Source organism: Zingiber officinale, chromosome 7B, assembly GCF_018446385.1.
Source record: "Zingiber officinale cultivar Zhangliang chromosome 7B, Zo_v1.1, whole genome shotgun sequence".
Classification (NCBI taxonomy): Eukaryota; Viridiplantae; Streptophyta; class Magnoliopsida; order Zingiberales; family Zingiberaceae; genus Zingiber; species Zingiber officinale.
This window is the reverse complement of record NC_055999.1, coordinates 100,896,936-100,948,003: the sequence shown is the minus strand read 5'-3', so window position 1 is coordinate 100,948,003 and position 51,068 is coordinate 100,896,936. Positions and strand designations below refer to the sequence as shown.

The following is a 51,068-nucleotide window of genomic DNA, read 5'->3' as shown; positions in this document are numbered from 1 at the left end:
GGTCGGCGCGGCTCTCGATCTTTAACGACGGGGCTCGTCGATTCGTCCGCTCGGATTATTTATAGACGCTGGCTCGTCTCTCGATATTTAACGTCGGAGCTCGACGGCGCGGATATTTATAGCCGGTCGGCGCGGCTCTCGATCTTTAACGACGGGGCTCGTCGGCCTTCCGCTCGGACGTTTATAGACGCCGGCTCGTCTCTCGATATTTAACGTCGGAGCTCGACGACGCGGATATTTATAGCCGGTCGGCGCGGCTCTACGGTTTAACGTCTGGGCTAGACGGGCTTCCAGGCTAACTCCTTACCAGGTTGAGCGACCTTGGCCTTCACAACTTATCTCGTGCTTGAACAGGTTTTATGCCCGGCTGAACGGCACGGGTCATTTTGCTTGCGCATCTAAATGCATGCCCCTCCTGGCCGATCGGTTCAAGGGGCCTTCGCTATTCGGGCGCACGGCTCGGATAATCCATATGCCCCTTTCACCCAGCGTGGAGAACGTACTCCTGGCCGAACGGCTCAGGGTCTGCTTCGTCGAGTATTTTGGCTCGGATAATTTACCTCCGTCCGAACGGGACGGGGCCTTCGATTCTTGTTGACAATGCCTTATATCTGTTCTCTTGATTCTTCATTTCTGCATTTCCAGTATTCAGTCGAGAAAAAAAAAAAGTACACAGGGTGATTTACAGTGATACACCTTTCACCCCGCCCGGTAAGGCTGGAGATGGTTCGCGCTCCACGGTTTATCTAGCTGCCGACCGTCCTCGTCTTCCAAATAATACGCGCCCGAGCGGAGCTTTTCGATGATTTTGAAGGGACCTGCCCACGGAGCTTCAAGCTTGCCGACGTCGCCGACCGGCTTGACTTTCTTCCAGACAAGATCGCCGACCTGGAATGATCTGGAAATGACGCGCCGGTTGTAGTTTTGCTTCATCCGCTGACGGTATGCCATCAGCCGAACGGACGCCTTTGCCCTCTCCTCTTCTACCAAATCCAGCTCCATGTTCCTCCTTTCGGCGTTGTCATCATCGTAGCTCTGGATCCGGGCGGACTCGACGCCGACTTCAACCTCACCTCCATATACCAAATGGAACGGTGTGACTTCTGTCCCTTCTTTTGGCGTCGTTCGGATGGCCCACAAGACGCCTGGCACTTCATCCGCCAACTCCCTCCCAAATGGTCGAGCCGAGCGCTTAAGAATTTCAGGTTTCCCACTTGGCGATTGCTCGAGGATAGGCCACGGACGTGAAATGTTGCTCAATCCGTAGCTTTTACACCAATCCTCTAACATCTTCCCTGTGAACTGCCGCCCGTTCACTCGGCGAGAGATGCCGAACCGACAAATGATGTGTTGCGGATGAATTTTTAACCATTTGTTCAGTGATCTTTGCGACTCGGCCTCCACTCACTTGGAGAAATAGTCTACCGCCACTAGTAAGAATTTCCTCCGCCATCGAAAATGGACCCACAATATCCATTCCCCATTGATCGAGCGGACATGAGACGGTTTCATCTCCTCCGTCGGTCGATGGGAGAAGTTGTGATACTGCTGGCAGGCAGGTAGCTATTGTTCGAGCGGCATCTGTTTGTAAAGTTGGCCAAAGTATCCGGCCAAGAGGATCTTCTTGGCCAACGAGCGCCGCCGGATGACCCCGCATGATCCTTGATGTACTTCCGGAGGATGTGCTGAGTCCTCCGAGCTTACACATTTCAGCGAGAAAGCTTTCTTGTAAAGATGATCTCCGATGAGTGTAAACCGACCGCTCTTCTTCCGAGGAGCTGGGCTGCATATTCATCGGATGGTGTGGTGCCCGACGGAGGAATTCTATAATAGGCGTCCTCCATCACTTGGAAATGTGAGGCCTTGCATCCGTCGACATCGCCACCAGGTATTTTTCAATTGGTTCTGAATGGCGACCGAGCGTTATTGAGCTTGCGAGTTTGGCTAACTCATCGGCCGCTTGGTTGTTCGGGGAATCTTCTGAATAAGCACCTCTCGGAAAGTAGCTTTGAGTTTTTCAAAGGCCTCAGCGTAGAGTTTAAGCCGGACGCAGTTGATTTCAAAGGTGCCGGAAAGTTGCTGAGCGGCCAACTGTGAATCCGAATAAAGTGTCACCCGACCGGCTCCCACATGCCGTGCTGCCTGCAATCCGGCTATAAGGGCCTCATACTCTGCTTCATTGTTAGTAGCTTTGTAATCTAGCCGGACGGATAGGTGCATCTTTTCTTCCTGAGGTAAGAGTAGTAATATTCCGATCCCACTTCCGAGCCGAGTGGAGGATCCATCCACATATATTCTCCACATAGCTTCCGGCTCTGGCCTTTGCACTTCGGTCACAAAATCAGCCAAGGATTGGGCTTTGATCGCCGAGCGGGGCTGATATTGGATGTCAAATTCACTTAATTATGTTGTCCACTTGATAAGCCGTCCGGACGCTTCTGGATTCAACAGTACTCTTCCGAGTGGACTGTTCGTCCGGACAATGATGGTGTGAGCCAAGAAATACGGTCGAAGGCGCCGAGCGGTGTAACGAGATTCAGCATCTTTTAAAATGTGGCTTAGAAAATACACCGGCTGCTCTTCACCGCTTGCCCTCACAAGTGCTGAGCCTACAGCATGCTCAGTTGACGACAAATAAATATAAAGTGACTCACCCCCGATCGGCTTGGCTAGCACTGGCAGAGAATTAAGATATGTCTTCAATTCTCCGAACGCTCGGTCACATTCTTCGTCCCACTGGAACTTAGTAGCCTTGCGCAGGATCTTGAAGAATGGAAGGCTCCGGTCGGCGGTTTTGGAGATGAATCTGGACAAAGCAGTTATCCGACCGGTCAACCTCTGCACTTCTCTTGTATTTCTTGGGGGCGGCATGTCTTGCAGAGCTTTCACCTTGCTAGGATTTGCTTCGATTCCCCGTTCGGTCACTATGTACCCCAAGAAACGCCCTCCTTTTGCTCCGAACAGGCACTTCTGGGGATTTAGCTTGACTCCATATTTGCGCAGCGTTCGGAAGGTTTCTTCCATGTCCTTGAAGAGATCGGCCGCTCGGACGGATTTGATAAGAATGTCGTCCACATAGACTTCCAGATTACGCCCAATCTGCTCCTTGAACACTTTGTTCATCAAGCGTTGATAGGTGGCCCCGGCATTCTTCAATCCGAACGGCATCACATTATAGCAATATGTGTCGTCGGCCGTTACGAAGCTTAATTTTTCTTGATCTTTCCGGGCGAGCGGCACTTGATGATATCCTTGATAGGCGTCAAGCATGCAAATTAATTCGCAGCCGGCCGTAGAGTCCACCAACTGATCTATCCTGGGCAGGGGATAAAAATCTTTGGGGCATGCTTTGTTTAAGTCCCGAAAGTCGATGCAGACTCTCCACTTGCCGCCCGGCTTGGAGACCAATACTACGTTGGCCAGCCAGCTTGGGAACTGCACCTCACGTATGTGGCCGCCCTCCAGAAGTTTCTCCACTTCCGCCCGGATGACGGCATTCTGCTCGGCACTGAAATCCCTTTTTCTCTGCTTCACTGGCCGAGCATCCAGCCGGACATGCAACTCATGCTGCGCTAGGTTCGGCGAAATTCCGGGCAACTCATGTGTCGACCAGACAAAGACATCATGATTTCGTTGGAGGCATTGGATCAGTTCCTCCTTCTGCTCCTCCTCCAGATCAGAGGCGATAAAAGTCGTGGCCTCCGATCGGGTCGGATGGATCTGAACCTCCTCCTTTTCATTATAAATTAAAGCAGGAGGTTCCTCGGTTATGGCATGTACCTTGATTCGAGCTGGATTCGGCTCCGACCATTTCGATGTAACATCGCCGAGCGGCCAGGTCTCCTCGTACTTCTCCCACTTTGTCCTCCACGGGAACTTGATCTTGATGGAAGGTTGAGACGGGGAATTCATCGTCCCAAAATGAACGTTAGGATGAGGGAGTCGACCACCACGAAATTTATGGTCTGGTCCTCTGAGCGGCTCCTCTCCCAGTAGCTAGCGGATCCGTCCAACCTACTGGACCTCGTTGCGTAAACCCATAGGCGGGGTTGTCATGGCGGCTCGATCAATTTGCAGCTGATCGAACGCCTTCTTGAATATGATGTTGACCGAGCTCCCTGTGTCAACGAATATGCGGTGAATAGTGTAATTTGCTATTACCGCTTTAATGAGCAGAGCGTCGTCGTGGGGCACGTCAACTCCTTCTAAGTCCCCGGGTCCAAAAGTGATTTCCGGTCCACTCGCCCGCTCCTGGCTGCAACCGACCGCGTGGATCTGGAGCTGCCGGACGCCCGCCTTTCTGGCTCGGTTGGAGTCTCCTCCGGTCGGCCCACCAGCAATAACGTTGATCTCGCCCCGGGAAGTATTGCTCCTGTTTTCCTCCTCCCGAGTGGACGGTCGGGACCGTTCTCTAGACGCCCGGCGATTCTCCTGTCTTGGGGATCGGTGCCGATCGGACGTCTGGTGATGTTGCCTCTCGGTGCAGGTCCGGTCAGCTTCATGGGTCCTTTGTCTCCTGTCGATGGGAGGATACCGTCGTTCGGCTTTCCTGGGAACGGGATTAGCCACGAAGGGAAGACTTCGACAATCCCTCGTGTTGTGCGTATCCGTCTGGTGGAAGGAGCAGAACATAGGGGTCCACCTCTTCTTTGGTTTGGGCCGAGCGGCAGCCACTTCTTGTACGTGCGATCTGGCGTGGAGGGATCGAATTGCTTCGGCCCTCGGTCCTTTGGGCGGCTGCTGAGCGGCGTGCTGTTTCCGCTCGGCATGAATAAGTGCCCGCTCGGTAGGAGTTTCCTTTTTCCGGGCGGCTTGCTCCTCTTCCACGTTTATGTATTCGTTGGCCCGATGTAACATATGATCATAATCTCGGGGCGGCTTTCGGATCAGCGACCGGAAGAAGTCCCCATCCACAAGGCCCTGAGTGAAGGCATTCATCATCGTCTCTGATGTGGCCGTTGGGATATCCATCGCCACTTAGTTGAATCGCTGGATGTAAGCTCGAAGCGATTCTCTCGACTCTTGCTTGATGGCAAATAAGCTGACACTTGTCTTCTGATAACGCCGACTGCTAGCGAAGTGGTGGAGGAAGGCCGTTCGGAAGTCCTTAAAGCTAGCGATGGATCCGTCCGGCAACCTCCGAAACCACCGTTGAGCCGATCCCGAGAGAGTTGTAAGGAAGACGCGGCACTTTACTCCATCTGTATATTGATGGAGTGTAGTTGTGTTATCAAACTTACCCAGATGATCATCCGGGTCCGTTGTTCCGTTGTACTCGCCGATCGTCGGAGGCACGTAGTGCTTGGGTAGAGGGTCTCGTAGAATAGCCTCCGAGAATTGGCGATTGATCCGCTCGGGAGATGAGTCCGCCCGGGGAGCTTTCCCTTTTCTGTCATCCCGCCTTGGCATTTCGTCTGAAGAAGAGCCTCTATCTCTCCGAGCTGGTGCGGCTTCAGGGGTGTGAAATAAGGCCCGGTGGAATGCGACGGTGGCTGGAGGTGCTTCCGCTCGGCCGCCCGACGCAGATGTTGCTTGTTGCTCCGGCCGTTCGGCCGCTGCTTTCTGTTTTTGTTCCACAAGTTTAGCGGCCCTTATCTCGACTAGAGCTTCGAGTTCTTCCGTCGAAAGCGCCACCGTGTGTTGTCGTCCAGCCTCGTCCATCGTTCTTGTTCGGATGCAGGTGCGTTCCCACAGACGGCGCCAATTTGATCCTGTCCGAATCGTTGAACCAAAGGACGCTGGGCACGTGGCACGCTCCTAGTCGATGGAGTGAATCTCCGGCTGGTCGAACGAAGCTCCGGCGATCCTGCACAAGAGTCTAGCCGGGAAGGGGTTCCCGGCGACGACCCTCCGACGCTCAAGTCAGGTAAGTGGTGGAAAAAGTGGCTGCCAAGCTTGTATCATACGTACCTTTGGCGAAGCAATAGCCTCTTTATATAGGACGGAGAAGGAACTAGTGCACGCTCACCGAGGTGCATACGTGTCAGCAACCCATACCCCGGTATGCACTTGTCAGAGAGCTTACCTGACACCATACTGCTACAGTCTGAGCATGTTCTTCGATGGGACAGCAGGACCCCGCGCCAATTTGATCCTGTCCGAATCGTTGAACCAAAGGACGCTGGGCACGTGGCACGCTCCTAGTCGATGGAGTGAATCTCCGGCTGGTCGAACGAAGCTCCGGCGATCCTGCACAAGAGTCTAGCCGGGAAGGGGTTCCCGGCGACGACCCTCCGACGCTCAAGTCAGGTAAGTGGTGGAAAAAGTGGCTGCCAAGCTTGTATCATACGTACCTTTGGCGAAGCAATAGCCTCTTTATATAGGACGGAGAAGGAACTAGTGCACGCTCACCGAGGTGCATACGTGTCAGCAACCCATACCCCAGTATGCACTTGTCAGAGAGCTTACCTGACACCATACTGCTACAGTCCGAGCATGTTCTTCGATGGGACAGTAGGACCCCCCGTTGTCAGACTAGAAGTATGGCATAGTCATACGACTTGACGGCTGTCAGAAGATGTCCCCGTCTTTTACCCACCGCCTGACCGGGACGCCCGGCCTGCCGGGCGGGCGAAGAACGTCGTCCGGACGGCCTTAATTCTTTGCGCCGGCCGGGCGACACATCCTTCCGCTCGGTCATTATGCACTGCTTCATTTGAGCGTCGGAACCCTGGTCCCTACCAGGGTGCCTTTTACTATCAGATTTCCCTTTCTTCCGAGTCCGGTCGGCTCGTCCTTTTTCGGCGAGCCACTGGACCCTTTGACCTCCCCTCAGCGTTGACTCCTTCTTATGGGGTTCCGGATTTTTACCGCCGGATCATGAACCTAGGGCAACTGTGGGAGCCCACCCATTGGACGTCTAGTCCATAAAAGCTATAGCAAGACTGATTAAGCTGTAAAAATGCTTCTATTGCATTTATCTAAGATATTAAAATGCCTATGGTGGCATTTCACTGAGCTGAGCGTTTAATCAAACGCTTGGTGTGCGCTAATTCGCACCCTATCACTAAAAATCTGCATACGGCTAAAACAATGCATACAAACATACGACTAGCTACTTATACTGCAGGTGAGGGGTTTCTTATCTTCTGCTCTAATTTTCTTACGATTCTACTCGCTAGATTTTCGGAGAAGACGATCCTTTCGATAATCTTCTCGCGTCTGCGCGTTCCTCTCGCGGAGGGGAGCGTCCCCGTATCCAAGATGTCGTCGGGAGAAGCCCTTGGGACCCTAGGGATGGAGCCCTAGGTGTGCTTGTGGTTGGCGCCGAGAAGAGGAAGAGAAAGGAGAAGGGGCGGCGGTGAGGGTTTTTGGGAAAGGTAAGTCACGATACAAATTAAAACTCCTCACTTAATTCCCTTTTTATATTAAGGAATTAATTCGTCCAACTCTAGCTTAAATAAAATTGTTTCTCTTTCCTTTCAGCACGGCCCTGCTGGGTTCTCCTGGTTACTAGAGTTCACCTTAAGTCGTAGGACCCAATAGGTCCCGGGTTCAATCCCCGCCTAAGCTATTTTACGTTTCTATTTGTTTTTGCCACTTCCGCTACTCTAAAAATTCCATAAAAATATTCTAAAATTCCAGGAAAATCATAGAATATTTCTAAAATAACTTTGAGAATTTTCGGGCGCTACACAACCGAAGAAACAAGGCTTCTAGGGTTCCAGAGATTTGCAAGTTCCAGCCTCTTCTTCTTGCCTACGGATTCTCCTCGCCGAGAGGATCGTGATGGTGAAGAAACCTCTCGGAAATTACCCTCGACCGCTCACCGGAGAGAAGCCCTAGCTTCTCTTCTCTGTTTTCGCCCAAACGGTCGTCGCACGCGAGAGAGAAAAGGAGAGGAGAGGTTTAGGTTTTCAGAAAATAACCCCTAAATTCTCCCTTTATAACTCGAGCATTCTCTTATCAACTACAACATAAATATATTTTGCTATCTCTTTTATCAGCACGGCCCTGCTGGGTTCTTGGTCATCACGCTTTGCTTAAGTCTTGGATCAGGTCGGAGGTCACGGGTTCAAACCTCGGTCGAACCTCTTTATTTTTTAAAACTTCTTTATTTTGGTAAAAATACTAAACGAACTCCGAAAATTGCATAAAAATACTCTAAAAATTTCTAAAAATCTCTAGAATATTTCTAAAGCATTTCTAAATATTTTTAAGCACTATTAGAACTCGAAATGAGAAAATTTGGGTTATTACAATTCCCCATACCTTATAAAAAGTTCGTCCTCGAACTTAGAATAACTCTGCATATTTCTGTCTCATGCTGTCCTCACGCTCCCAAGTAACTTCCTCGTGCTTCTGGTTCTGCCAGATGACCTTCACTAGTGGTACTTCTTTGTTCCTTAGTCTCTTAACTTCTCTGTCCACTATCTGTGTAGGTCTGCTCTCATAGCTCAGATCCTCCTGGATCTGCACTGACTGAGGCTGAATCACTTGACTAGGGTCGTGAAGGCACTTCTTTAGCATGGAAACATGAAATACATTATGTATTGCTGACATGTCTTGAGGTAAGTCCAGCTTGTAAGCTACTTTCCCAATCCTTTCTGTGATCAGGTAGGGTCCTATGTAGCGGGGACTTAACTTGTCCTTTTTTCCAAATCTCATCACTCCCTTCATAGGAGCAACTTTGAGAAAGACTGAATCTCCTACTTGGAATTCAAGTGGCCTACGACGAGTGTCAGCATAACTTTTCTGTCTGCTCTGGGCAGTCTCAATCCTCTGTCTGATCTTCTGGATAGCCTGTGTGATTTCTTCTATCATCTCAGTCTGCCTGCCCAATTCTGATTCCATCTCTTTTCTTTCTCCAACCTCCAACCAACATATAGGTGATCTACACTTTCGGCCATACTATGCTTCGTACGGTGCCATCTTGATGGTGGCCTAGTAGCTATTGTTGTAGGCGAATTCAGCTAAGTACAGATACTTGCACCAACTGCCCTTAAAATCTAATGCACAAGCCCTGAGCATGTCTTCTAAAATCTGATTTACTCGTTTTGTCTGTCCATCAGTCTGGGGATGGAAGGCTGTGCTGAACTTGAGTTTGGTGCCTAGTGCATTCTGAACACACTCCCAAAAATGAGAGGTGAAGCGCCCATCCCTATCAGAAACAATCGACTTCGGAACTCCATGAAGTCTGATCACTTCCTTAACATATAGCTGTGACAACTGCTCTATTGAGTGGGACACCTTGATGGCTAGAAAATGGGCAGACTTGGTCAATCTGTCCACTATCACCCATATCGCATCATATCCATTAGTAGTTCTTGGAAGACCTGTTATGAAGTCCATGGATATTTCTTCCCACTTCCACTCTGGTATTGGGAGAGGCTGTAGAACTCCTCCTGGTCTCTGGTGCTCTGCTTTGACCCTCTGGCATGTTAAACATGTACTGACATATTTTGCAACATCCCTCTTGAGTCCAGACCACCAGAATCTCTGCTTCAAATCTTGATACATCTTGGTGGAACCATGATGCATGGAGTATGGTGTGCTATGAGCTTCTTCCATAATCTTCCTTCTTAATTCCTCATCATTGGGGACATAAAGAAGACTCCCCTGATAAAGGATTCCACTGTCTGATACTCGAAACTCTGAATTTTCTTCTTTTTGTATCCCTTGCTTGATCTTCTGGATATCTGGATCTTCACTTTGCTTTCTCTGTATATCCTCAAGCAAGGTTGACTCTAAGGTCAATGCAGAGAGTTGCCCATAAACAATTTCAACTCCAAAATTTGACAATTCCTTCTGCAGTGGCAGTGCTAATGATGACAAGGACATCAGAGTTGCACTCGACTTCTGACTTAGTGCATCCGCCACTTTGTTAGCTTTACTTGGGTGGTAGAGGATTTCACAGTCATAATCCTTAACCAACTCTAGCCACCTGTGCTGTCTCATGTTTAAGTCTTTCTGGGTAAAGAAATACTTCAAGCTCTGATGGTCGGTGAAGATTCTGCACTGAACTCCATACAAATAATGTCGCCAAAGTTTTAGTGCAAAAACCACGGCTGCCAGCTCAAGATCATGAGTGGGGTAGTTCTTCTCATAATCTTTGAGTTGTATGGAAGCATAAGCTATAACCTTCCATTCTTGCATGAGAACAGCTCCGAGGCCCATCTTGGAAGCATCACTGTAGATGTCAAAACTCTTGTCACTCTCTGGAACAGTCAGAATAGGAGCACTGGTCAATCTTTTCTTCAATGCTCAGAAACTTTGCTCACATTTGTCTGACCATTCAAACTTCTTGTTCTTCTTAGTTAGGGTTGTTAGTGGAGAGGCTATCCTGGAAAAGTCCTCCACGAATTTCCTGTAGTATCTAGCTAAACCAAGGAAACTTCTGATCTCCCTGGCGTTCTTGGGTCTACTCCAGTTGTTGACCACTTCTATTTTGGTTGGCTCCACCTGAATACCTTCTTTAGAAATGATGTGACATAGAAATGCCACCTGCTCCAACCAGAACTCGCACTTCGAGAATTTAGCATAAAGCTGCTTTTGCTGAAGGGTCTGCAGTACTATTCGCAAGTGCGTGTCATGTGCTCCTCTGGGGTTCTTGAATAGATCAGAATATCGTCGATGAACACGATGACAAACTTGTCAAGAAATTCTCTGAATACTCTATTCATTAAGTCCATGAAGACCGCAGGTGCATTAGTCACACCAAAAGGTATGACTACAACTCGTAGTGTCCATATCTGGTCCTGAAAGCTGTTCTGGATATATCACTTTCTTTCACTTTCAACTGATGGTATCCAGAGTGCAGGTCTATCTTAGAGAACACTGTTGCCCCCTTTAACTGATCAAATAGATCATCTATTCTGGGAAGAGGGTATACACATCCGCATAGATCCATCTTTTCTTCTTAACGAACAACACTGGAGCTCCCCATGGTGAATGACTAGGGCGGATGAAACCTTTGCCAAGCAGCTCCTGAAGTTGTTCTTGTAGCTCTTTCAGCTCTGCTGGGGACATCCGGTATGGAGCTTTTGAAATTGGACCGGTACCAGGAACCAACTCAATTTCAAACTCCACTTCTCTGTTGGGAGGTAGTCCAGGTAGTTCTTCTGGAAATACCTCTGGATACTCGCAGACTACCCGAACATCTTCCTGCTTGGGTCTTTCTTGTTCTTCTGCATTCACAATGTATGCAAGAAAACCAATACACCCTTTAGCTAACATCTGGTGAGCTGTGAGGGAAGAGAGGAATTTCTGGGTCTTCCTCTTCGGCACTCCCGTAAATTCAAAGGATGGTTCACCTTCTGGGCTGAAATTCACTTTCCTTCTGCGCCAATCCACCGAAGCACTGTACTTGCTGAAGAAATTCATACCCAGAATGACATCAAAATCTTGCATCGCAAGGACTACTAAATTAACATATAGCCCTCAGTCTGAAATTTTGACTGGTACAGCCCGAAGCCACTGGTTGGACTCCATGACTTCTCCGGAAGGTAGAGTTGTTAAGAACTTGGAGTTCATGCTCTCTGTTACGACCGTGGAGCCACTAGCAGCTTCCTCTTTAGTGAGGGAGAATACCCTGGCACTGGCTGAAACTGGTGGGGCCTCCAACCTTCCTTGACTGAGCTGAGGTCCGTCCAGAGTTGCAGGCATGTAGTGTAACTGAGACTTGTTCTCGTATTGCGTTGCCTGTTGCTGTGATGCTTTGTACTTATTAGGGCAGTCCTTGGACCTATGTCCTTCTTGCCCACAAGTATAGCATCCTGTGACACCCAAAAGACACGTCCCTGGGTGTGTTCTCCCACATTTATGACAGGAAGGGTACTTGACTTGCTTGTCTGTAGGACCTCCCTTTTGGCTACCTCCTGTATTCCACCGTTTCCTCTTGTTATCTTTGCCCTTCCAGTGCTGCTTACTTGCCTGAGGTTTCTGACTCCCTGCTGTCTTGTCCTCTATCTTGACTGGCTTGAATTGCATTTGTTGTGCCTTGATGCTGTTCAGATAATGTTCAGCGACTAATGCCCTGTTGACAAGCTCTTCACCAGTCTGTGGTCGGTGAGTTCCACTACTCACATTAAGTGCTATTTTTGGCCTTTCAAAGTAAAATATCTTAATTACTCCTTTTTAAATGCCTTGGCATTTAAAGAAACACCTTGTGTGCTAAAATCCCTAAAGTCTTGACTTTGGGATCTACTTAAGGCCTTGGCCTTTTTCTTTCTTTTCTTTATCTTTCTTATACTTTTCTTAAACTCAAAATACTGATAGGGTATTTTTCCATATGCATCTATAAGTGAAACTAACTAGGTAACACACAATCATGCATAGAACACAAAAGAAATCTTCACATATAATATTTCTACGACGAGAAATCAACGGAAAACACCTCTTACTACAGGTGAGTAGTACTTCTAAACATTTCTCTATATTGCACATAAATAAGGAAAAGCATACTAAGTAAAAATTTTAAATACTTTCTTACTTGAAGACGGCAAGACTGGTGCTGATGTGTGATGCTGAAGAATGGGGACTGCTCTGAAACCAACTTGTAACACCCCACCCTCCTCACTACTAGTCTGTGAGGGTGGAGCGCTACTGGACTTTCCACCCCTGACAGTGGATTTTTGCCTTCACCAGGATTCGAACTCAAGACCTCCAGGCTAAGTAGTAGAGTTTATGAATCCTGGTAGCCAAGTGAGCACCACTCACTTGGTTACCAGGATTCATAAACTCTACTACTTAGCCTAGAATTCTAGAGTTCGAATCCTGGGGAAGGCAAAAATCCACTGGCCAGGGGTGGAAAGTCCTAGTGAGTAACGACACGGCCAAGGGTCGTCGGTCGACGACATGAGAGGTCGCCAAATGCGCTGATGACATAAGGGGCCGCTAGTGGGACGCCGCAAGGGCCGCCCAAGAGGCCAAAGGGTTGGGTCGTTACACTTCAGTCGGCGGTTAGTCCTTCTGAGGTTGTCGGGCTCTGATACCACTTGTTGGTGCAGCGGGGCCGGCAAGAGGGGGGTGAATTTCCTGTAAAATAAGAGTATACCCTCCTCAAGGCTTTCAACTCAAAAAATACAACACTAATAAAAAGTAAAATGAGCAAAAATAGAAAGAAGACTAGAAATTAACTTGGTTACAACTAAGATGGTTGTTAATCCAAGGTGGTTGAACAGTTCTACTAGAGTATCTCCTTCCCTGTAGGCGGAGAAGCCTTTTTACACACTTAGAACGCTCAGAGGTTGCTAGGAATGATTACAGAGTTGATTGCTTGAATTAATGAATATTTTCTAGCTCCAGGGGCCTTTATATAGCTCCTGGAAATTCTATCTCGAGGATCCAAGGCGCCTCCAACAAGGTTCAAGGCACCTCGAGCCAAGTCAAGCGGATAAAGTTCTATCCGCGCACAAACGATCGAGTTGACCCGGGCTGAGGCGCCTCAAACAAGCTTGAAGGCGCCTCGAAGGTTTGAGGCGCCTCCAATGCTTGATTGAGGCACCTCAAAGGTGGAGGCGCCTTGAGCTGCATTTCCAGCTCGCTTTCTCCTTTGCTTTGACTTCCGAAACTCCTTGCTTGGGTGATTTCGGCCAACCGAAATAGGGCTCACCCGAACCCAATTTCTGGCCTTCTCCTTGAGCAGTTTTCCGTCTCGGCTTTACATCTCTCAAACGTCGCGCATGTTCTTCTCGCACAGCGGTGTACTCTTCCGCAGCTCTTTCGGCCTTCGGACGCACCGAGCCCGTCAGCTCCCTTCCCGTGTCGTCCTTCTCGCTAGCTGCATCTTCCACTCGACTTCTTGTGCTCCTAAGCTCGTGCGCACTTAGACACAGGGATAAAAAATAAACAGGACCTAACTAACTTGGTTGATCACATCAAAACAACCACGAGGTCCAACACCAATTAGGGTGCCTCGTCGAGCCGTTGCAGCGTGGATAGGTCTTAGGTCCACGTCAACGACACTCCAGATGCTCGGACCAAGTCTAAGCGCCTGAGCAAGGATAAAACTTTATCCCCAATCTATTACGAAGTGAATAGACTTGCACTTTTGGGGGCACCGGGATCAAATCCAAGCACCTGGGAGTGCCACATCATCAAAATAGCTATTTTGACCAATGGGTCATAAATAGAGCTCTGATTCTCTTCATTCAACACAACACTTTTTACAAACTCTGTACTTCCATCTCGTTAATTCTGCTTTGTAATTCTGTGTTATCATCGACTGTAAGAGGCTACTAGTAAGCTGATTCTTACTTTGGATTAACAACCTCCATAGTTGTAACCAAATAAAAGTTTTGTGCCTCTTTCTTATTTTATTTTATATTTAATTTTTTGTTGTTCAGTTAATTTGTGTTTCTTTGCTCAGATAAAAATCAAAAGAATTGTCTAATCTAACTTACAAGGTATTCACCCCCCTCTAGCCGGTCACATCGGGGCCAACAAGTGGTATCATAGCAAGGACGCTTCAGAAGGACTAATTGCCATCTAAAGCACAAATGGCCGGAGCGAGTATTCATCCACCAAAGTTTGAAGGGGACTTCGCCACTGGAAAAGAAAATTGGAGGTGTTTTTAAAAACTGACTTTGATATTTTATTAACTATCAAGTATGATTTTGTGGCACCTATAGATCAGCACGAAGCTGAAAAGGAAGAACACTACTGGACCAAGAAGGAGCAAGCGGACTTTATGGCCAACGGTAAAGCAGAGTTTCATCTACTTAGCATTTTGCCTCCCCCAAGAAGTCAACCGGATCAGAGTCTATGAGTCAGCCAAAGAGCTCTGGCAGAAGTTCTGGAGTTGCATAAAGGTACCTCGGAGGCGAAGCTAGCAAGAAGAGATCTACTCTAGAACCAACTCAGCAATCTCCTACTTAAAGAAAGGGAAACGGTTGCCCAACTACACGCCAGACTCAAAGAACTAATCACTGGAATCACCAACCTCGGAGAGATGGTAACAAATTGAGACTCTCTACGATACACCCTCAATGCCTTCCCAAGAACCCCGGACTAGACATCCATAGTAGATTCGTTCTACATTTCTAAGGATCTTGAGGTAAGTACCTTATTTAAATATAGATGATGATATAATAGGAGATAGAGCTCAATGGCGTAAAAGGATTCATACAGCCGACCTCACCTAGTGGGAAAAGGCTTAGTTGTTGTTGTTGTTGTTGTTGTTGAGGTAAGTACCTTAGAAAGTCCGTTTTCAGCTTTAGAATTACACGAAACTAGATGTGAAGGTCAAAGAAATAAAAAGGAGCTAACTTAGTACCTAGCTTTCAGAGCTAAGAAGATCGAGCAAGAATAAGACTTTTCACTCGACTCGGATCAAGAAGTATATATGGTAAGGAAGTTTAAAAAGTTTTTTAGATTTAATAAGTTTAATGAGTTACAGGCTAAGAAAAATCCAAGAGGCAAAAGAAAAATCAAGTGCTACAACTGTGATGAAGATTACATCAAAGACTTGCCCAAAACTAAAGGAGGACAAAAACAAAAAGCCAACACGAATGAAAGGTAAATAGATTATGGAAATAGAGTGCATACAAGCCAGGCAGTACAATCGGTCTCATACACATCACGTCAGAACAAATGCCAGATCAGTGTGAAGACTTGTCCACCGCATAGGCATGGTGTATGCGCAGATACACCAGCCTACCTCATCAACACATCTCAAACCTACCATGAGTACATACAATCACAATCACATATTTCTCACATCGACCTCACACGTCTATGTGCACTTGTCATGGTACATACAACATAATAGTCAAGGCATCTCATCACTGCAAACCACATCATCCCGGCGACCTCACATATCTTCGGCCATCTCCACCAAATCCACCAGCGTTCTTCAAAAGTCAAGCTCATGTAGGAGGTTTTGTTGATGCCCAACCCTATTGTTCAGTGGTGCTCTGGCTAGTTAGTCGGAGGGTCAGCCTCCCCCCATGGTCCACCGCAAGTGGATCACTCCCCGGCGGAGATGAGGGGTGGTTACCTGTGATGGCTTCCCTCGAGCAGGCTGAAAACTGTAGGGGATCAGTGGCCGGCTAGAAGGGGGGTTGGATAGACGGTGCCCCCAAATTGAATGCTTCCTACGTATTTGTTAGTTGCGCAACTGGAAATACAATAATACAAACTCAAATACGAAAGCTAAATACTAAAGGAAAGAATGCAAACCAATACACGCCGATGTAATGTGATTCGGAGATAACTTGCTCCTACTCCACGGCTGTCCATAAGGTGGACAATCCCGATCCTTCGGTGGATTAACCCCCGGCAAACTCCGACTACTCAAGCAACTCCTTGTGGGTGGAGAAACCTCACCACAACACCAACTAAGAACACTTAGACACAAGAGAACCTTGAGCACTTTGGTTACTACTAATTAGGTTTTAACCAAGTCTAATTTCGTCACGTTGGCCAGCCATCCCAAGCTCCTTCTTATAGAGCTTGAAAGAAAACAACCCTATTATTTTACCGTTACCAGTCGACTGGTCCTTGTAGGACCGTTGGGCCGGCTAGAAGGAGGAGTTGAATAGACCTGTAAAATAAAACAAAAAAAATCCTTCTCGAACTTTCAACAAAACACTTGGATCAAATAAAGTAAACAGAAAACAAAAAGTAAAAGGCTCACAGAGAGTTGACTTGGTTACAACCGGGGAGGTTGTTAATTCAAGGAAGATGTCGTACTATTATCTCCTTCTGGCGGAGAAGCCTTTTTACAGCAGTGAAGTGCACAACTACAGAAGCTAAACTAGAGAGAGCGTACAAGTGTTGTTACAATGAGTTGTTCTGAATTGATGGAAAGCTTCTGGACCAAGGCTATATTTATAGCCTTGGTCGGGGTGCCTGGAAGGGTTCCGGGTGCCCTAGGGGGATAAAACTTTATCCCCTAACGTTCAGATCGCGTAAATCGCGATCCTGGTCAAAATTAAGGTCTGGGTGCCCGGAAGGGTTTCGGGCGCCCCAGACTGCTTCGGGTGCCCTGGAGCCCAAAGTCAACAGGTGTTGACTTTTTCGTCCAGGACCTCTTCTCTGGTTCAATCCCGCCTCGGTCTGGTTCTTCTCCTCCGGATCCACTCGCTTGGGTGATCTCTGTCATCCGGAAAAGGGCTCACCCGAACCCAACTTCCGGTCTTCTCAAGCGGGCTTCCCTCCGGCTTCTCGTCCCTCGGAATCGCCGCGTGTTTCCTTCTCGTCCACCGACGTACTCATCCGCAGTCTTCGTCCCTCGGACGCACCGCATGCCGTCCTTCTCGCTAGCTGCGTCTCTTGCTCCCCGAGCAATCTTCCGCTCCGGCTTTCATCCCTCGGAACCACCGCACGCTTCCTTCTCGTCCGCCGGTGTACTCTTCCGCAGCGCCTCGTCCCTCGGACGCACCGCGTGCCGTCTTTCTCGCTGGTTGCGTCTTCCGGTCGACTACCTGTGCTCCTAAGCTCCTGCACACTTAGACACTAGGTTAGAAACACACAGGACCTAACTTAACTTGTTGATCACACCAAAACAACCTTGGGATTCCAACAATCTCCCCCTTTTTGGTGTGATCAACCCAAGTTAAGCTAGGGTTAAAATAGACATTAAATAAAATTAAGTAAATGAACTTAATTTATAATTTAAGGGCAAAAAGATATACAAGAAAAAATTAAATCTATCTACCTCCCCCTAAACTTATACTTTCCCTTCTCCCCCTTTGATCACAAAAAAATGGGGTTCCAAGAAAAACAATCTAAGGGTTAAAAATTTAGTAAATTTAAAAAAATATTTAAAAGAAATTCTAAGTTAAAAACAATTCTGAGTAAAGTTTTAAAAATCCGACTTAGGCAAATTTTAAAAAATTTCTAAGTAATTTGAGCATAAATTGCTAATTTTAGAAAATCTTTTAACTTAAGAAAAACAAAAAAAATTCTAAGTAAAGATTATTTTTGAAAAAAAATTCTAACTTAATCATTTGAGAATTTTTAAGAGAAAAATTTTTCTATGTAAAAAAAATGACTTAGTCAATTAAAAAAAATTTTAAGTAAGTAAATTTCTAAATTGAAAAAAAAATGTTTTGAATAACCTTTTTAAAGTATTAATTAATTCTTGCATTAATGCTTTATTAGTAAGTTAATTAAACATTTATTTCAATATTTTGGCTTCCAGGTCGTGGCGAGGCACTAGGCCTTCTTGGTTATTGGAGCAACAACCACTTCCTTGACAAAGCATCATAAAGAAATTCTTTGTTTAATTTTCTCACTTAAAGCACTAATTTTAATTTTAAAAGTAATTTAAGCATGACTTCGGAGGTTCCAGCCTACTGGATTAACCAAAAAAATTTTAGGGACATATTTTCTTGAAATGTTCTTAATTTGTCCCGGGTGATATTTAAAGTACCAATTTAAATTATTAAATCTTCTAAAATTGGTTTTAAATGAACATGCATAGTTTTTCAAGTTATCTACTTGAATTTTCAAATCATCATTTTCAAGTTTCAATTTTTCATTTGCTAGTTTTAATTTATCTAATTCTTCTAAGGGACAAGACTTAGCTAGAATTACTTTTAAATTTTTATTTTCATTTTCTAATTTGCAGCAATCTTTTATTAAAAGTTTAACAAACTTAAACATTTTATCGGGAGGAAGAGATCGTACCTGACTTACCTTGTCGATCTCGTTGTCTGTTTCTCCCTCAGAGCTGCTGCTTTCTTCCGACGTGTCTCCCCCTTCATTAATGCTCTCGATGCTCATTTCGGAAGAGCTTGAATCGCAGTCATCGTCTTGATGACTCGCCATCAGTGCGATTCCGGAGAATGCTTCGACTTCCGATTCGGACGACATATCGTCCCACATCGCCTTTAGGGCATTTCGTTTTTGGATAGGCTTCTTACCCTTTTCCTTGTCTTTATTCTTTAGCTTGGGGCAGTTGTCCTTGACATGCCCTTCTTCGTCACAGTGGTAGCAGCGGATTTTCCTTTTCTTTTTCCCCTGCAGATGGTTAGTAGATCTAGATTTATAAAGTTTCTTAAATCTTCTTACCATCATTACCATTTCCTCGTCGTCGAGAGAAGATTCCGATTCAGGTTCGTCTCTCGAAGCTTTGAGGGCGACGTTGTTCTTGGGTTCCCTCATTCCTGCACATCTTGACTCATGCACTTCAAATGTTGAAAAAAATTCTTCTAATGAAATTTTTTCTAAGTCCTTCGAAATGTAAAAAACATCTACTAGTGATGCACATTTTGAATTTCTAGGGAAGGAATTTAAAGCGTACCTGAGCGAATCTCGGTTACTTACCTCTTCTCCGAGTTTCGAAAGTCCGGTGATGAGCTCCTGTATGCTCGAGTGTAGATGTTCAATTGTTTCACCTTCTTCAAGACGGAGGTTGGTGAGCTGGTTGCGAAGTAAGTCCCGTCTCGCAAGCTTGGCTTCAGATGTTCCTTCGTATAATTCAAGGAACTTCTCCCAAAGCTCCTTTGCCGAGTTGTAGGTGCCGACACGGTTGACTTCTTGTGGCGGAAGTACGGTTAGCAGATGGAATTCTGCTTTCTTGTTTTCCACGTACTCGTCCTGCTCTTTCTTTGTCCATTGATTTTTTGCTTTGCCCTCGGGAGCTTCAAAACCGAGTTCCATTGTTAGTAATAAATCGAAATCGGTACCGAAAAATACCTTCATGTGCTTCTTCCAGCTTGCAAAGTCCCCCTCAAATTTTGGTGGGTGGATGTTAGATCCGGCCATCTCGTTGCTTCGTTCGGCGGTTAGTCCTCCTGAAACGTCTCGGCTCTTATACCACTTGTAGGACCGTTGGGCCGACTAGAAGGAGGGGTTGAATAACCTTGTAAAATAAAACAAAAAAAACCCTTCTCGAACTTTCAACAGAACACTTGGATCAAATAAAGTAAACAGAAAACAGAAAGTAAAAGGCTCACAGAGAGTTGACTTGGTTACAACCGGGGAGGTTGTTAATCCAAGGAAGATGTCGTACTATTATCCCCTTCTGGTGGAAAAGCCTTTTTACAGCAGTGAAGTGCACAACTACAGAAGCTAAACTAGAGAGAGCGTACAAGTGTTGTTACAATGAGTTGTTTTGAATTGATGGAAAGCTTCTGGACCAAGGCTATATTTATAGCCTTGGTCGGGGTGCCTGGAAGGGTTCCGGGTGCCCTGGGGGAATAAAACTTTATCCCCCAACGTTCAGATCGCGTAAATCGCTATCCTGGTCAAAATCAAGGTCCGGGCGCCCGGAAGGGTTCCGAGCACCCCGGAGGGCTCCGGGCGCCCCGAAGCCCAAAGTCAACAGGTGTTGACTTTTTCGCCCGGGACCTCTTCTCTGGTTCAGTCCCGCCTCGGTCCGGTTCTTCTCCTCCGGATCCGCTCGCTTGGGTGATCTCTGTCATCCGGAAAAGGGCTCACCCGAACCCAACTTCCGGTCTTCTCGAGTGGGCTTCCCTCCGACTTCTCGTCCCTCGGAATTGCCGCGTGTTTCCTTCTCGTCCGCCGATGTACTCATCCGCATTCTTCGTCCCTTGGACGCACCGCGTGCCGTCCTTCTCGCTAGCTGCGTCTCTTGCTCCCCGAGCAATCTTCCGCTCCGGCTTTCGTCCCTCGGAACCACCACGCGCTTCCTTCACGTCCGCCAGTGTACTCTTCCGCAACGCCTCGTCCCTCGGACGCACCGCGTGCCGTCCTTCTCGCTGATTGCCTCTTCCGGTCGACTACCTGTGCTCCTAAGCTCCTGCACACTTAGACACTAGGTTAGAAATACACATGACCTAACTTAACTTGTTGATCACACCAAAATAACCTTGGGGTTCCAACAGTCCTTGCACCAGTCGACTGGTGCCAGCCCAACGGCACTCCAACGGCTTTTTACCAGTCGACTGGTCCTTGCACAAGTCGACTGGTGCCTGACCGTTCAGGCACAGAAGCTCTCTGTGCTCACCACCAGTCGACTAGTCCTGGGACCAGTCGACTGGTACAACCCTGACCTTAGGGTCTCCCATCCCGAGTACATTTCTCTCGTACTTGGACCCTCACGACTCACTTGACGCTTCTGTGCAGCCTTCAAGCCTACTTCCTTTGGCTCTCGTCCTTCAGATGCATTTAAGCCCGCGGCTCGTCCCCAATGCCATCCTTCGCATATGCCTCGAAGTCACTTCCCCGGCCCTTGTCCTTGCTGCCTTGTCCACGGTCCCTCAGATGCTCCATCCTTCACCGGACCCGAAGCCATCAACCTGAGTCACATGTGTATCCTGCAGTCCTGCACAACTCAAGTACACATATCAAATACAAGGGTGAACCTAACTTAAACTCTTTGCCCAAATACCAAAACACATGGTCACACGGACCATTGGGATTGCTCCAACAAAAACCTTGTCTCCAGCAGTGCCCGTTCCACAAAATCCCCTGCAGCCTCCTACCGATCACCCTTCACTAGAGCACCGTCAATGGGGAGCTGTCTTTCCTCCCTTCCTCCATATGTGCTTCGTGGCCAGTGGAGCTTCTTGTACATGAATTATTGGGCAAAGGGAGCACTTATAGCAAGTTATCAAGAGTCGAAGATAAAACAAGCTCATCCGAAATGAATATCGAAATCATCAATGAAGAAGGAGCTACTTCAGAAGACTGCAACAATGAAGGGGGAGAATCAAGTTTCAGCACAGACATGATAAGTGAGGTATGTCTTTTACCCCTTGATCAATTATACTTAGGTATTAAATCAATGTCTAAATCTTTTTGAAAGTTAAGGTCTAAGTATGTTAAATTGAAAAAGGAAAATATTGAATATAAATTATTTTAGCTAAAGCATGCCTATTAGAAGGGTATAGAATTAAAACCAAAAATATTAAATTAAAAAAACAAATATAATTTTAAAAAAATTCTGCATGTTTAAATCAGATTTCTTTACAAAATAATTTTTAAAATTATAAAAGAAGACTAAATTGATACTTTAAATTTCACAAGGACTAAATCATAAAAATGACAAGAAAATACATTCTAAGAATTTTTTTTTGTTAATCTAGTAGGTAAAAATTTATTTCAACTATCTAAATTATGCTTAGTTTAAATAAATTTTTATGTATATTTTAATTTGAATGTGCTTTAATTTTGTTTACAAAATTTATTAGTTAATATGTTTTCTGTTTATATATATATTTTTTTGAAATCTTTTCCTGTTGTGTTAAAATGGATATTCTGTTAGTATAAAAATGTTTGAGATTTTTCAACGATTATTTATTTTTTAAAAAAAAATTATTGAAAAATATAATTTAAATTATAAAATCTCTTTAGAGATTAATTTTAAAAATTTTAATTTTTCGAGAGATTATCGTAAAAAATTTATTTTTGAAAATGATTTTACCTGTTTAAAACATTTTTTACGGTTGATATAAAAAATATTTTCTAAAGGAAAATTTTCTCACACTATCAAATTATTATGATTAATTTTTAAAAAAATTTCAAAAATTTTTTGACACTTATAAATTATTTTTTACAAATCTCGCTTTTAATGGTTAGAAATTTAGAAATTCAAAAAAATAATTCTTGAAAATTTTCTTAAACTTGGTCATTATTTAATAAACCACGTAGAATAATTCTCAAATTTTTTTCTCTATTTACTCTTATTATTATTTTTTTTATATGATCAGAGGGGAATAGAAGTTTAGGGGGTCAAGAGAGAGTTAATTGATTGTGATATTTTACATTTACTTAATTTATTGTTTGTTATTACCCTAACTTAACTTGGATTGATGCATATCAAAAAGGGGAAGATTATAAATACTCCGAGTAAATTTTGATGTGATAAACTGGGTTAAGTTAGACTCTACATTTTTGATGCTTTATGTCTAAGTGTGCAGGGACTTAGGAACACAAGAAGTCGAGCGGAAGACATATCAGACAAGAAGGATGATACGGAAAGCAAGTCAACAGGCTCGGTGCATCTGAGAGACAAGAAACTACGGAAGAATATGCCGATGGAGCGAAAAGGATGCGTGGGTGCTTCCGAGGAATGAAAAGTCGGAGCAAAAGACTGCTTGAGGAAAGAAGGCAGAGTTGGGTTCTGGTGAACTCAACTCTGAATGATCGGAAAAATCACCCAAAGAGACCGGAGCAGAAACCGGACAAGTCAACACAAAGTTTACTCATCCAAGCGCTTGGAACATGTCTAGGCGCCCGGACAAGGTTTGGGTGCTAGGACCGCCTTGGTACCAATCAAGGTGCCTCACCGAGTCGCTGTTGTGTGGATAGGTCTTGGGTCCACATCAGTGACACTCTAGGATCCCGGACCAAGTCCAGGCACCCGGACAGGGATAAAACTTTATCCCTAAGCCGTTGCGAAGGGGATAGACTTGCACCACAGGGGCGCCCGAATCAGATCCAGGCGCCAAGAGTGTCACGCCATCAAAACGGCTATTTTTACCAGTGGACTATAAATAGAGCTCTGGTCCTCTTCATTCAACACAACACTTATTTACATACTTTGTATTTCCATCTTGTTAATTTTGCTTTATAATTTTGTACTATCATCGTCGATAAGAGACTACTCCATCTTCATCGAAAGAGAACTACTATTAAGCTAATTCTTTCCTTGGATTAATAACTTCCTTAAGTATAATCAAGTAACAATTCTTTACCTCTTTCTTATTTTATTTTATATTTATTATTTATTGTTCAGTTAATTTATGTTTGTCTTTATTAAGATAGAAAATAAAAGAATTATCTAATCTAACTTCCCTCTAGGCCCGCAGTGGGACTAACAATATTTACTTGGTATATAATATAGGACCGATTGTCTATCCCAACTTGAATGAGTATATTTAATTTGTATAAAAAAACAAATAAATTTACACATGTACATTTCGTTCCTTTGCCGTCCTAAGACTTTATTTGATTGGGAGTAATGTAATTAAATTTGTAATGTAATAAACTTTGTAATGTAATCTTAATTACATTACTACATTTGGTAATGTAATGTATGTAATTTTTTATTACAAAAGTGATTACATTCTCTTGTTTGGTGTCTAATATTTTTTATAAAAAATATAATTCGTATTATTATAAAATAACAAAAATATCCAACGACCTCTACCAGAGACGGTGGTCGACGATGGCAAGAGGTGGTCGGCAACAATCGACCGACAACCGACGACAACGACAACCGGCGACATAAACGACCGTCGATGATCGATTAATGCTAAAAATGAACTAAAGATATATTTGACATTTAAATTTTAATTAAACAGTGACTTTATAATATAATCGAATTCCATGATATTTATTTTGTAATCTAGATTACACAAGTTCATTATCTTTTATAATCCAAATTACATTATATTATAACTTTAAAATTATACCAAATAAAATAATTAATCTTGTAATATAATCTTAATTATATTACAAGGTGGATTATATCCTATCAAATGTAACCTAGATGGAATGAGAATGGATGAAAAATGCAGAAGCAAAACAATGAAGAGTAAAATGCCATTTCATTTGTCGAAAATCACTGCTTACGAGCACCGTAAAGTTGCAGGCTGTAGTTCAAATAATATTTTTATACATAAAAAAGGCACGCCACATGTGGAAAATTAACAAGACTGCACCTCGGGCCATTCAACATTGCCGTGCTAATTGACAAGTTAGCCTAGTAGATTACGACCAACCAAATCTAAAGAGAGTGGCAAGGGAGCTAGGAACTCATGAAAGACAATAATTCATCACTGAAGCCATTGTAATGGATCTATTGGAAAATTGGAACAATGTGTAACTAAGCCATATCAGACTCTTAGCTTCTGGGTAATCGACTGTCACCTGAGCTTGTTTTCCTTGCTCCGAAATGAAGATAGCGAGAAGAAAGATCGAGGCGCTGCAAATATTATTAGATGGATCACAAAAGTCACTTGAACTATCCAAACGATTATCTTACAATGTACTGGTAACAAGAATTTTATCATTTAGTAGAATTGGGAGTCAATTTGTCATGAATTTTGAAAAATTGTCAAGAATCAGAGTGCTTTTGTTACCTTTCAGCGAGCTTCCAGCCAGATGATCCTCTCTGAGTTTGAAATTTGCAGGAGGGTTTGGGATGGAGCTGCGCAATGATTCAGCTGCATCAACCAACCATGTTCAGCTACTATAGTCATCATAATCAAAAGAATTTTTCAAATATTAAGAATTATTAGGCAGTACAGATGCAACAACTAAATGTAAAACAGGATTTATAGTTCATAGATGTAAGGCATGAGAACTGCATCCTGATTAGAAGGAGAAGCAGCTAAACAATCATGAATAGAAATAAAATTATTTGTCACTTAGTTTATAGTAGCACACATCTTTAGAAATATGCTGTTGTTAACTTAAGATAGAAGAAAGATCTTAGGTCCTTAATCTATGTTTACACCCTTCACATAGTCAAGGATAAAGCTCTATATTATCAATGGCAAGGTTCCTGATTAACAAGTAGATACTCTTTGAGTACTTATTTTATAGCCCTATATTAATTATTATCCTTGGAATGCAAAACAGTGCGAGCAAAATAATATAGTAAACTTTGTTAACATAAGCAAACAATAGCACAGGCAATTAGTAACTTCACTTGATAAACCTCTGAAAGGGCACAGCAAACGCATCTCCCCAAGCCCACTTTGTGAGATTAGGTACTACACTAAAAAATGGAAATCCTAACGAGTTTAAAGGAACAACATGAACAAAGGAAAAGATTTGTACCCCGTTCAGAAAACATCTCTCCTTCATTGAATCCACCATGGGCAAGTGAATGACCCATTCTAGACTTCCTCAAATCTTCTGACGGTCGGCTTACCACATCATGACCATCTTCAGTATCATCATCACCTTCAGAAGCTGTTGAAGCAGAAACCCAATCAGAGACTAGACTCTCTACACCCCCCCTACTCTTCCTTCCAAATTTCAGTAATCGCTTGAACCCTTTTGTAACGTCCCTGCGTGAGTGTTGCGATACATTAGCAGCAATCACAGGCATCTGGGCACTTCCCCATTTTTTTCTTATCCGAGAAGCATCTGACTCCATTTGATTTAATGGGTTTAAGCTCCATGGTGGACTGCCAATAGGTGAATCTGCACAAACATCAATATCTGATGTGTCAAGGTGGACATTAGAATTCCATGATCGAGGGCTTTCTCCTGGTGACACTTCTACATTCCCTGCAGAATGCTTAAACTTGGGGGAAACAGGAGCTGTACCATAATCAACTTGGGAAAGTGACTGAAAATCACCATCTTCTGAGCCAAAATCATCAGAGTTTTCATATTCTTGACTTTGCCTTAGCTTTTCACTATCTGTATCAAGCGGATAATCAGCAATCTCAGTATCTCCTTGAGCAGATGATCTCTCATGTATATCGTTATTCAAATCAGGTAAATTGCCTTGCTGAATTATACTTTCATAATACTCTCCATCCTTATTCACCCCTGAAACATTAGGTTTGGAAATGCTAACTCCTGAACTAGGACTTGCACCTTTCCCTTTCCTAACAAAAGACTTGGGCTGCTTACTCTTTTGAGCTTTATTGGTAAAAACTGAATCTGTGTGTGGCCTATCAAATCCAGTGAGTGAAGTATCAGGAAGATCAGAATTGAGAGAAGAAAGGTCCAATTCACCGGGCATTGCTGCACTTTTTCTCATGGACTGAGACCTATGTGACTTGTCTTCCATAACAAGGTTAGTCTCTTCCACAATGCTCTTGCTTCTAGAAAGAATTTTAGTTCTCTCTCTTGTACTTACCCTGTTAATTGCTGCTGATGGCTTTTTATTTTCCTTTCTGAAGTCGGTGAAGTTAGGGACTGATTCAGCATGAGGATTTTCAGTTGGTGACCTGCTCTTTGTAGAAACTAATTTGGTAGATTTAACAGAAGGCTTAGGATTTGAAGATACTGGTGTACGAGGTGTGGAAGAAGACAAAGCTTTGTTAGGTAAAAGCTTCAAGCCTTTAATATTATTAGCAAACATATTATAAGATGTTTGTTGGCCATGACCCGCTTGTTCATATAGTTTGTCCAAGTCTTCCTCCCCTTCAGCAACAGATTCAACAGCCTGCAACCAGAAAACAAATGGCTCTGCTAAAACAATTCTGTAAACAAAAATCAAACGGAGACTACTGAATAGTGTCCACAGCAAATGAGATGGACTATCAGATGGAATTGGCAACAGTAAACAGCGTATGAACTGCAATTTGATCTTGGTATAAGTTCCTGCACAAGTATGCTCTAGGATCAAACACATCAAGATCCCTGACATTCTCGTTCTAAGATCATAACATGAGTAGGGGCAAACCAAAAAGTCTGAATAACCGAACAAATTTAAAAAGTAAACCAACATTAATCCAGACTAAAGGTATAGCACAAAATATATATATATTAGCAGTAAACCAAATAGACATAACTGCTTGTGAATCTAAAATAGGTAGAACCATACTAAAATGATTTGGGGCAGTGTAATACCCGATTAATTAAACAAAGATAGCATATGAGCAAAGCAAACCAGAATCCAATGGCAAACTAAAACTCTAAATTAAGCATATTACATAACTTACAATGTCAAATCATAATCACACAAATCTAAGGATGTAATTCCTTCCAAACTGAAAAGTTATAGGTCGCAATAGACCTGTAGTGTACCAAATCTAGATAAAGTAATTGTATATGTATAATACTGAAGGATAATTACAAAGAAGCAACATATTCGTACCTCATTCCGTCTTTTGCCAAAAGATCTCACTTTTTCTCCACGAAGATAAGTTTTGTTTGAAACCTGTCTAACAACAGACCCTGAGTATCTCGAGTTCATTTCAGCCTGACTGTGTTCCAAACTCTCTCGCATTGCCTTCATTTTTGCTTCCTTTTGAGCCCTTTCTGTTTGCCACTCAATCACTAGCTTAGCATCCCGTTTTTGCATGTATGCATAATACAACTTTCCTCTTGAATCATCTGATGAGCTGAAGTTGTCAAATTTTTCATCAACAGAACCATACTCTTTTTTACCTGCCATCGGTTTCATGAATGCAGAATCAATTTCCATTTCCTTTTCAGAAGTTTCCCTCAAGGATTTCTTAAGCAAGTGATCAGTGGGTATTATTGCATGTCTTTTATCCATAGAGACAGGAACCTGATCCTCAAGTCCCACAGGTATGCTTCTCCAATTATTAGTTGTCTGATCACTAGGAGTTCTGAGCTTATGTGCAGCAAAAAGTTTTTCCAACTCATTAGCCTTCATTCTTAGTTCATCATTTAGGTCCTGATTTCCTTTTGATTGCTTGGTAACTTGAAGCTGCTCCATCCCATGGGCAGAAGGTGGTTCAATTCCATCCAGTGCTTTCTTAGACATTCTAGACGGTAAAGCTGGTGTAGAATTTGTTTCGTTATTTTTTAGTTCATCTATGTTTGTTTCACAAACAGATAATTTTTGCTGAATTCTTTTTTCCATGTTATAGGTGTCTTCTTTTGTTTTAACTTGAGAATTTTTAGAAGGTACATGAAAAGCAGGAGCATTTCTAGCTCCAGCTTCTTCCACTTTCACAGGGAGAATTTTCCCCTGGGATTGAGAAGCCTGTAAATCACTTTCTGAATGTGAACCAGATAAAACTTTCAGGTGAACCTGAGAACCAAATGGACCTTTTGCTTTCATTTCTTTCACTTCTGCACCTGTTTTTCTACCAAATGTCCGGGATTGGCTAACTAAATTTCCTTGATTTTTTGTACCAGCTCCATCTCTTCCAAGAGTTTCTCTTGTCCGGGGATGCACAATTTCTTGATCTTTCCGATTAATGTGCTCAGCAATGGCAGATTGAGTTTGTCCTATTTCAAAATGTGCCGTTTGATCTTTCATTTGAAATTGGCCCTCTTCTTTTGACTGTAAGGTAGAAATTGCAAGATTTCCCAAATCAGTATTGTTTCTGTTATCTAGAAAGGTTTTTTGGTATATACTATTATTATTTTCATCATCAATTCTTGTTTGTTTATCCCATCCTGTAGAAGCATTGACGCAATGCTTGCCCTTCTCTACATCTGGCTTCACCTTGGTTAGAGAGGACCCAACACCTTCATCCTTGTTAACATCTCCATCACCATAAAATCCTTTGTTCTGGTAATGTAAAGAAGAGGAAATATCTGTTGATCTTTGATCCAAGAAACCTTGTGATGTGACAGTATCCCTTGACCCTGGGGCCTTAGTCTCAGTTTTAACTATCAATGGAGGCTGTAAGTTGGTAGAAGTAGGTGTTTCAACGGTACTCCCACTTCCTCTAACATCATTAATACTGTAACTGGTGCTGCTCGTAAGATCGATACTCATGTCACTAGCACCACTCCACCTTCTCAACACTGACTTATCTGAAACATCAGAAGAGAGCCTCCTATGGCCTTTACCTGATATTACCCTATTAACACCTGCAGAAGTGGCATTTCCAGAGTTTGCTGACTGCTCCTTTTGCTTGTTTTCAAAGAGGTTGATCCGATCCTGCACACTTAGCCGTCTAAATCCCCCTCGATCCTGCTGAGCTGGCTCATTAGCTGATGAAGCAGAAGAAATAGGCTCCTCTGATGCTGCCTTCTGCCGTAGGATGGACATGGCTTTCTGAGACGTACCTGATATCACTGTCGACTCTGTCCCTGATGTTTGGCTGTTAGCATTGTGATGATGAGGATCACCATCATCAGGCGGATTACCAGTACTAAGTTGCAACTCTAGCTCATCTACAGACATGTCCGAGCTTGAGGAGGAACGGAGGTTCTGCTCAGCAAAGCTTTTCAAATGATGATGCAGAGACTGTGACTGATGGGCAGGGAGATCGGGATGCTTTTGGCAAATCAAAATGAATTTGTTGCATGCCTCACTGTTGACAATACCATGCACATTTCAATGTGATCACCATCAACATTAGTTTGAAAAATTACAATATGAGAGAAAGTACAAATAGTATACTGATACAAAAAGAAATAAATTAACTAGTCCATCAAGAATCACAAGAAATTTAATGAAGGTGAAGATACAAAGATCCTAGCATATGTGAACTATGCTGTTTAGTCTATATGGAGGCATTTGTACCATAATGTTTGCTGACTAAGCTTGTTCACATTTAACTGTCCCATTATATTTGCGCGCTAACTTATTATTAGATAATCCAGCACAAAATAAAGCAAGGTTCTGTTGACAACTGACAAGGTGTTACCATGTTCATCAATGTTCGACTCTAAGGAAAATCACAACTTTCTCCTTTCTGGCAATGGCTTACCCAGATGACACGTAGAAATATTACACACTCCCACCACAAACATTAGTCAATAGATACTTCATATCTTGGAATTGGTTCGCTTAATATCTGAAGTGACATCACCATATTACCTCACTGACATGATAGGAAACATACAAGCTATGTCAACTGTCATAGCCCATGACATCACTCAACAAATTGCAGGTGTGGATGCCCTGTACTAAACAAGATTTGTGGATCTTGGCAGATATCCTGCCAGTTTTGCAGTACCAACCAGGCAGGACATGGTAAGGACAGGCATTCCATGATCAGAAACAAACTGACAAATTAATTTGGCTGTGCCCTAGTTCTCTTGTGATGCCTATGCTGCCACAAGCTGAAGGGAAGAATGCAAGGAGAATATGGCACTATAATGTGTGTGCACAACATGTCTTCAAAGAACAAAGTTTTAGCATTGCAATGACAAGCCACCACCCCTTAATTACCTTGATAAGGCTCAGCCTATCAACAACAACAATGGAACACAGGTTTTCCCATGAGTTAGATGGAGTCTAAATATCAGTGTTAGCAAATAGTTATAGAGAAATGGAACCAAAACATCGAGATTGCATTCAAGATATTTACACCAGAAGAAAAAGCCTAGAACATTGAAATTGATAGAAGAAATAGGGAACAATAACAAAGATAAATACACTAACCAACCATTTTTTTTTCTCACCATCTGCTACATCTACCATAAGATAAGATATTTGTCTCATTTCCACTACTTACATTAGACGAATTGCACCAAAGTACTCAGCAAAGAGAAGAAGCTCAGAGGCATTATCAATGGAAAATCCAGCAGAACAAGCCCGAGCACATGCTGTGGCTAGGTCTTGCTTAAGAGTGACAAGCCTCAAATCAATGGCTCTTAGAAGCTCATTCCTGCCAACAATACCATAGTAAGAATGACAACTAATTTTCGAAGAAAAGGAATTAGCTATCAATCAATCTTACTAAAGCTTTTGGTTAATGCTTATTCAAAAATTTTGGATCACATTCAAGGAACTTATTGGCAAATTATTTTGAAGATTCATCAGCATAAACCGCTGCTATTTTGAGAAATTAAATTTAGGAAACTATGGGGGTCTTTGAAAGAAATCAAATTACACATTTCAGTAAAATAACCCATTGGTACATATAAGTTGAATAATCTTTGATAACCACATGATTATATTTGATAATTTGCATCATGTAGGAATCCTTAATTTCATTTGTTGTCATGCCAACAGATAGCTCGTACACAATCCAAATAAGAAAGTTGATTTCTTAGATCAGATAAAATAGATTTATAAAGAGACAATGTTAATAGAGATTTTGGATTAATAATCACATGGGCATGAATCAAAAAATTGAAATTCTAGAAGTGATATGGTGATTGGAAAATTGATTTATTTCAGTTTGCTACTTTGATTCCTCTGTGTGTCAGTATTCAGGATAGGTATCAACCTAGGTGTCTGAGAATTAATTATCTAAAAGTGGCGGCACAAGGACTTGGCAGAAAAGACCCATAATCTCGACCACAACAGCCAAACTTGCCTCCTTAGGAACAGATAGAGTCTCATGAAACAAAACCTTGGGATTGTGTGTCATTAAATAAGAGTTAATATATTTACTGCTATTACAAAGAAAACATAGCCTCAATAAGAAAATCTTATTTGAAATAAATCATTCTCAAGCATCTGTCTTAAAAATTAGCACACCACATTATCACATAGGATTAACCATTGTATAAGAATTGGCACCTATGTTATTTTGGCATTCTGGCACAAGATTGAAATTTTAGCACGAAACAATCCTTTAAACCTTTCCAAGCATTATCGTTATAAATGGATTCATGAATTTATAACAAATAATGCAAATTGAATATAAAAAGATACCCTATCATATAGGATTAACAATTGTATAAGAATTATGATAATTCAATTCAACTAAAATATGATTCTATAGGAACCATAATTGGGGGGAACAAAGCAAGTCATCAGAAATAAATCTGACTCTCAAAATTAAACCTAGCAATAGTCATTAAAGTGAGCCACCAAACCCATTATAAAAAGAGGGAAGGTAAAAATTTTATCATTTTAAAAAGAGAAAAGTGGGTGAAATCCAGGAGTAGAGAAATAAAAATATGCGGACTCAAAATCAACCATGGGGTTGGACTCTACACTCGCAATGATGAAAAGATGCAAATCTTCCCACATTGTGACCTGAAATTGACAGTCAAGGTAGAGTTAACAGCCTGAGAATAAGTCCCTGCCATGTCAATATCACTTTTCTCTTTCTTGCTTCACTTTGCATTGCTGGTGTCTTTATCTTCCTCGCTTCAATTATGTTAATGCCATTGAAACTTGGAGTTGGCAAGGTGAGTGTAAATTTGACAATATTATTCTATTGTCAGAAAAGCTATATGAAATAAAAGATATAATGTACTTGTTTATCAAGGTGAGAAATGGACCTAGTTAATCAATTCTATTGGTTGATATAAACACAGTAATCTTTTTAGCCTATCTCACATTTTGTGAACTAAATCTTATGATTCACAATTCAAAATTTTACTAAAACAATCATGGTCAAACGTTGATTCAACAACAACCTTAAGATCTAGTAGTCCACTGTTAGGACTGCTAGGATCAAACATAAGTCAATGATTCAGGCATTTCTTGAATGGATGTATCTTGTTTATCATAAAAAGAATAGATCTAAAAAATATTAGATAGTAGATGCACAATTGTCACACATGTTCTCCAATGGTTGAACAATCAAATAAGAATCAGGATTGGTAATTGAATAATTAAACAGAGAAATAGGATCAATAGGCAAGTAATTCAAAATTGTATGATCAATAGTCCATCTTTTTAACTCTGAGCTAGCAGTTCATAGAAAAAGACATCAATTTTTAATATTAACAAAAGATTACCTACACAACTAGAACAAAAAATAGATAGGTCGATCCGAATTTGCATATGTAAGCAATAAAAACATACTTTGTTACATCCGCAGCTGCTACAGAACTGGTATCATCTTCGCCTGAGACGAAAAATCAAGGATATTATCAAGCCAACAATGGATACTACTTATATGCAATAACCTGAATTCCAACTATTTGAAGTCACTCAAATGGATCTTATTCCACCATTAGAATCTATGTAAAGCTATATGCTAGTAATATCTAGATGTTTTAAATCACTTCAATACGCTGGTAATAGAATTTTCCTTGTTGATGGATTACCAAATGAGGAGACAAACAAGTTTGACCCTCCATTCCATGTTGGGATCATATTTCATACTCATCGGTATTGTGCCAACATGGAGGGTAGTTGTGCACGGTAGTTAAACATGGTTTCCAATTTTAATTTCCATACATGAGGTTGTATTACACAAACTTAGCAAAGACACAATCCAACTAGTATCCTGTTGATTTCATATAGGAAAGGAAACAAAGGCTTCCATTAAATACATAAAATTAGAAAATCAGAGTCAAAAAGAATTTTACTATGCCTTATCAAGCAACAAAATCATTCTGTAGATCTAAAGGAAACAAGACCAAGTGTACCTGCTCTACCAGAAAGTTTCCCTGCACCCTGCATTACGGAATAATCAATTCAACATTATTAGAAAAATGGAAGTATTCAAACAATGTTCCATGGGACTACCTGTGAATAAATTTGCCTGGCTCCTTCCAACTGTGACATCTCTGCATCACACGTATTGACTGACTCAAGAACCTCAGGCGTGCTAACAAACCGAACAAACCTGCAGTGAAAAACTATTCTAAGAAAATTGAACAGAAGCTTCTTTGAAGTGTTGAAGGATCAAGGAGTAAAACAAGTCATAGCTCATTGTTGATAAACACAATTTGAGTAGCATTGAGGTATAACAGTGTGTTAATTAAACCTTTCGAGGGTTCCTTTACTGAACCATCGGTTGCCACCTGTGGACCCCTCAACTTCCAGTTTTATCAATTTGTCTGAACACGCCGCTTGCTCTTCTACAACTTTCAATTGTGTGAGGAAGGGCTTTAAGAAACCAGAAGCTATCTTCTCGGTCCTCCCGTTTCCAGAGACAAACAGCTCACATCTGCAAAATGTAAGTTTTACTTCAAGAAACTAAAGAAAATTGAACCCAAAAACGCTTCTCGGAGTTGAATTTCACCTTGATCGCCTTGGCGATAGCTCAAATACAGCACAGTCAAGAGGCGTGTCAGAGTTCATCTTCTGAGTCCGACAATGCAGCTTCCTTATCCGTTCACCAGCAACACCACTCCACAATCAGAAAACCCGAAACCCTCGAGCCCTACAATACCGCAAACACGCGATCTCTTCAATAAAATCCGTTGCTATACCAGTCCGACTCCAAGAGCGAAACAATAAAACAACAAAATCGCCAACTTGCAAACCTCATCGAGATCGAAGCTCCACTCAGATCTACCAGATCAAGCCAATAACCCAATGATCCACTAAGGAATCAAAGCTCCGAGCAGATAACAAAGACCCCGATGAGCATTCGCTTAGATTTAGCCGGCTCGCCACAAACTACCACAATGCTGATGCATCGCGAGGCCAGGCAGTCCAAGAACCTCGCGATGGACCGATCGAGGGATTGAAGAGCTGGAAAGGAGGAGCGGGCGCTAGGTATGGGTCAAAAACGGACTTTGTCAGTTCACCCAGGCGTTTGCTTCCTCGATCTGGGATCTCAGCAGCAGTGGGTGGGTGGGTAGGTAGAAAGAAATTGAGAGGAGTAGCAATGGAGGACGGTCCGAAGCGGAAAGAGATGAGATCAATGGAGAAGCAAAAGAAGGCGGAGAAAGCGGTGGCTTTACTCTTCTATCTCTCTACCTTCTCTAATCTAATCAGTGAGAAAGGGAAGTGGAAGACGAGCAGACAGAGAGGAGGAGTTGAGGAGAGAGAGTGCCGGGGCATTTCATGGACAGCCTTTTTAGCAGTTCTACTGGCTGGAGTACCGAGAATACCCCTAAATTGGACAGAAAATTACATGAAAAAAAATATAGATATTTTGTAGGAAATAAATTTCGATATATCGGTGCTAAAATAATCGCCACGTCAGCGTCTCACTTTTTTTAGAAAATTCAATTTTACCGTTTAATTGATTTGGCCCACGGATTTTTATAATTCAAACCCAATCCCAGCCCAGCCCAACTTCAATAAAGAGCGCTTTTATTTATGAACATTTTTAGAGTTTTTTTGTAATTTTTCATTTTAGATTTTAGATTTTAGATTTTAGATTTTGATCAATTTTTGTCGTGCTTATATGAGACCTCGTAGATGCTACAAATAGAGATGTGATATTCCGCACACTACAGTATGCTTGTGATATCAATCATTTCAGATGATCAAATATCATTAGCTATAAAATGTAAATAGATAAATTATAAGAGGTATTTTACCTTAGCATACATCATAAAATATACAATACAGAAATAGCTCGGGGCAGTTGAAGATCCTGACTCACTATTGAGTATAGTAATTATTTGTATAGAGAAAGTCAGGCACTTAATAAAATATTTTATATCTATTAAAAATTTATCCTAAAATTTATTAGAAAAAATACTCATGTAAATATCAATTACGTCAACTCCACACCCTCTTAAAAGTATACTAAATTATATGATTCAAATACTCAAATTATAAAATAAAAATCAAATAATTGGAGGCCAAAATTATCTTAAAAATTATTACAAGATATTCAAAACGTCAATCGTGTCATTTGTAAGCATCACATATGATCCTTCTCTGAGATCGTCTTATGGAAGGGTCACCAATATGATGTTGTTGATGTTAACGAAGTCGTCATGACCAAGAGGAATGTGGAGGTGAGCTGTTTTTGATATTGACAAGGTTACAAAGTCTCCAAAAAAATGGTGAGCTGGAGGAAAGTTTGAATCATTTGAAGAACTTGTGAGAAGTAAAAAAGCGAGGAAGGGGGTTAGAATGGAGGTTAGAGGGTGCCCCGGCTCGTCCACTCTGATGCTCAAGTCAATCTTTGATGAGAGAGATGAAAAAGATGAAGAGTAATAGGCCAATGAAAATGGATATGTGCAAATACGTACGTGAAAGCAAATGCCTTTTAGAATACAGAGTGGGTTGAAGGGAGAGCCAGATCATGGGGCAGCAGCCTGTCGACGATGGCTTAGAGGCCGGATGGCTCCAAGAGTTGGAGCACAGCAGGGGTGCACGACAACGAGGGTTCTAAAGATCAAAGGGGTTCGAGAGGTGAAGCATAGTAGGGTCACACGGCGGTGAGAGCTTCGGAGGTCTATGACCTCCGAGAGGTGGAGCATAGTAGGGCATAGTGAGGGCCCCGAGAGGCAGAGCACAGTAGGGCACGGTGAGGGCTCTCGGTGCTCACGATGGCGAGGAGAAGGCATCATGGAGGTCGCATGAGGCTAGATCCGTTAGGAGTAGAGGCTGTGAGAGAGGCGCGACCCGCAATGATAAAGAAGAAGAGAGGAGGCGATGGGTGGAGATCTGGCGCCAGCGTGAACAGCAACAGGGGTGGAGAGGAGGCAGCATGCAGAGATCTGGTGTTAGCCTAAGGGAGTAGAAGGCAAATTAGCAAGGGAGTAGCGGTAGCGCCCAGTGGTGGTGGCATCGACCAAAGGTGACTGCATGAGGAAGGGAAAGGCGTCGTCTACTACGAGGCGGCTGGCGAGGATGACAAACCCAGTAAGGGCATATCCGGGCGAGGATGAAGGGGGAGTGGTCAACGAAGGCAGTGAGGGCAAGGGGTGTGTGTGACGGGAGGAAGGGGAAGGTGCAGTTTACTGTGAGGCGGTCGGCGAGGACGACGAAGTCGACAAGGTGAGATCTAGCGAGGATGAAAGGGGAGTGGTCGACGGAGGCAATGAGGGGGTGTGTGCGGCATGAGGAAGGAGAGTCAAAAAGAGGTCGCGTCCAAGCCCCTTCTCCTTGTTGGTGCAATTTGCACTAATGATCTAACTCATGTTTTGATGAATGACAAGGAGATTAAAGTTAGAATGCTTTATAGTCTAATGGCTTTACCAAGTGTGCAAGAGTTGACGGATTTGAAGTACTTGACACTAGGCTGAAATCCAAGTAAAATAAAGGTTAATCAATAAATTATTGATAATGATTAACTATTATTAAGTTTGTAACAAATTACTTATTATTGAGAATAATTGATTATTGATTAATTTCAATAATCTTATTTTTATCAAACAATTATACCAAGTATATAGAAATACTTATGTAAATAATATACTCGATAAACTTAAGTGCTACTAACACTGAATCCCTTAAACACTTAGGTAGAAAAATGTGTTAAAGCTTTGAAGTTTAACCCAAACCTTAGTGTTAACTTAAGGGGGAGAGATAAATTAAGGGAGAGTAATAAACTCAGGAGAATATCAAATTTAGAGAGAATTATTTTTTTTTCTTAAAAAATTATCTCCTAAAGTTTATTTAAATTTCTTAGATTGCTTTTCTAAAATCCTACCTCAATTTTTTTTAAAAAAAAAGTCTTTGAAAATCTTACTTTAAATATTTTTCTAGTAAATATTTTTAAAAGTTTTATTTTAAAATTATGTTAGGTTCGGGAGGAATTAATTATTTTTCATACTTAGCTTTTTGGAGGTTATAAACTTAGCTTTAAAATTTTATAAAATTGGTTTTGGTTTATCTTTCCTTTTGAAAATTAACCTCTATACAAACTGATGTTTGAAAATTGTTTTCAAGCTTATTTTGAAAGTTAAGTTGATTTTTCTAAACTTAGCTATTTTGAAAACTAAAAAAAAAAGTTTAAAGAAAAATTTTCAAATTTTTTCTACTTTAAAACTCCCCCAAGTCAATCTCATTTTAATTTTCTATTGCATTATTTTTCTTAACCGCTTATTTTTTTCCTACATTATTTTTTATGAATATCAAAGGGGGGAGGGTTAGATGGTTTAAGTTAGTTAGCAATGAAAAATTATCAAAAATAAAACAAGACTAACTTAACATTATTGCTTGTGCTTGTTTATTGCATATTTTTTTCACTAACTTAACCAGGATGTCATTGCATCAAAAAGGAAAAGATTGTTGGTGCAGTTAGCACTAACGATCTAACTCAGGTTTTGATGAATGACAAAGCAAGTTAAGTTAGTTTCATTGTGATCTAACGCTTTGACCAAGTGTGTAGGAGAAGCCCAGCTAGGTCGACGGGTCGACCGGATAGCTAGCACGAAGCCCAACTAGGTCAACGGGCCGACCGGATAGCTGGCACGAAGTCCAGACAGGTCGACGGGCTGACCAGATGTCTGGCATGAAGTCCAGACAGGTCGACGGGCTTACCGGATGTCTGGCACGAAGTCCAGACGGGTCGAAAGGCTGACCGGACGTTTGGCAGATAAGTTAAGGTAAGTCACTGGAGGGAAGGGACTGTGAGGGCGTGTTCCCGGGAAGGGAACTTAGGCGTCAATCCAACTTAGAACCATTTTGGAACTCTAAGTTGAGATCTTGACTAGATTCTGGTTTCAGTGAGACAGAATCTAATAACTACTTGTTCCTTATATAAATTGTGCTAACACTTTGTTTGGCAGGATTGTATAAATTGTATTCCGACTCAGACTAACGTTTTCTTGCAGGTAGTTGGAAAATAGAGGTTCGGGCGCCCGGAATGCAAATTTTATTCCCATCGCACGTCGTCACATGGAGTACTTTGGTTGGCTGGCTACGTTAGAGTCCAAGCGCCCGGAAGTGATCCGGGCGCCCAGAGACTCCTATATAAGGAAGGTGATCCCTGGAGCAAAGAACAATTCAACGACAACGTCTTGTAATGCTTGCTCTGCTCTGCTGTGCTCCTACTGCGAAGTTTCTCCGACAACATGCTGTCTTTCTTCTTCATTCCTTATTGTTGTGAGTATTTCTACTTTAAAAACATTTGTAATTTCACTTGTAATCACATTTTTCGAACTGTTATTGGATTGCCCAACGAAAGCACTCGACGAGTGCGGGCCTTGGAGTAGGAGTCGACGAAGGTTCGGAACCAAGTAAAAAATTACTTGTGTTAGTATTGTTCTATTTTCGATTATATCTTTCCGCTGCGTACTCGATTTTCTACTCGAATCTCTAGAGAATTACTCGATCCAACATAATGGATATCAACTAGAATAGGATAGCCCTTATATCCAAACTAGGGGTTGAGTTCGGAGGAAAAAACTAGCATTGGTAGCACAAGTTCAGAACAATCACAAAGATGGAATTTAGCAAGTCGAGGGGCCAGAAATGCACAATTCATTTGTAGTCTTTTTCAAATTTTGAAGAGGGTGAGATTGTTACAGATATTGACCAAATTCAGGGAAATTAAATAACTATGATTGGGACAGGAGTCTAGACTAGATCAAGAACCCATAAGATACCCAACACCAAGGAAAATAGATTTTTTGGGAAAAGAAGAGAGACTGTTGTAATGTCTAAAATTAATGATCTCACTACCACTGTTGCTGGAACTTCTGAGAAAAATTTGTCCCCTGATCCTACTGCGGCAAGTGTGCAAAATAAATGGTGCAAAGATCAGTGCACAAAAGCTAGATTGGTTAAACTAAATTTGTCAAAGGAATGGTAACAGTGGAGGGTCAAGGCTCCAATCAAGAAAACACATGCAAACCTATTATTGTAGCCCTTGCAGTTGCAAAATGGTATCATGACCTAAGACATAGAGGGCGTGATTTGGAATCAGGGGATCAAGAAATATATCAACACATGGATAAGGAAACACAATCAAGAGAGGATGGGCATATGCAAGACGACAAAAGGCAACATGGACATGAAAGAAAGAGCACAACCAATGTTAGGAGGCATCTGCCCCCCTAAACCAATATATAGATAGACACATGGAATATCAGAGGCCTAAATAAGGGTCTCAAACAAAAGGAAGTTGTGAACCTCCTCATAAAGCAAAATCTAAGTGCGCTATGTATTTTGGAAACAAAGTTAACAATGCAACAATACCAAAAATTGAGAATAATATGATTTCAACAATGGGGGTTTGAACATCAAGCAATGGCCAACTCTAGAAGTAGAATCCTAATGTTATGGGACCCTCACCTTATCACAATAGAGTTCAAGCAATGGGAGGAGCAATTCATTCATACCATTATCTAGGATAAAGTTGCAAGGACCTATTATGCAATGACTTTTGTTTTTGTGTATAGAGAGCTCATAATCCCTAAAAGGAATACATATGGACATGCCTACATCAAATAGTTAAAACCATGGATTTGCCTTGGCTCCTCAAGAGCGACTTTAATGCTCTCCTCTCACTAGCAGATAGATAAGGAGGAATGAATGTTACCACATATACTACAGCAGATTTCAGAACTTTGCACTCATGGCAGGGGTAGAGGACCTCCACTCCACTGGATTTCAGTTCACATGGACTAATGGACGAGTAGTATCCAAACTTGATCGGGCTATGATAAACAAATTATGGTTGGAATAGGACAGGAGCAGTTTTGCATAATTCAAGCCCCTAAGGGTATCTTCAGATCATGTCTCATGTAGTCTTTATCTTGGAATCTAGAAGACAACAATCAAAGCCCTTCAAATTTTATAACATGTGAACAACATATCTGGATTTCAACCAACCAGTGTAGAAAAACCAGACTTAAGAAAATGAAAGCATCACACATGGTGCGGCCTAGTACAAGTTGAAGCAAATACTCTTATTGCTCAAGAGACCCCTAAGGCAACTAAACCATCAGAGCTACCAATGCATTCAGGAAAGGGACAAAAGAGCACAACTTCACCTAGAGGAAGTCCAATAGAGGTTTTTGACTCAGGGATGTGTGGATGAGGAATACAAAGAAGCGAGGAAAGCTACTAATTTACTTGCCCAAGCTGAGTACCTTTTTTTATCAATAATGAGCCAAGCATACATACTTCAAAGAAGTTGAAAGGATCACCACTTTTTTCCACTACTTGGTGAAAAGGAACGACAAAAGGAGGAAGATAGTAGCTGTTAAGAAAGGTAATGGGAAACTACAGCTTTTTTTTTTACATTGGAGACCTTAAGGCACTTGGACCAAACGAATATAGTTCAAAATTCTTCAAGCAAAAATGGGAAACAGTCAAACAGGAATTCACCACAATAGTATTAGAGTTCTTTTCAAGTGGTCAACTACACAAATCAAGACTACAGGCCCATCTCCTGCTGCACGGTGTTCTACAAGGCCATCTCAAAAGCAGACACATGCAAGAAAAATCGAAGATTTGGAAAATGTGATCAACAAACTAACATCCAGCTTAGACAACATTTGTCATAGGTGGACTCATCACAAATAATATTCACTTAGCTCAAGAATTACTGTGCAATTATACCAAAAGGTAAACCTCACCTAGATACATCATGAAAATGGATCTTTAGAAGGCCTTTAACTTAGTGCATAGGGATTTATTTAGGATGTGCTCTCAGCACTACAGTTCCCAACCATTTTTATGGCATGGATTAGAGAGTGTGTTATGATCACAACCTTCTCTGTAATGATAAATGGCATCATGCATGACTTATTTAGAAGTGGCAGAGGACTTTACTAGGGTGATCTTCTTTCCCTATATTTGCTTGGGCTATGTATGGAGTATCTCTACCATTCCCTTGCACGACGTACTATTAGGTCAGATTTTTATTTCCATCACAAATGTGAACAACTAAGGATATCATATTTGGTATATACAAATGACCTATTACTCTTGTCCCGTGGATATGTGACTTTAGTTACACTGTTGGTCAACTACTTATCATAGTTTGCTTAGATGGTTGGTTTCACAGCAACCTAGCTAAGTCCAACATCTACATGGCAGGGATAGATGCTCCCACATAGGAACAACTCATGATTATTACGAGATTCTAAATGGGGAAAATATCTTTTAGATATCTAGGGATCCCCATATCCTCTTAAAAGTTGAAGATCTCATATTATAACACACTCTTGGATGCTCTCACTAGAAGAGTCAATTCATGGCCGAAGAACCTGTTGGCCCAAGTAGACTGTAAGGAGGGGAGGTGAAGTAGCTGTTAAGAAAAACCTTCCTCAACTTATAACTCAGAAAAAAATTGAATAAATGAACAACTAAAAAGAAACGAGGCCAAAAGAGTTACTTGATTACAACTGGGGAGGTTATTAATCCAAGGTAAGTAAACGCACTAAAGATCTCCTTCTATGAAGGTGAAGAAGCCTCTTACACTTGTTGGAAACTCAGAAAGTAGATAGGAAATGAATACAGAAGTTATTACATATTTCCTAGATCCAGAGGTCTTTTTATAGCCCCTGTAAAATTTTATTCGCAGTTTGAAGGCGCCTTTCATACGGTTGGTTGAAGTTATCCTTTGGCAATGGTTAAAATCAGCATGGTCGAAGGCACCTTCCATAGGGTTGGAAGGCGCCTTCGTATTGTTCATCGAAGGCGCCTTCCAGCCATGGAAGGTGCCTTCCACAGTGAAGGCGCGGAGGCGCCTTCAACTCCCTTTGAAAGTGCCTTCAGTAGCATTTTCAACCTTCTTTTGCTCTCCAGCTGCTCCGATCACCTGGGTGATGTCGGCTAATCAAAATTGGGCTCATTCGAACCCAATTTTCGACCTTCTCCTCGAGCAAGCTTCCACTCCGACTTCTCATCCCTCAGAACGTCACGCACGTCCTTCTAGTCCATCGGTGTACTCTTCCGCAACCTCTTGTGCCTCAGACGCACTGAGCCCATCGGCTCTCTCTCGTGCCGTCCTTCTCGCTAGCCGCGTCTTCCGCTCGACTTCCTATGCTCCTAAGCTCCTGGACACTTAGACACAGGGTTAAACACCAACATGACCTAACCTAACTTGGTTGATTATATCAAAACTACCACGGGATGCCAACAATCTCCCCCTTTTTGATGTGATTAAACCCAAGTTAAGTTAGGGTTAAAAAACCTCTAGTTTTTGTAAGTAAAAAATAATTTTGCAAGTAAGCAGAAAAATTTTTAGGGTAAAAAAAACTCTAATTTTTGTAACTAAAAAAAAATTCGCATGTAAGAAGAAAATTTTTCTAAGTAAAATTTACCAGAAAGAAAATTTTTTTAAAAAATAAATTAAGTAAAAAATTTTTTAACCTTTTTGTAAGAAAAAATTTACAAGCACCCTATCCTTGCAGAAGATGAAGACCATCCCCACCTTCTGACCCAAGTTCGTACTGTTCGAGTCAGTGACGAATCGTGAGATAGCCGGCGAAGATGAAAACCATCCTGTCCTCGAGGGCGTCACTGTGAAGGTGAACGCTAAGATCATGGAGGTGGAGGGCCCGTGTGGCAAGCTCACCTGTGACTTCAAGCATCTCAATCTCGACTTCGAGCTCATTCAGGGCGGGAAGAAGCTGAAGGTGGACACTTGGTTCGGGTCTCAGAAGACTACGACCGCCATCCGCACCTCCTTAAGCCACATCGAGAACCTGGTCACGGGGGTCATAAAGGGGTACCACTACAAAATGCGGTTGGTCTATGCCCACTTTCCCATCAATGCTTCCATCACTCCCAACAATGGCTGCATTGAGATCAGGAACTTCCTTGGGGAGAAAAAGGTTCATAAAGTTGATATGCTTGAAGAGGTTAAAATTTTCCGATCTGAGAAGGTCAAGGACAAGCTTGTCCTTGAGGGAAACGATGTTGAACTCGTCTCTCGCTCCGTAGCCTTGATCAACTAGAAATGCCATGTCAAGAACAAGGACATCAAGAAATTATTGGATGACATTTATGTTGGTGCAACCTTAGGTCAAGGTTGACCTGGTTGACCCGACTCGAGTTGACTTGACTCGAGTTGTATTTTGATGTTTGACTTGGGAAGATTGTTGATGCAACTTTAGGTCAAGATTGACCTAGTTGAGTTGCATGTTGATGTTTGACACTCGTGAGAGAGTTCTATTCTTGATATGGGACAAGAATAGATGTTTGGGAGATTATTGGTGCAACCGTAGGTCAAGGTTGACCTGGTTGACCTGATTCGGGAAAAAGTCCAAGTATGGAGACTTGGCAACGGAAAAGTCCAAGCAGGGAGCTTGGCACTAAAAAAAGTCCAAGTATGGAGACTCGGAAAAGTCCAAGCAGGAGCTTGGCACGCGAAAAGTCAAGTATGGAGACTTGGCACGGAAAAGTCCAAGTATGGAGACTTGGGAAAAGTCCAAGTATGGAGACTTGGCACGGAGAAGTCAAGCAGGAGCTTGGCACGAGGAAAAGTCCTAATCGGATGTTAGGCAGAGTGGAAGTCCTGGTGAGTAAGGCAGTGAGAAAGTCCTAACTGGGATGTTAGGTAATGAGAAAGTCCTAACTGGATGTTAGGCAATGTGGAAAGTCTGGTGAGTGAAGCCAGGCGGTGGGAAAGTCCTAAACTGGGATGTTAGGCGGTTGGAAAGTCCCGGTGAGTGAAACCAGGCAAGGAAAATCCAGATGGATCGGGGATGATCGGACCGGTGTTGGAAAATCCAGATGGATCGGGGATGATCGGACTTGGTGTTGGAAAATCCGGATGGATCGGGGATGATCGGACTTCGGTGTTGGAAAGTCCAAGTAGGTCGAAGGATTGACCGGACACTGGTGGGGAGTCTTAGCAGTCAAGGGGTGACGGATGCTAAGCATGATGAACCAATAGGTCAAGGTTGACGGATATTGGGTTGGAAGTCTTGGGACTTGGTTTGGGCAAAACCAAGCTCGGATCGGTCACCGGACCGATCCGGTGATACTGTTTGCTACGATCGGCGTGACCGATCGATATCGAAGCTCTGTTCGATTCTTGATCGATCGGTGACCGATCGCCAGCAGGCGAAAGAGCGGTGATCGGTCCACCGATCGGGCCCATCTGATCGATGCGGGGACCGATCAGAGACAATGTCGCGGAAGCCAGAGTTGGGATCGGTGCGTGGACCGATCCAGGTATCTGATCGGTCCACGATCGATCGTAGTACGCATGAGGCTACGTACGACGGTCGATGCGGGACCGATCGATAGTCCTGATCGGTCCGTAGACCGATCGAGTTCTAGCTGCTATGCGCAACGCTAGTTTCTTCTTCCTTCGCGGTATAAAGGTGAGGGCTTCTGGAAAACCCTTCTTTCTTCTTGAGCTTCGCTCTTGACCACCTTGAGCCGTGTGCTCTTGAGCTTTCTTGAGCTCTCATCGAAGCTCGCGTGAGTTTCTCGGTGTTCTAGCTGGATCTGAAGTCCGCTTCATCAAGGTTCCAGTCGACAACAAGAGGCAAGCAAGTGTTTACAATTTCTATTGTTCTTGTTTGTTGTCTCTATTGTTGTACTCCTTTGTTTGCTGTTGCAAAAGATTGTGGTGAGGTTTCTCCACCCACAAGGAGTATATTATTAGCCGGTTCTCAGGGACTCATCCACCGACGGATTGAGAGGCTTCGTCCACCTTACGGACACGCCGAGGAGTAGGAGTATCATCTCCGAACCTCGTTACATCGACGCGTTGAGGTTTGATCTTCTTGTTTTCGTTTCCTTGTTTTTTTTTCCGCTGCGCTAACGAATTGTAGGAAGAAACGCGATCGATTTGGGGTCGGCTATTCACACCCCCCCTCTCTAGCCGTACGAAGGATCCTAACAAGTGGTATCAGAGCGAGGACGCTCTTCGTCGGATCAACACCCGTGGGAGCAAAGCTAGAGATGGATCAATTCGGAGAAGACATCACGATTCCACCCTTCTACAACGACAACTTCACATATTGGAAGGTAAGGATAATGTATTTTCTTAGGACTAATATGTTGAACTGGTTTTGTGTACAAGAAGGGTTTTCTCCTCCAATGGATAAAGAAGGAGAGCCTCTAGAGAAGAACAAGTGGACGAAGGAACAAGTCCACCAATCCACGATCAACAATGAGGTAACTAAAACAATTGAATTTTCATTACCTACTAATATTTTGTGTAAGATAGGTAAATACAACAATGCCAAGGAATTGTGGGATAACTTGGCCAAGTACCATGAGGAGAGCTCCACTTCAAGCCATGAAGAGGAGCCTAGTGAGCCAAGTAGCTCACATCATGGAGGGAGCAAATTGGGAGTTGAGGGCTACTCAACATCCAAGGAAGAAGAGGAGGAGAGTTCCTCTTGCTCAAGTTCGGAGCAAGAAGAAGAAGTTTCCACCTCCGGAAGGGTTGAAGAAGAAAGCTCATCTCCATCCACAACCCTAGGTAACTCAAACACTGTGATTTCAAGCAAATTACACATAATGTGTTTTGAGTGTAGGAAACATGGGCACTACAAGAGTAAGTGTCCAAGGAGGGTTAGGAAGACTCCACCGGCACCAAAAGTCAAGGGAGCCGGAGTCCCGACACGCAAAGGCAAGGAGCACGTGGTATGCTTCCAATGCAAGCGAAGGGGACATTATCGGAGTCAATGTCCAAGGGGGAGGCAACCTCACAAGGACAAGGGATGCACATCGATAGGGGGAGCTAAGGCAAACCCTAAGGTACCTTTTAAGGCACACTATTGCAATTCAAATAAGAAACATGCTAGTAGTTTTATTGCTATTGCAAATAATGATGAGCATGTTAACACTAGAAATCAACACATGTGCTTAGGTGCTAAACATGTTAGCCTAGGTAAGGATAACACTAGAAATACCAACCCTAGGTTTAACGCTTCTAAAATTAAGGAAGACCTAGGTAGAAATCCCAAGAAGACTAGACACATGCCTAGGAATATCTCAAGAGAAAATGACAAATTAAAACTTGAGGTATTAGAGAGGGAAAATCAAGTCTTGAGGTCAAGACTTGATAATTTAGAAAAGGCTCTTAAAAACATGGAGAAGTCATCTCTAGGGTTTAAGGGTCAAAAACCAATGTCCAAGGACAAAAAGAGTTTGGGTCACAAACCTAAGTCCCAAATGGTCAAGCCCACTTATCACAATGTTCCATTCGATTATAGAACAAAACCTAGGGCTAGGAAGACCATTACCAAGGTTACAAGGGGAGTCACCCCTATAGTTGACCTTGATGAGACCCAAATGACCAAGGCTTCAAAGCCCAAGAGGGTCATTAGGAGGGTTGCTAGGGAAGTCATCCCTAGTGAATATTTAGTGAACCCAATGAGCTCTAATAGGTATTGGGTTCCTAGGAGCATCTTCTCTACCCCATAGATGGGTTAGAGAGTGTCAACTCCAATTAGAAGGGTAGTTAACCCAACTTTGAGGAAATTGACACTCAAGGAGCATTTTCAAGGTTTTGATAACCTTTGAAAATGAAAAAGAATTATTATTTACTCCTTAAAGAGTAAATTGTGCCATATTTGAAAAATATCGATTTCAATCTTATTTGGCACAATTTAAGAAAACCTAGAGAAATACCATAATTGAGATTTTGGTTTTCTCTTAGGGATATATGGGCAATCTAGGGTTAGATTTTAAGTTAGCAAAGTGGTTAAGGATACTTAGATAGGTAATCTAGGTATATTTATCTATGCTAAATCTTGCCATGATTGTTTGCCCTCACATGTCATGACATCATATTTAGCCTTATTATCATTTGAAATGTCATGATAATACTTAGGCTAGTTTATATGTCATGTGTTAGTTTAGTTTCAAACTTTATGCCATGACATCATGACATTGGCACATGTTCTCATTTATGATACCATTTTATGCCATGTCATCATCTCTTGCATTAATAATCAATTGAATTGATTTAAGACTAAAAACACATTTTGATATTGAGATCAAATTTGTGTTTAGAAAATGCATGAGACCTTAGCCTAAGATACCTAAACCCATATCTCACATCAAAATTGACATGGATGTGCTTGATACACTCTAGATGTGTGTGAGATATTAGGATCATGAATTAGGATCAAGGTGCATAGCTCTTGTACCTAGATGAGCCTAATTCAAGATATGGGGGATCATAGGGAAAGCTTGTGTACAAGTCATGTACATCTAGCCCTAAGATTATGGTCCTAAATTCAAATGGTTTTAAAAGCATTTTAAAATTGATTTGAAAAACCTTGATGAAGCTTTCCTAGTGATAGCATTCATCATTGAACATTGTGATACAAAGTTGAGTTAAACTTGAACTATTTCAAAGTTTTTGAACTTTGTATCAAGATTGAAAAATGGAAGTTATTTTCATAGAAAACTATTTTTCCTTGATAGTATATGTTATGAGGAGTGTATCCTCAAAGTTTCATAATTTTTGAAATTTTCTAGAATTGTTTATGGGTTTCTGAATTTCGGGTAAAAATTCAGGAATTCTGATAAGGGATCTTGGATCGGTCACTGGACCGATCCAGAAAGGAGTGGATCGGTCACTGGACCGATCCAGGGAAGTGTGGATCGGTCCGGAGACCGATCCAGTAAGAGGCAGTGAGGCAGTCCGATCCCAGTGAATGTGGATCGGTCTGGGGACCGATCCAATGGGATCCTGATCGGTCTGGTGACCGATCAGGGCATGCCAAAAGCTGAATTTCAACTGTATATCTGAAATTCCAGCTGTGAAAGTTTGTGGTTTAGGTTTCTAAGGGTTTGAAACTCTCCAAGACATTGTTGGTGCAATGGTCAAGGGGGAGTTGACCTTTAGGGGGAGTTTTACCTAATTGTCAAGGGGGAGTTGACTTTTAGGAGGAGTTTTTACTCCTTAAGACTCTTGAGGATTAGTGATATGGGGTTATCACTAAGTTGATTGTTGAGTTTAGTATCAAGGGGGAAATTAAGAGTTTCAATGAAAGGTATGGGACTTTCATTAGGAAGAAACTCTTGATCTTGATACTCTCCTTTTTCTTTTTGATGTGTGTCAAAAAGGGGAGAGTGTTCATTGGAGAATTATTGGAGAACCCAAGTTAGGTTATCGGGTTAACCTAAGCTAGGGGAAGAATGTCAAGGAATGTTCAAGGAAGAACATTGGAATTCTTTTTGATGTGTGTCAAAAAGGGGGAGAATTATTGGAGAACCCAAGTTAGGTTATCGGGTTAACCTAAGGGGAGAATGTCCAGAGAATGTTCAAGGAAAGGACATTGAACATTGGAAGATGGTTGGAAAACCTAAGTTAGGTTATCGGGTTAACCTAACTTGATTATGGGTTTTGTCAAACATCAAAGGGGAGATTGTTGGTGCAACCTTAGGTCAAGGTTGACTGGTTGACCCGACTCGAGTTGACTTGACTCGAGTTGTATTTTGATGTTTGACTTGGGAAGATTGTTGATGCAACTTTAGGTCAAGATTGACCTAGTTGAGTTGCATGTTGATGTTTGACACTCGTGAGAGAGTTCTATTCTTGATATGGGACAAGAATAGATGTTTGGGAGATTATTGGTGCAACCGTAGGTCAAGGTTGACTGGTTGACTGATTCGGGAAAAAGTCCAAGTATGAAGACTTGGCGGAAAAGTCCAAGCAGGAGCTTGGCACTAAAAAGTCCAAGTATGGAGACTTGGGAATGGAAAAGTCCAAGCAGGGAGCTTGCGAAAAGTCCAAGTTTGGAGACTTGGCACGGAAAAGTCCAAGTATGGAGACTTGCACTGGAAAAGTCAAGTATGGAGACTTGCACGGAGAAGTCAAGCAGGGAGCTTGGCACGAGGAAAAGTCCTAACTGGATGTTAGGCGGTGTGGAAAGTCCCGTGAGTAAAGCCGGCAATGAGAAAGTCCTAAGCGGGATGTTAGGCAATGAGAAAGTCCTAAGCGGGATGTTAGCAATGTGGAAAGTCCCGTGAGTGAAGCCGAGCGGTGGGAAAGTCCTAACTGGGATGTTAGGCGGTTGGAAAGTCCTGGTGAGTGAAACCAGGCAAGGGAAATCCGGATGGATCGGGGATGATCGGACACGGTGTTGGAAAATCCAGATGGATCAGGATGATCGGACTTCGGTGTTGGAAAATCCGGATGGATCGGGGATGATCGGACTTCTGGTGTTGGAAAGTCAAGTAGGTCAAAGGGATTGACCGGACACTGGTGGGGAGTCTTAGCAGGTCAAGGGTGACGGATGCTAAGCATGATGAACCAATAGGTCAAGGTTGACCGGATATTGGTTTGAAGTCTTGGGACTTGGTTTGGGCAAAAACCAAGCTCGATCGGTCACCGATCGATCCGGATACTGTTGCTCGATCGGCGGTGACCGATCGATATCGAAGCTCTGTTGATCGATCGGTGGCCGATCGCCAAACAGAGGCGAAAGAAGCGGTGATCGGTCCACGCCGATCAGGCCATCTGATCGATGCGGGGACCGATCAGAGACAATGTCGCGAGCACGGCGAGTTGGGATCGATGCGTGGACCGATCCGGTTCGATCGGTCCACCGATCGAGTACGCTGAGGTTTCCGATCGATGCGGGGACCGATCGACAGCCGTCTGATCGGTCCGTAGACCGATCGAGTTCTAGCTGCGCAGCCAGTTTCTTCATTTCTCCTTCGCGGGTATAAAGGGAGGGCTTCTGTGGAAAACCCTTCTTTCTTCTTGAGCTTCGCTCTTGACCATCTTGAGCCGGTGTGCTCTTGAGCTTTCTTGAGCTCTCATCGAAGCTCGCGTGAGTTTCGCCGGTGTTCTAGCTGCTGGATCTGAGAAGCTGCTGCTTCATCAAGGTTCCAGTCGACAACAAGAGGCAAGCAAGTGTTTTACAATTTCTATTGTTCTTGTTTGTTGTCTCTATTGTTGTACTCCTTTGTTTGCTGTTGCAAAAGATTGTGGTGAGGTTTCTCCACCCACAAGGAGTATATTATTAGCCGGTTCTCCGGGGACTCATCCACCGACGGATTGAGAGGCTTCGTCCACCTTACGGACACGCCGAGGAGTAGGAGTATCATCTCCGAACCTCGTTACATCGACGCGTTGAGGTTTGATCTTCTTGTTTTCGTTTCCTTGTTTGTTTTTCCGCTGCGCTAACGAATTGTAGGAAGAAACGCGATCGATTTGGGGTCG

The 51,068-nt window shown here is 42.7% G+C and overlaps 2 protein-coding genes across 2 annotated transcripts; one reads left to right on the top strand and one right to left on the bottom strand.

The window, feature by feature from the left end:
• Positions 1 to 24,385: 24,385 nt before the first annotated feature.
• LOC122006531 lies at positions 24,386 to 35,107 on the bottom strand. Its single transcript, XM_042562076.1, has 11 exons — positions 34,597 to 35,107; positions 34,353 to 34,493; positions 34,095 to 34,277; positions 33,854 to 33,953; positions 33,754 to 33,781; positions 33,185 to 33,227; positions 30,933 to 31,085; positions 27,641 to 29,783; positions 25,642 to 26,986; positions 24,939 to 25,022; positions 24,386 to 24,781 (listed from the first exon to the last, which is right to left on the bottom strand). Exons 2-11 carry the CDS (start codon positions 34,409 to 34,411, stop codon positions 24,723 to 24,725), a joined length of 4,197 nt encoding a protein of 1,398 aa, XP_042418010.1. The 5' UTR covers positions 34,412 to 34,493; positions 34,597 to 35,107; the 3' UTR covers positions 24,386 to 24,722.
• On the top strand, positions 34,944 to 43,880 carry LOC122004620 (60S ribosomal protein L9-like). The gene is made up of 2 exons (XM_042559478.1): positions 34,944 to 35,156; positions 43,366 to 43,880. The coding sequence occupies exons 1-2, from the start codon at positions 34,944 to 34,946 to the stop codon at positions 43,876 to 43,878; spliced, it is 726 nt and encodes a 241-aa protein (XP_042415412.1). The 3' UTR covers positions 43,879 to 43,880.
• The last annotated feature ends 7,188 nt before the right edge of the window (positions 43,881 to 51,068 follow it).

Coding starts and splice junctions, on each gene's coding strand:
- LOC122004620 (XM_042559478.1), top strand. CDS start 34,944: ATGGAGGACGGTCCGAAGCGGAAAGAGATGAGATCAATGGAGAAGCAA. Junction 35,157..43,365: donor TAGCAGTTCTACTGGCTGGA/GTACCGAGAATA, acceptor TTCTGACCCAAG/TTCGTACTGTTCGAGTCAGT.
- LOC122006531 (XM_042562076.1), bottom strand. CDS start 34,411: ATGAACTCTGACACGCCTCTTGACTGTGCTGTATTTGAGCTATCGCCA. Junction 34,278..34,352: donor CTATCGCCAAGGCGATCAAG/GTGAAATTCAAC, acceptor TACATTTTGCAG/ATGTGAGCTGTTTGTCTCTG. Junction 26,987..27,640: donor TTGGCAAAAGACGGAATGAG/GTACGAATATGT, acceptor TTCTGGTTGCAG/GCTGTTGAATCTGTTGCTGA.